At 35.3% G+C, this 71,435-nt stretch overlaps 6 protein-coding genes, 1 long non-coding RNA gene and 1 pseudogene across 10 annotated transcripts in view; 3 read left to right on the top strand and 5 right to left on the bottom strand.

Annotated features, from left to right (window-relative positions):
• Positions 1–4,159, top strand: part of LOC132270909 (pumilio homolog 1-like) — an 11,405-nt gene extending 7,246 nt beyond the window's left edge. Inside the window, exons 7-9 of the mRNA XM_059772123.1 lie at positions 649–843; positions 2,806–2,980; positions 3,708–4,159. Coding sequence (XP_059628106.1) covers positions 649–843; positions 2,806–2,980; positions 3,708–3,748 — 411 coding nt within the window. The 3' untranslated portion in view covers positions 3,749–4,159. The remainder of the gene's footprint in view (positions 1–648; positions 844–2,805; positions 2,981–3,707) is intronic.
• An 11,666-nt stretch (positions 4,160–15,825) lies between these two features.
• Positions 15,826–21,239, bottom strand: LOC132270908 (uncharacterized). Its single transcript, XR_009469599.1, has 4 exons — positions 20,913–21,239; positions 20,701–20,798; positions 20,332–20,394; positions 15,826–16,171 (listed from the first exon to the last, which is right to left on the bottom strand). It is a non-coding gene; the product is annotated as an uncharacterized LOC132270908 (long non-coding RNA).
• Positions 21,240–21,446: 207 nt separating this feature from the next.
• LOC132270906 (uncharacterized) lies at positions 21,447–24,972 on the top strand. The gene is made up of 4 exons (XM_059772121.1): positions 21,447–23,541; positions 23,985–24,186; positions 24,279–24,475; positions 24,559–24,972. The coding sequence occupies exons 1-4, from the start codon at positions 21,750–21,752 to the stop codon at positions 24,633–24,635; spliced, it is 2,268 nt and encodes a 755-aa protein (XP_059628104.1). The 5' UTR covers positions 21,447–21,749; the 3' UTR covers positions 24,636–24,972.
• A 981-nt stretch (positions 24,973–25,953) lies between these two features.
• Positions 25,954–29,085, bottom strand: LOC132270907 (ribulose bisphosphate carboxylase/oxygenase activase, chloroplastic). Its single transcript, XM_059772122.1, has 7 exons — positions 28,920–29,085; positions 27,971–28,290; positions 27,764–27,869; positions 27,400–27,485; positions 26,766–27,238; positions 26,352–26,633; positions 25,954–26,226 (listed from the first exon to the last, which is right to left on the bottom strand). Exons 1-7 carry the CDS (start codon positions 28,965–28,967, stop codon positions 26,111–26,113), a joined length of 1,431 nt encoding a protein of 476 aa, XP_059628105.1. The 5' UTR covers positions 28,968–29,085; the 3' UTR covers positions 25,954–26,110.
• A 3,746-nt stretch (positions 29,086–32,831) lies between these two features.
• LOC132270905 (probable phosphoribosylformylglycinamidine synthase, chloroplastic/mitochondrial) lies at positions 32,832–38,786 on the bottom strand. 3 transcript variants are annotated; one of them, XR_009469598.1, is made up of 6 exons: positions 38,548–38,786; positions 38,151–38,220; positions 35,757–38,026; positions 35,101–35,650; positions 33,513–34,943; positions 32,832–33,403 (listed from the first exon to the last, which is right to left on the bottom strand). XR_009469598.1 is itself a non-coding variant. In XM_059772118.1 (6 exons), the coding sequence occupies exons 2-5, from the start codon at positions 38,211–38,213 to the stop codon at positions 33,564–33,566; spliced, it is 4,263 nt and encodes a 1,420-aa protein (XP_059628101.1). In that variant the 5' UTR covers positions 38,214–38,220; positions 38,548–38,785; the 3' UTR covers positions 32,836–33,403; positions 33,559–33,563. The 3 variants fall into 3 exon arrangements, 2 of the variants coding, with proteins under 2 accessions (XP_059628101.1, XP_059628103.1); XM_059772118.1 differs by having other exon boundaries at positions 32,836–33,403; positions 33,559–34,943; positions 38,548–38,785; XM_059772120.1 differs by having other exon boundaries at positions 32,836–33,403; positions 33,559–34,943; positions 38,151–38,199; positions 38,548–38,785.
• Positions 38,787–45,563: 6,777 nt separating this feature from the next.
• Positions 45,564–47,690, bottom strand: LOC132270904 (AT-hook motif nuclear-localized protein 20). Its single transcript, XM_059772117.1, has 2 exons — positions 47,569–47,690; positions 45,564–47,416 (listed from the first exon to the last, which is right to left on the bottom strand). The coding sequence occupies exon 2, from the start codon at positions 46,877–46,879 to the stop codon at positions 45,887–45,889; it is 993 nt and encodes a 330-aa protein (XP_059628100.1). The 5' UTR covers positions 46,880–47,416; positions 47,569–47,690; the 3' UTR covers positions 45,564–45,886.
• A 13,614-nt stretch (positions 47,691–61,304) lies between these two features.
• On the bottom strand, positions 61,305–61,476 carry LOC132272301 (U2 spliceosomal RNA; annotated as a pseudogene).
• A 1,640-nt stretch (positions 61,477–63,116) lies between these two features.
• LOC132270903 (tropinone reductase homolog At5g06060-like) lies at positions 63,117–67,786 on the top strand. Of its 2 annotated transcripts, none has more exons than XM_059772116.1 (5): positions 63,117–63,325; positions 63,449–63,656; positions 64,685–64,901; positions 65,005–65,111; positions 67,385–67,519. In XM_059772116.1, exons 1-5 carry the CDS (start codon positions 63,237–63,239, stop codon positions 67,397–67,399), a joined length of 636 nt encoding a protein of 211 aa, XP_059628099.1. In that variant the 5' UTR covers positions 63,117–63,236; the 3' UTR covers positions 67,400–67,519. The 2 variants fall into 2 exon arrangements, with proteins under 2 accessions (XP_059628099.1, XP_059628098.1); XM_059772115.1 differs by having other exon boundaries at positions 63,118–63,325; positions 67,402–67,786.
• Positions 67,787–71,435: the final 3,649 nt, after the last annotated feature.

Genomic DNA, 71,435 nt, shown 5'->3' with positions numbered 1-71,435 from the left:
CTGTTTTGGCATCCCATTAACTACCTCGATCAGTTTACTTGTTCGTGGATGTTAATCAATTTAGTTGAGTTGGACTCTATTGGAATGGTGGAAATGTATAGCAGCCAGCTTGGGGGTGTCCTTGTCAAATGACTCACGCACCTACGGTTCCCCTACGATGACTTGAACCCTCAACCTTCGCAATCTTATAGTTAGATCATTTTTAGTGTAATTCAATTTTTTTCTTTTAGTTTTTTGCTCTAAACTATCTAATCATAAAATATCAGCCGTGTGATTCCAGTCAAAACATTTTCTGTGATTTGGTAGCTCGATCTTCTTATCAGCAAGGGTTGGTACCGGAAAACAGCCGCCCATCTAAACCTGTATAAATATTTTAATGACTAATGAGATCTATTATTCCATACTATTATTTTTTTTCCACATATTTGATAAAAAAAAAAAAACACATTTCAACCTTTTGGGTGCATATTTACTAAGGAAGCCCAACAATTATTTCTGATTTCTTCCTCTAATAAACCCCATGAATGTCCATTCTGCTGGTACGGAAGAAATGATAGAATGTCTAATTTTATATTCTTTAATTGTCTCTTTTTAGTTTTAATCAGTTGTTGCATTTACTCTTCTGATTGCTTGCATATTTTCTGACAGCATGTGCTTGAACATGGAAAGCCACATGAACGCACTGCTATTATTAATAAACTAATTGGGCAAATAGTTCAAATGAGCCAGCAGAAATTCGCCTCCAATGTTGTAGAGAAGTGTTTGACTTTTGGAACACCTGAAGAGCGCCAGATCCTGGTGAATGAGATGCTTGGCTCTACTGATGAAAATGAGCCGCTTCAGGTTATTCAGTAGTCCTTATGATTCCCATTGCTATACAAATTGAACTGCATGTTCAAGCTCAAATGGACATTTCCTTTTTCTTTTAGCCGCATAACATCCTTTTTTATTCATTCTCCTCCTTAAGCTGCATCGTGCAATTATTTAAGATGTTGATTAGGGTATTTCACTCAGCAGTGCTCAGGTTTTGTCCCGCAATGAGTCAGATTATTGATAAATCTTGAAAAACACCATTGGAATCCAAAGTGAATTTATGTAGCCAATTGTCATGTCGTCGATGACGATACATATTCAAGTGGGAGGGTGTTGGGAAAAAGTGAAAGTCACTTTAAATGAAAAAATTTAACATCAGAATCCTTGAGCTCGTATCACAGAACAGCTGTTGTTTTAGTGCCTTCTCTTTTCCTCTCTCACACACACATCAATGGTTTCGTGATATCATGTTGATATTTAAAATTTATCATACTTTCTCACTGCTTTGGTATGATAGTGGTATGTTGAAAATTGAGAAAATGATCTTTATCTGGGAAAAAAAAATCCCAGGAAATGATAAAATAGTATTGTATAAGTGCATGTTAATGTTTGGCCTTCATAAAGTTAATATAATATTTATCAGTGTTGTTGATGTGTTAAGAGTGTCCTCCAATCTGTACAGCACTACTGCATTGTTGGTTGTCAAAGATGAATAGTATCAGCGGTTGTCTCGCATTAGAGTATCCCGTTGCATATAAAATACATAATTAGTTTTATAGAGAAAATGAACTGTAGTTGCTCCATTGTTGAAATTTCAAATCAATGCCTTTTAAAAGAAGGTTGAGTTTGGACATCCTATGAAGATTGAATGTCTCTGTTGTGGCAAATAAGTTTAGGTATTATTTGGCAATGATTAATTTATTATGCAAAAATTATTTGTGGTAAATCGCTAATAATTTAGAGTACATAGGGATGGAAAGAGCTGCAATTTTGAGAAATTTGGAAGGGTGTAGTTGTTTGATAATTATCTAAAGTAATTTGTGTTTTATGGAAAAGTCAGTAATAAGTATTGATCTGCATGATGATTGGAATAATACATGTTTTTTTTAAATTTCCGAATAAAATAAAATCCATTTAATAATTGAAAAAATGTGATAGATTTAAAAACTAGGGAATTTTTTAAGAATTTTGTTTTTGTGGTGTTGCATAGCATTTGTGGTTAGAAACTCTGTTATCGTAGATGGGCCATTGTGTAATATTGTTGAGATGGAGCAGATGATATTAGAAATTGGAAGTTGGTTATTTTGATTCACTAAATGACAGGATAGATGATATTAGAAATTGGAAGTTGGTTATTTTGATTCACTAAATAACAGGATAGCAGGTGATTTCTACCAGGTCTACGGTCTGTCCAAATCATTCACTGAAAACTGTGACATATGTTGATTAAGCCATCTTTCAGGTTAAAAGATCCGAATACAATCAATGAACCAGGCCATATATGATGTATCTCAAGACATGTGTATGGCTTCTTATCAAACCAATACAAGGAATGATCTATTTCAACTTCTAATTGAGAGAAGCAATGAGCCTTTCAGTACCTATAGTTTATCATAGTACTGTTGAGAGATATGAATCCTGTTCAGCAACTTTGGAATAGCAAAGCTGTTGATGATAATCTCAACTAAAGGCTGTTCAGGTTTAACTTCATCTCAAGCTGATGACCTAGGTTTTCTGAACTTGATGTTAATTTCTGCCTTTTGTTTCTTTAATGACTTGATTCCGTGGATTTGCAATAGACGGGTTTCTGTTCTCTTAAATAGTGCTTCGCTGCTTGAACTCTTTCAGGAGTTTCTAAGTTAGCACATGCTATGACAGAATTCATTTGCTAATGCTTTGTAATTGTTTGTTACCTGGTTTATGGTATTTATGGTGATATGGTGTTTCCCTCTCCTTGATGCTCCTTTTTTGTTTACTCTGTGTTGCATTCAGATCATGATGAAAGATCAGTTTGCAAACTACGTTGTACAGAAAGTGCTGGAAACTTGTGATGACCAGCAACTTGAATTGATTCTTAACCGAATAAAGGTTCATCTGAATGCTCTGAAGAAGTACACTTATGGAAAGCACATAGTTGCACGTGTAGAGAAACTCGTTGCCGCTGGGGGTACTCAGTTTCTTTCTCTTGCTTTATGTTTCCATTTAGTTCTTTTGATATCTATCCGTATACTAGGGAAATTATTCCACGAATTTGCAAACGTTTGATTTATTTAGCATTCAGAATTAAATGCACTGTTGCAGAGCATGTAATGATACCTTGATAGTGTTTCATATTTGTGAAGCATGCTTATATGTGATTAAAATATAGAAATGACGAAGCAGAGGCCAAAACGTTTTGGGAAGAGAGTTTTTTTTTTTTTTTTTTTTTTTTTTTTTTTTTTTTTTTTTTTTTTTTTTTTTTTCTAGAGTATGATAAGCATGTCTTAGAAATTCTTGTCTTACGCCAAATAATATTTAAATTGAAATATGATCTTGATGCACTATTCTATAGAATTGTGTAACCAAAAAGAAAAAGAGGAAAAAAAAAAAATAATAAATAAAGCGAGAAGAAAAAGAGCAGAAGATGGAGAAACAAGCGCAACCTAGCATTACTAGGAGACGTCAGGTTGTTCAGAGTTCTCTCCGCAGGGATCTAACTGCAATCTTACTTTTTCTTTGTGACGTCAAGTTCTATAATTATGCAATGTTTTAGAACTTTTTTTTGTTTTTTTTTCCTTCTTATAGTTCAGTCTCACAATTTTATGAGTTGACTTTGTAGGGGCATCCTAAATGTTATTTTCTTGTATGATCCATCAGTTAAAGATTTCTCTGACAAAATTCTCAATCTCTTGCAGAGAGGAGGATTGGCATTCTGGCTTCATATTCCGCCGCTTAGATGTTGTAGGAAGGAAGTTGTACAGCTAACTGAGGCTAGTATGAGTACTCTCTTTCTTTTTTCTTGTATGTCTAGCTATGGATCTGTCTGTTCATTCAGATGGATAGGGAGTCATTTGAAAATAAAAAATTGTTGGTTGTACTTAAAATTGTACATTGTCTTAATTGATGATATACCTAGAATCAGGCTAGCTGAGGCTCAGATGGTGAATACACCTGATGCCCCGCAGAGGAGAGATAAAGTTACTGTACAAGTTTTAAGGGTGTAAAAAGGAAGAAATTGTATTGAAGTTGTGATCGTGACTGTACAAATGTCGCCAAGTGGAGTGCCTTTGGCGTTTAGAGGTCACAAATTTTCTAATGTATGGGATTGAATATTTATGTTTTTATAAACTTTTTCTTTAATATGGCAGAGCTGTGCTTGAGAATCTTGGTTTACTTGCTTCATTATTTTAAGCTATTACTTTTTGAATATGATTGCTTTCTCTATTTTTTGCCTTCTGATTTGCAAAATATAGATGTCATATTTGTTAGATTGTTGTGGATTGTTCACTTGTGAGAATGGGTATGAGTTGTCAATTGTGGATTTGAATTCGACTTTAAACATGCTATTTGAACCCTTATTTTATGTCCTTTTCTGTTTGGTACTATAGTTGCAAGTTGAGCGTATTGAAAAGTCCTTGCTAGAGTGATATTATGAACCCTCTTGTATTTCTGAGCCCAAAGGTGGTTGCGCCAAGCTGGCTACATGTGGGCGCTGAGGACGACTTTGCATGGTGCCTGCTTGGCAAGTGTTGAGAATTAAAGAATCAGATTCTAGAGTCTTCCAGAGTTGTGAGTAGGTTAGGGAAGATTTTAGAGAACCATAGGAGTAGAGACTTTGTATATATATCTAGAAGAGAATTCTAGAGTGAAGATTAACGTTGATTATAATGCATCCTACTCCTTAAGTAAGAATGAGAGAAATCTCATTTTTAACCAATTCTGAGTGCGAGTGTATAGCCAAGTAGAGAGCGTGAGAACTAGTGAGGAGATATTGAAAGATCAGTGGTATGATAGAACTTCAAGACTTCTATTGTGAATCTATTGTGAAGAGTAACGCTAACCAACTTACGTGGTTAATTAATAGGTAGATATTGTAAGATGAGTGATTATCACATGTAAAATTTTAACCTATTTCCTTAGTCGAGTCTACGTGAATGACATGTCATCAAGAGTTTCACATATTCACATGTGTTAGCCACTAATTGACTCTAGAGGGGGGTGAATATAGTCAATGCCTGATTTTTGCAATTTATAAAAAGTAATTTTCAACTAACTATCATGCAATAATCAATTGAGATATTCAAGAAATATATATTACAAGTGACAAGTATATAAAAGAGATAGAGATAAGAAATTGTAAACAATGGCTCGACGATTTAGCGAGGTTCGGAAACTTCTATTATTTGGCTCAAGGTCCCCCTTGAGACTTCCCAATTTCACTAGAGCGTCTCCTTAATGGTGGAGAGCAAATCTTCAATTTGAAGCAATACCTTGCTTCTCTTCTTTGCTAGGAGAACACCATCTTCTTAGGCTTTCTTTTGGGTCAAACCAACCCTTTACAATAACTTGTACAAAGTTTTGCTAAACTATAGTAAAGATGAATATATATCTGAAGCTCAGAATCATTACAGTGGAATGAAATATGAGAGGAAATGAAAGCTCGATGAATGCTTCTTTTTAAATGATCTTCAAGGATTATAGAATGCTCTCTTTAATGGTGTATTTACTTCTGCAGACCAACCATATATATATGGAGAAATATTACGCTCAATATAGCTGCTAGAGGTGGTTGGGAAGCAATAAATGAAAAAGTTTCCGTTGCAGTTCAAAACCCCAGAAGGAGCCGGCTCTTGTAAACAAGAGGAGGCGGCTCCCTAGCCTTGAGACTCGGCTCTCCATTGCATGGAGTCGGCTCCCAGCCACTGAGAGCTTGCTCCCTATTTTGGGAGCCTGCTCTTTGGTTGGAAGAATTAAATTTTCGTTAAAAAAACCTACTGGAATGTTGAGAGTATGCTCTGTCTTTCATGGAGCCTGCTCCATTACTGTATGAGACTTAAAGTGAATTTATGTAAGTCCTATCTACACTTCATATGATGTGTGGCTTATGTGTGAATGTGTTCATAAACTTTATGAGCTAATTTTATGTTCTTTGAAAAATGAAATGAGAATGTCTATTCATGAACTATAATTTTGAGCTTCAAAATATATTCAAATGAATTTTGATATTGAAACTTAAGCTCTCACCATCCTATCTACCATTTTCTTCATTATTTGACCATGATCGTTTTGGCTTGATGAAGACTTGTTTTTTTTTTTTTCTTTGAAATGCTTTGTATGATCTTTGAAGTTCGAGTTTTTCTTTTATTTCTTGCAACTTTGAGGCTTCCTTGGATCCATTGCTTGAGTGCTTGGAATGGATCTTCTAACTCATCATTGATGATTGAATATTGATCATTTATACATCACTCAATGAAAATATTAGATCTTAAACATCATTAATAGTTTGTAATCATCAAAACATAATATTGACTTTTAGATAAAATTCTTAGGCCAACAATTTCCCCCTTTTTGATGATGACAAAACATTGATATGTTTATTGTCAAGATGGAGTTGCATTTGAAAGAATGCTCCCCCTATCGATATGCATACATTAACAACAAATATTTTAGACATAAAAGTGTACAAGTCTCCCATTTCAATATGCGTCTAAAAAAAATATAAGTGAAAGGCAACATACGTATAAGCAAGCGTAACAAGCATCACACATCTTTCTCCCCCTTTGTTATCTCAAAAAGGTGGAAGAATAAAGCAGTTACTTGCCATTTCATAAAATAGGGAAAAATGAAATATAGGACAAATGAAGATATAGCAATAGCAAATATTTCATTTTATAGATGACAGATTTTAATACATAAGGAGAATGTGAATACAACTACCATATAACAAGACAAAAACATAGTTCATAAAACACAGCTAAAAGAAAATGACAGAGATAAATAAAACATAGCTAAACGGATGTTTCTTTAAAGCAAATAAGTGCTCACAAAAATAGGTTTGAAACAAAGGGATACTGGTCTAAGGAGAATGAGGTCCATATTTGCTTCAAAATTCTTGAAAATCCTCATTAAGATGAGTGATTATCATTTGCACTTCGTCAAGTTGAGTTTGTTGTTTTTCAAGAGTGGCTTGGTTTTGACGAGTGCCTTTGAGAATTTCCAACAAAAGATCACGATTGGTACAATTTGGAGCTGGAACTTCCTCTTCTTCAGTACTGTCATCACTTTCATGTTCTTCTTCATCCCCATCATCAACATCCTCAATCTCTTCTCTTCTAGCTCTAGCCTCTTCGAACCTTCGTTGCCTAGGATAAAACCACACATCATTTGAATCCTTTTTTAGCCCCATTAATGCAAGATTTGAGGCAGTGAGTATGTGTCTTGGTCCTGGCTCAACGGATTCGTGATTATCAAGCGGAATTTTCTTATCCATGAATATGTGGGTGAGAACCATGGCATAATACAGAGGGACCTTTTTCTTTCTCTTGCATGCAAGCAGGTGATGAAAGATTATATATGCAAGATCAAAGTGCTTTCCATTTAAGACACACTAGATAAGGAAAACGTCCATATGCGAGACTTTGGATCGACTGCCGGATTTTGGAAGAATGGAGTACATAATGATTTTGTAAATCAATCTAGCTTCCATAGTTAATTGCTTTGTGTTTACCTCTTTGGTATTGGTTATACTGGAATCATAACTCATTTGCTGAATAGCTATGAGTTTGTCAAAGCCTTTTCCATTAAACCATTTGGAAGGAGAATAGAATTGAATTCCATCCATAAGGTGAAGAATTCGAGCAATGCTACTTGTATTTAGGTGAAATTCTACTCCAGCCACATAACAATGTAGTTTCTCTATTCCAGACATTTCTTCAAGGTGAGTGTAGAACAACTTCACTGATTTTGGATAGTATTTGTTATTCATCCCAACAAATGACCCAAGGCCAGTTGCATCAAACAATCTATAAGTGTTGAGATTAAGATCATCGCAGATTGTGTGAGACAACACCATTGTTGTGGCCACTTTTCTATGTTGAAAGTTTTTGTCATATGCTCTTTTGTAGGTGGGATTTCTATATAACATGGTTACAGAGATTTGAATTGGAGGAGGAATAGGTTCACTAAGGCCAGATTCATGATCAACAGAATGTTAAGTGCTCTGTTTTTGGCCACGAGGAGGATTCTTTCTACGTGAGGATGAAGCCATGGATATTTTTAAATTTTAAATTGTGAAGATGCCCAAGGAAGATAAGATAAAGCCCTAGCTAAATTGCTTTCTAGAATGTCTCTGAAGTTTCTAAGCTAATGTTGACCCAAATGAAGAATCCCGAAAGTGAATGCTTTAAGGTAGTTTGGCAGCCGACTCTGTCCCTTTTTATTGAGCCGGCTCTGTCCCTTTTTATTGAGCCGGCTCTTGCTGGTTCCTTAGAAGATCCTGAGAGTATCAAGTTTTTTGTTTATTTAGGCAGCCGGCTTTTGTATGTATGGAGCCGGCTTTCACTCTAAATTTTTTGAGATCCCGAGAGCAACAAGTAATATGCAGAGAGATCCCGAGAGCAGCAGTTTTTGGTCCAGGTTCGGAGCTGGCTCTTGTGTGTATGGAGCCGGTTCTCTCTCAGTTTATGCACCCTGCTTTCATATAAATGGAGCTGATTCTTTCAATTTTTCATGGAGATCCCGAGAGTATGCAATTTGATACCATCTGTGGAGCCGGCTCTGCTTTATATAGAGACGGCTCTTTTTCTTTATAGAGACGGCTCTTCTCTGAATAGAGCTGGCTCTGCTGCTGCTTACTTCATTGCAATATTTCATCTTTTGAGGACATTCCAATTTCCCTTCTGAGCAAGCAAAATCTATCCTCTTGGAGTGGTTTTGTGAAAATATCGCTAATTGTTTTTCCGTATTGACAAATACAAGTTCAATGTCACCCTTAGGAACATGATCCCTAAGAAAATAGTACCTAATTTCTATATGCTTTGTCCTTGAATGCTAGATAGGATTTTTTGAAATACATATTGCTTTTAACAATTTGAAAACAAAGTTTGGAAAATTGAAGCTTTCAAAGCCCGGTGGTTGTTCTACACACACTTCTTCTTCAATGAAGCCATTTAAGAAAGCACTTTTTACATCCATTTGATATAACTTAAAGTTCTTATAGGATGCAAATGCAAAGAGCATTCTTATAACTTCAAGTCTAACTACGGGGGTAAAGGTTTCCTCATAATCAATTTATTCTTCTTGATTATAACCTTGAGCAACAAGCCTTGCCTTGTTTCTCACAATTATTCTCGATTCATCATTTTTATTTCTAAATACCCACTTTGTGCTAATGATAGTTTTATCTTTAAGTCTTGGAACCAATTGCCAAACTTCATTTCTTTCAAATTGGTTAAGTTCTTCTTGCATTGCCAAGAGCCACGATTCATCTTGTTCGGCTTCATGAATATTCTTTGGTTCAAGTTGGGAAACAAAAGCCACATAATTGCAAATATTACTCATTTGAGATCTAGTACTAACTCCTTTAGATGGATCGCGAATAATTTGATTTATTGGATGATTATGCACTTGCTTCCAAGCCTCAGGAAGAGTGTCCTTATGAAAGTGACTTTCTTTTGGATCATCTTTGGGGAGATCTTTAAGAGATGGATCATTTAAAACAAGATTTTCAATGCTCTCAATCACATCTTCATTATCCTCTAATGAATATCTAAGAGGGAACAATGGTGATTCATCAAATACGACATGTATAGATTCCACAACCATAAGTGTTCTTTTGTTAAACACTCTAAATGCTTTGCTATGAGAAGAATATCTTGGGAAAATACATTCATCCGATTTAGGTTCAAATTTTCCTAGATTATCTTTGTCATTTAATACGAAGTATTTACACCCAAAAATTTTAAAATATCCAATGTTTGGCTTTTTTTTGTTCCAAAGATCATAAGGGGTCTTATTAAGGAATTTTCTAATGATGACTCTATTTATGACATAGCATGAGGTACTAACGGCTTCGGCCTATAGAGTTCTAGGAGATTTATGTTCATTTAACATAGTCCTAACCATTTCTTGAAGAGACCTATTCTTCTTTTTAGCAACTCCATTTTGTTGAGGAGTTCTAGGATCCGAAAGATTATGATTGTATCCATTTTTATCACAAAATCTTTTTACATTTTGGTTATCGAACTCTCTTCCTTTATCACTCCTAATGGTCTTAATCTTACATTCTTTTTCATTCTCGACTCTCTTACAAAATTTAGCAAGGATTGTATGAGCCTCATTTTTGTGTGAAAGAAAAAATACCCAAGTGAATCTAGAGTAATCATCAACAATGACGAATGCATAGAGTTTTCCATCAAGACTAGCAATTCTCTCCGGACCGAATAAGTCCATATGAATTAATTCAAGTGGTCTTGTAGTCGTTATGTCTTTTTTCCTTTTAAATGATGACTTGATTTGCTCGCCTATTTGGCATGCGCTATAAGTTTTATCTTTAGAAAAACTAGTCTTTGGGAGGCCTTAGACTAATTCATTTTTAAATAGTTTTGAAATCAAATCCATACTAGCATGACCTAACATTTTATGCCACAACCAACTATTTTCATTTGAGGATACATGGCACTTGAAATCTTGATCATGTAATTCACACAAAAGGAAAGTATACACATTACCATGTCTTAGAGCATGGAATACTTCATTATTATCCTTTTTGACAATGCATTTATCCGATTTAAACAAAACATCATATCCTTTATCACATAGTTAGCTAATACTAAACAAGTTATGTTTTAAGCCTTTAACAAGTAAAACATCATCAATAGGTAAGGAAGAGGAGATATCAATGGTTCCAATGCCAATGACCTTGCCTTTTGAGTTGTCACCGAATGTAACACTTCCTCCTTTATGAGGTTTGATAGAGCTAAATTTTGATTGATCTCTCGTCATATGTCTTGAGTATCCGTTATCAATGAACCATGTGTCCTTGGATAAATATGGAGACTTCAAGCAAACCTACAAAATGAATTTGAGTAATCTTCTTTTGGTATCCACACTTTCTTGGGTCCATGGTAGTTAGGAAGAGGCATATATGTCCCTTTAATGACCCAAATTTCTTTTGTCTACATGGCCTAATAGGACAATGATTGATCTTGTGTCCTAGCTTTTTACAATAATTGCATTTTGGACTTGAAGAGGAATTTTTAACAAAATAATTGTTCAAAGATTTTCTCTTTTTCAATAAACAAGATTCTTTACTGTGAGGATCATATCTATGCCCATCCTTAGCATAAACATTTCTTTGCTTTCTAAGTATGAGGCCTAAATTCTCTCTACCTTTTGTGAATTTGGCTAAAGTCTTAAGTTGATCTTCAATAATGACTTTTAATGATTTAAATCAATTGAGGCCAATTCTTTAGCTAATTCTTTTTCTTTTTTCAAAGTTTCATTTTCAAGTTGATATTTTTCAAGATTTTGAGAAATGATAAGCTTTTCTCTTCTAAGGCTAGGACACTTTTGAACTATTTTGCCTAATTCATCATGTAATTCTTTAAAGGCATCTAACAAATAGTTATGTGCATCAACCAATTCATTATAAGAGATTTCTAAATCAAATGAGTCATGATTAGAATTTACCTCATCTTCATCGGCCATGAGACAAAGATTGACCAATTCATTGAGTTCATCGTCACTTTGGGATCTATTTGAATCATCATCCTCCTATGTAGCTCGCATGGCTTTGCCTTTCTTTTTCCTTTCCTTTTCATTTTTGTAGGCATAGCAATCGGATTTGAAATAACCCGGTTTTCCACAATGAAAACATGTAGGTGCTTCTCTTTTTCCTTGCTCACTTGAGGACCATTTCTTTTGAAGTTGTTACTCTTTTGGTACTTCTTCATTTGAAGGACTCTTCTCACGGTTTTGGTAATGAGAACAATTTCGTCTTCTTCTTCATCATTAGGAGCTTTATCAATTGTGACTTCTTTGGTAGTAGCTTGAAAAGCTATATCCTTCTTTTGAGTGTCTTTGTCTTCATCTCTATCATTCATTTCAAGCTTATAGGCCATTAATGAACCAATGAGTTCATCTATGGGGAGTGTATTGAGATCTTTGGCCTCTTGGATGACAGTCTTCTTGGCTTCCCAATTTTTAGGCAAAGACCTAAGAATTTTTCTCACATTGTCGGACGATGTATATGATCTTCTAAGAGCCTTCAAAGGATTCACAATGTTAGTAAAACAAGAGTACATTTCACTAATAGTTTCTTTGTTGTTCATGGTGAAAAACTCATATTTATGGACAAGCATATTCATTTTGGATTCCTTAACATGACTAGCACCTACATAGGTAACTTCAAGTTTATCCCAAATTTCTTTGGCCAGTTCGTAATCCAAAATTCTATTGAATTCGTCTTTGCTTAAGGCACAATATAAATTAATGATAGTCTTGACATTGCATTGTACAAGCCTACGGTCATTGAGGGTTCATTCAATATCGGTTGTTGGAACATTTTCACCACTTACTATTTTGGTTGGAACATGGTTTCCTTATTCGATGGCTTTCCAAACATCTATATCTACACCTCTTAGGAATGTTCTCATTTTGATTTTCCAATAGTTGTAATCATTTCCGTCAAACCACGGAGGTCTATTATTAGATTGACCTTCTTGATGAAAATTTGTATTGGCCATGGTCGTTCTCTAAGATGGTTAAATCTTTTTCTAGAAATTAGGCTCTGATACCAATTGTTAGCCACTAATTGACTCTAGAGGGGGGTGAATTAAGTCAATGCCCGATTTTTGCAATTTATAAAAAGTAATTTTCAACTAACTATCATGCAATAATCAATTGAGATATTCAAGCAATATATATATTACAAGTGACAAGTATATAAAAGAGATAGAGATAAGAAGTTGCAAACAATGACTCGACGATTTAGCGAGGTTCGGAAACTTCTACTCTTGAGACTTCCCAATTTCACTAGAGCGTCTCCTTAATGGTGGAGAGCAAACCTTCAATTTGAAGCAATACCTTGCTTCTCTTCTTTGCTAGGAGAACACCCTCCTCCTAGGCTTTCTTTTAGGTCAAACCAACCCTTTACAATTACTTGTAATAGAAATGAAGTGTACAATAAATCTCTTAAAGACAGTAGTACAAAGTTTTGCTCACAACTATAGTAAAGATGAATATATATCTGAAGCTCAGAATCACTACAGTGGAATGAAATGTGAGAGAGGAAATGAAAGCTCGATGAATGCTTCTTTTTAAATGATTTTCAAGGATTGTAGAATGCTCTCTTTAATGGTGTATTTACTTCTGCAGACCAACCATCTATATATAGAGAAATATTACGCTCAATATAGCTGTTAGAGGTGGTTGGGAAACAATAAATGAAAAAGTTGCTATTGCAGTTCAAAACCCCAGAAGGAGCCGGCTCTTGTAAACAAGAGGAGGCGGCTCCCTAGCCTTGAGAGCCGGTTCTCCATTGCATGGAGCCGGCTCCTAGCCTCTGAGAGCTTGCTCCCTATTTTGGGAGCCTGTTCTTTGGTTGGAAGAATTAAATTTTCGTTAAAAAAACTTACTGGAATGTTGAGAGCATGCTTTGTCTTTCATGGAGCCTGCTCCATTACTGTATGAGACTTAAAATGAATTTATTTAAGTCCTCTCTACACTTCATATGATGTGTGGCTCATGTGTGAATGTGTTCATAAACTTTATGAGCTAATTTTATGTTCTTTGAAAAATGAAATGAGAATGTCTATGCATGAACTATAATTTTGAGTTTCAAAATATATTCAAATGAACTTTGACATTGAAACTTAAGCTCTCACCATCCTATATACCCTTTTCTTCATTCTTTGACCATAATCATTTTGGTTTGATGAAGACTTACTTTCTTTCTTTGAAATGCTTTGTGTGATCTTTGAAGTCCGAGTTTTTCTTTGATTTCTTGCAACTTTGAGGCTTCCTTGAATCCATTGCTTGCGTGCTTGGAATGCTTGGAATGGATCTTCTAGCTCATCATTGAGGATTGAATATTGATCATCTATACATCACTCAATGAAAATATTAGATCTTAAATATCATTAATGGTTTATAATCATCAAAACATAAGATTGACTTTTAGATAAATTTCTTAGGCCAACAACATATAATTGTTATTTATTTATCAAAATTTACGCATTCGCAATAAATTAATTAAAACAATTACTGAAACACGTGGCTGCAAATTTAACTTAAAAAATATCACAAATTAAACCTCTTTTTCATTAGAACCCTTTTTTTCCCCCTTATATTTGTAATTCGTACTTGTATTGTATGTAATCTTTTTAAAAAATTAGGATCCCCCGGCGTCTTCTTTGAAACCAAAGGAAAATCTGGTTGCCGAGAAATTCATGCCACCATTTGATACAATCATCATCGGTGCTGCATGTGGAGGTATAGAACAAGATCCAGTGACCACGCACGACGGCGATTTGAAGGCTGAGAATTCAACACCGGAAACCATTGATGGAGGAGGAGGTTGATTCAACAACTTGTGATTAAGGAGAAGATTGATTATTTCTCTTATGCTATTTGAAATCCAAAACCACCACTAAAAAAACGACCACAACCTTATCTCTTGTCCCTGCAATTTTTCTTTAAAATTAAATTTTAAATAATTATCTTCATCAATCAAGAAAAATATCAGATCACCATATGCAATTTTCTGTTATAACTTCATATATCATATATATGAATATTATATCTTTTATATAATGGATTAGATTGCCGCTAGTGGTCAGCGAGGGTGGTAAGGTGGGCGTTTATGGTTGAGATGCCTAATGCAAAAGAGATTAATAGTGGTAAAGATGGGAAATGAGAGAGAAAAACTAATTTACTCTTTGCGGGAAGATAAAATAGGAGAGAGAAAAACGGAAGAGAGAATTTAGAGTACTATTTTGACTTTTGTAGATATCCATCTAAGTAGACACATAGATTAGGTCAGATAAATCAGTGTATTACTTCGATGTAAGTATCACTTTCCTTGTAAGGTTGATTTAAATTTTGTAGGGTTTAACTTTAGTTTATATTTGAATCCAATTTCTAGTCATTATTAACTCAAAATGACTTATACACCATCAAATATTAACTATCAGGAGTCATAATGTGAATAAGAATTTGGTATCTGTTTACGACGTGTAATTAAATAAAAAAAGAGATCTTACGACGTGTAATTAAATAAAAAAAGAGATCTTACCCTCTTTTCTATTTGTAATAAACCGGGCATAATGTGAATAAGAATTCTTGTGGTATCTGTTTAAGTAACTTACACATCCCATCTCGGAAGTTATAGTGGGAAATGATATTATTATTCCATTTATTACACTTTGCACTCCGTATGTATATTTTTCAAATAAAATGACATAATTGTCTTTCAAAAGTAATTGCACACTCAAGAATAGTTACAAAGCTAGCCTTTTAAGGGGATAATTTTGTTTTTAAAAAATAGTAAGTGTTTGACAATATCTATCTTTATCTTTTGTATGAAGACTATTTTTCTTGAATAATTTGGTGATGTTCGGTGCTCACTAGTGTGAGGACCTGCAATTCAACACCTGCAAATAACGAATATTGCTTAAATCCAGACTTGAAGTCGAGATCTCAAGGTCAAATCTCCTTATCGAAGTGTTATCAGTAGATAACCTATGAACTTATGAAAATGATTATATGAAAGAATCAGATTTTAGATTTGAAAATAGAATTCTATTTTCCAATGTCTGTAACACATGCTCAAGGATCAAGATCCTCTCTAATGGACTTTAGAGAGGACACCTCACCAACGCAGAAATGCTACAAATGTGTAATCACTGGAATGTCCAGCACCATAGTCGATAACCAATACGAGGCGTCTCAGCAATGTAAAGAAGTTGAACCATAATTGACAAACTTGACAGACCACATTCATCTCTCATAGGGATAACCTTTGCAGAAAAGAAATGAACAGAACTGCCATTTTTCATTACAGGAACAAAACTGGAAAACATTATATATGTTTGATATGATGATACTTCCAGTACATGGTAGAAAGCAATAAAAAACAAATCTACCAAAAAAGATAGAGAAAAGAAAAGAAGGAACTTCAAATTTACAAGCCCTAAATTGTGAGAGTTTTGTCTATGAACTTCTTGATATGAGACACCGCATGTAGGTCCCAGCCTATCTGCTTACCTTACAAGATATAACTTTGACAAAAATTTTGCATTCCACTCCGTCTCTCAACTCAGCAGATCATCTTCATGTTCACAAGCATTATTCTCACTCGTATCTGAACCTCGGCCACAAACTGCATGTCGCAGCATCATAAAATTGTAAATTTTAATTTCCTTCTTGAGTCGTATTAAAATTGTATCTCTTATATCTAATAAAACGAAAATCTTGATAATATGTACATGCTTAGCAATACGATGTTGGAAACCTAGCAACATATTTTTAAACAGGTGAACTATGATGAACATGCAGCTAAATTGAATTTGTCCAACCATTGACAGAAATGCTTGAGGACATGGTGACTTGCACATGGACACATCATTAACTATAAAAATCATGATTTTTTCTTTTTCTTAGAAGAGCTGAATACAAACAGTTCTACTATTTCAAACCAAAAAAAGAAAAAAGAACAAACAACTAAAAAGGAAAAGAAAAATGGAACATGAAAGCATTGAGATTCACAGGTACTGATGTACTGTAGTATAATGCGCCAGCTTTAACCTTCTAAGTTCTAAACTGACCATTTAGTGCTGCTGAATGTTCGTTTGGAACAATAAAAATGTAGAATGTCTGAGCAAGTCATGCCTAGGAAACAGTGATGATGTTAATGAAAAGGATGTTGAAAGCTACGTGTCTTATGGCGGCAAACACATTTCATTGGTAGTACAGCCCTTGACAGATGAGGGAGCTCAAGGGTGATTCAGCAGCCCCCACTTAAGAGTACTCGCATGAGAGATGGGAAAAGGTAAAGGCACTTGAAATGCACATAAAACATCCAATATTATTTCTAGGTAGAAAAATATGGGGTTATCCAAATAATGCAATAGAATTATATAGATCAAATGATGATAATGCATGCACATTGGAATGATTGTAGCCTGAGAAAGCTTTTAAACTGCATATACATCATATACACAAGCTGTTATTTGTATATTGATTTTCTTTTTTTCCTTCTAGTTCATTTTAACCTGAAGGGTTTCTAGCATTATCAAGCTGTGAGTTGCTACGTGTGGGAAAAGATGATGTTAACCAAATAATGCAATAAATCAAATGGTAATTATGCAGGCCCATTTGATGGATTCTTCATTCTTAGCCTGAAAGAGCTTTAGGCTATGGGTATGTATCACATTCACAGGCTATTATTTATTTATTTATTTATTTATTTTTATCTCCTATTTTTTTCCAACACTGTAGTTCAACATTGCCTGAATGACCACACAACGTGGAGGACGCTCCTGTAAACTCACAGATCACATACAGTTCATGCTTCCCACAGCAGCCAAGTGCATAAGAAATCATGTGACCATGTCTCTGACTCCAATCACCATAGCATCCTTATAAATAGATGTTATGTTACAAATTTTTTTTTTTTTTTGATAAGTAAATAGATGTCATGTTACATATAAAGGACATACACAGGTTGAAAGAGGCCTCAACTTCAGAGTTAAAATCATGATTTGATATAAGCTAACATTTGAACTGTTAAGAAAATATAATCCATTTATAGTAACAAAGGTTTCCTATTAAACAAACAAAAGAAATGCACTAAACACTTTGATATATGTACTTGTATAAAGAATATTAATGCTGATTTAACAATACATATTCATAGATAAGCATTTTTACAACTTTCCAAGATCCACAGAAGTAGAAAATACAAGAACAAGAAGCCTTAAAGGTTTCCAATATTTGCCAAGAGGAGCAGAGAAGACCGTTCATCCGACCAGGTTGTTGATCCTCTGAACGTTTGTAGTGTTATGGACAACTAAATTAAGACAAAATGGGTTAAAAGGGCAACGAAATTAATTTTAAAAACCTGAGACTTCTGAAACACCGATTGTTATATTCCAATACTCTTTTCATCTTTGCCAAGTAAAAACTATGAGTTTCAGGACGACTAATATAATAGCCTTTCAAAATACAGGTTCCCATGTCCACATCTTTTCCTTTCAAACAATCCTATGTCCACATTTTAAGATCCAAAATTCCGAAGTTCATAAAAGGAGAAAAAAATCTCAAGTGAATATTGCGATCATCAAACGTCTTAATATTAATTTTTTTCTAGAAGGAAAATATGCAATGAAATATATATATAATAGAAAAATATTGCAGATTATATTGGAAATAAAAAAAAATTGTGATAGAGATGCATTGTATTTTTAGTTTTATTTTTCCCTGGCAGAGTAAAGCATACAATTAATTTGTAATCCCTCAGTATCATGAACTTTGATATTCTAGGTCACAATTATGCACAGAGATGTGTAGGTTATCTGCTCTCACCACTATCAAGAAGAGAGAGAGAGAGAGAGAGAAATATAGTTGCCATCTGCTCCAATTAAATTAGGCTACGCCTCCTAGGCAATCCTATTGGGTTTTTGGGAACCTGCCCAGGAAATTGAACAATGTCCACTCACATGAATCCAGTGCTCTCTTAATATCTTTTTTGGTAAGTAAGAATGAATTGAATTGATGAAAGAAAATTTATACAAGAGCTCAGAAGGGACAACCCAGGACACGGAACAAGCTGAGCAGCAACAAACATATAGCACAAGCAACCACGCAAGATCAATACAAGCAACAAAAACCAACTAACTGGCAACAATGACTGCAGAACTGCAACAGATGTGCCAGTCACAAAGAAAAGCAGAAAACACTGGGCCAAAGCAAGCCCTCTAAGAGAACCATAAGAGAACAAAACAAGGCCAAGGAGGAAGAATAGAGCAGAGCTTAGAAGGTGGAGAGGGAGAAAAAAAAGAAAGGAGCAGATAAAAAGTAAGGATCACAACAGAAGCAGCAACAGCAAGCAAATAAGGAGCTAAGGATGCACATATTTCATAAAATACATGAGTAAACATATTGCCTTAAACAATGTGTGCGTCTCTAACAACTTATAAGACCCTTCACAAGACTACAGTAAGAGAAACATATTCATGAAGAAGTCCAGAAATAAATCATTGCCACCTAAAATTTTGAAAAAATTCACCGCAACAAAGAATAAATACTTTCACTTATTCCCTCACAACCAAAACTTATTGGACCCACCACTGTACAATTCCTAGTATTTTATGACAAGGATTTTATTTGATTATTTCATATCACATGGCAGAAGCTGAACCAACGAGACAAAGATAAAAGTAAAGCAGAAAAAGTAATTATACCAACATAGTCACTCTACGATACTGTTTCATTTTGGGAATATACCATCTCACATCTCTCTATCTAATAACTGCTTCATTGCAATGTTTCTAGATCCCCTTTGTAAAAATTTGGTCCCCATTTAAAGGTTTGAACAAATACTCCATTTTTTCAAATTTCCATCTCTCTCTCTCTCTCTCTCTCACACACACACACACACACACACCCCCACCCACAGCCTCTCTCAGCAATCCAATAATGCTGACAATAGCTGAAGCTGTTATTAGTAGTGAGATGCTGAGGCACATTGCTCTGTTCCACACACAACTTAATACCTGATTAACATTTTTTATTCTTTCCAATTTTGAGAATAAAAAAAAAAAAAAAAAAAGAAGACAGTGAATGAATGAATTTAAAATGGCTACTTTGAATCACTAGCATTGTGCCTTATTGTAAGTTTAAGGAACACGACCTGCATTGTAAACACCCAATGGATAAATCCATATAGTGTGAAATATTGCAAAAAGAATATTAAAAATAAAAAGTTAAATTCTGCAATGAACACTATTTTAATAGCACATGCAATGCACAATGCCACAGGCCTCAAGTTTCTCACTTTCCAGAGTCATGATTTTAATAACATTAGCATGGGGAGATTGCAGTTTCTCAACAGCAAAGAAATTGTATTTTTACAGTTTTTTAATAGCAAATAAATGTATTTTCTTTTTTCTTTTCCCTTTCTGTTGGCGTATTTGGCAATTGCTTTTCCATTTGGAAAAGAAGAAATACTTCATAATTTTAATCAGCATAGTGCATAAACAACACCAAGTCTGAACAACTGCAGAAGAGTTTGCACTACTTGTAGAAATATATACATGCTTATCTATGCAAATCAGGGGATCAAAATTTCCGTAATGAGAATCTTTCTTAGTCCAAGATGTATAGCTAAAACATCAATAAGAACACCTTAACTAGCATCGTTATATTTATATACATATAAAACTTCTCATCAGAACATTACCTCATTTCCGTTCCACAATGCTAATAAATTGAAAAGTAAGTCAACAAAGTTTAGCATGTTTCATGTAAAGAAGACATTACCTCAATACTATGATCTAAGTCAAATATCTTGTATCCACTTCCACTACCAGGAGTCATAGCAATCTTCAAAACAATCAATCAATTAATGTAAATTTCAATTAGATTACCTTAATGACCGAATAAGCAATTTCTTTCTTTCTCATCTATTGAAATCTTATGACAGAAAATCAAAAAGCTCAATTCTGCACTCCAAACCGTTAGACACGAGCACAGGTACCCCAAACCCTAAACCTAAACCTAAACCTAAACCTAAACCTAAACCAAATAAACATAAATATAGGATCAAAATTAAAAAGACCTACTGGATTGACGAATTTTAACATCCAAAAAATATTTATATAGCATGGAAAGATTCAAAATTTTTCGTACCCGAAGCAAAGAAATGTTGCAGAAACCTCCATATTCGCTCATTCGCATATCTATCATCAGCCGTATCTACAAGTAACCCTCTCTCTATAATATGGATCCTAAACCAAATAAACATAAATATAGGATCAAATTAAAAAGACCGACTGGATTGACGAATTTTAACATCCAAAAAATATATATAATAACATGGAAAGATTCGAAATTTTTCGTACCTGAAGCAATAAAATGTTGCAGAAACCTCTATATTCGCTCATTCGCATATCTATCATCAGCCGTATCTACAAGTAACTCTCTCTCTCTATATATAATATGGATGTGATATATATATATATATATATATATAGGTATGATCTCTGTATATATCGCCGGTTCAAGCGAGGAAGAGCCGGTCACCAGAATAGCTCCTCTCTCTCTCTCTCTAGATAGGCAGAAATTTCCTTTTATAGAGGTAACCCCGTGGAGCAAGACGAACTAGAGTGAATCGCCGGTTCAAGAAAGCGAAATCGGCGGTCACCGGCCGGTCTAGTGTCAACTGTCTCCGGCTCTCAAGCGAGGCAACCGAAACTTCCGGTTCACCTCTCCCCAAAACCGGTCCACTTGGGGAATTTGGCCGTAAATCGACCGGATCATCCGGTAAAACCCGAACTAGTTTTAGCCAAAGCACAACTCCTGACCGCTGCCCTAACCGGTCCATCCGGTTATCCATCGATTCTTTTCCACACTATATAAACCACCCAACCCCCTTAACGCTCTCTCTCTCTCTCTCAAGCATTCCAGGAGAGACATCAAAAACAAGTAAGTTCAAATCCCTCCCTTTCTCTTTGAATTGTTTATGTCCTTGGTAGTTCTTATATATAGTTTAAGCAATACATTTAGTTTGTAAATTACCAAACAAAAAAAAAAAGAAAAAAAAAAAAGAAGAACATTTAGTTTGTTACAGCATTTGAAGGGTGTTCAAAAAACTTGAGTTGTTTTTTTTCATTCAAGTGGTGCTTTTTCTAGTAATCTTTAACCTACACAACCAAAATTTGGGGTAATTAAGGTAGATAATGGGTTCTAATTTTGAACCCATACCAGTAACTTCACAAAAACATGACCCAGCGTGGAAGCATTGTCAGATTTTCAAAAATGGGGATAGGGTTCAGCTCAAGTGTATATATTGTGGGAAAATCTTTAAGGGTGGTGGGATTCATAGGATTAAAGAACATCTCGCGGGTCAAAAGGGTAATGCGTCTACTTGTCTTAGAGTTCAACCCGATGTTCGGCTTCTAATGCAAGAGAGCTTGAATGGGGTTGTGGCGAAAAAGAGGAAGAAACAGAAGATTGCAGAAGAGATATCAAATTTTAATCCGTCTGGTAATGAGATGGACACTTTTGCTAGTCAGTGTGGTTTGAATAATGAAGTCCAATTGCTTGCTGTTCCTGATACAGTTGAACCAATTTCGACTTTGTTAGAGAGCAGAGAAGATGGCAGCAAAAGTATTGGTAGAAAGAAGAAAGGGAGGGTCAGAAAAGCCTCTCAATCCACCACTCCTAACACTGTTACCGCGAATAGTATACTCCCGATAGGTTCAAAAAGGGCACATAATCAAGTACATATGGCAATAGGGCGGTTTTTATATGATGTTGGGGTACCTTTGGATGCAGTGAACTCGGTTTATTTCCAACCAATGGTTGATGCAATTGCTTCACAAGGAGCTGGAGTTGTAGCCCCTTCTTATCATGATCTTCGGAGTTGGATTTTGAAGAATTTAGTTCAAGAAGTAAGGAATGATCTTGATCAATGTATGGGTACTTGGGGAAAGAATGGTTGTTCTGTATTGGTCGATGAATGGATTTCAGAAAAGGGTAGAACATTGATAAACTTTTCAGTGTACTGTCCTGAAGGAACAATGTTTTTACGGTCTGTGGATATATCTGATACTGTAAATTCCTCCGAGGCTCTTTATGAATTGCTTAAGGAAGTGGTGGAAGAAGTTGGGGAGAGAAATGTGTTGCAAGTGATTACTAATAGTGAAGAGAGATATATTGTTGCTGGGAAGAAGTTGACTGATACATTCCCTACTGTTTTTTGGACTCCTTGTGCTGCTCATTGTGTAGATTTGATGCTCTCAGATTTCAGAGAGCTTGAGTGGATAAATACAATACTTGAACAAGCTAAATCTATATCAAGATTTATCTACAATCATAGTTTTGTTTTGAATATGATGAGAAGGTATACTTTCGGCATTGATTTAGTTGATCTGGGAGCTACTCGCTTTGCGACAGACTTCATGACACTGAAAAGAATGGTAAATGTCAAACACAATTTACACTCCATGATCACTTCAGAGGAGTGGATGGAGTGCCCGTACTCGAAGAAAGTAGGGGGATCGGCAATGTTAGATTATATTGGTAGCCAGCAATTTTGGTCCTCATGCATCTTAATCGTCCGGTTGACAGATCCACTACTGCGACTTTTGAGAATGGTTGGTAGTGAGAAGAGGCCTGCAATGGGATATGTTTATGCAGGCATATATAGAGCAAAAGAAACAATTAAGAAAGAACTTGTCAATAAGAAGGATTATTTGGTTTACTGGAATATTATGGATCACAGGTGGGAACAACTACAACGCCATCCTCTTCATGCTGCAGGTTTCTACCTCAACCCCAAGTTTTTCTATAGTGTGGAAGGAGATATACATCTCCACATCCGGTCATTGGTATATGATTGCATAGAGAAATTGGTTCCGGACCCAAAAATCCAAGACAAAATTGTGAAAGAGACAACATCGTACCATGATGTTGCTGGAGATTTTGGGCGGAAGATGGCAATTAGAGCTAGAGACACTTTACTTCCTGGTGAGGCTCATAATATCCAATTTGTTTGCTTTACTAGTTAGTAAAAAATTTGCAATTTTGAAGAATACTGGCTTTGCAGGGGAAGGCTTAAGATGCTGACTCCATGGTTTGTCCATATATATGGCAACCATGCTGAAGTTGGGGAAAGTGACCATATAGTAAATGCTATTTATTAATCTTTGTAGTCACAAACATTAAGTTTTCTAGTTATAATCATGTAGTGCACTGTTTATACAGTAGGAAAATATGAATTGTGGCGCAGGGCTGGTTTGTTCCATATAGCCTACCTTGTGTCACTTATTGCAATGGATCATGAATCACACACATTTTGCATGTTTGCAAAGTGGGGAGAGCAACATCTTGTTAACTTGTACTATTTTAAGTATATTCCTTGCTTTATGTAGTTCACAGTCAGCTGATTCTTTTAAAATTTGTTGTCTTAGCTGAGTGGTGGTCAACATATGGAGGGGGTTGCCCAAATTTGGCTCGCTTGGCCATCCGTATTCTTAGTCAAACTTGCAGTTTGATTGGAAGTCGTTCAAACAATATTCTTATTGAACAAATGCATGAGACAAAAAACTGCCTAGAGCATCAGAGGCTCAATGACCTTCTTTCCGTTCAGCACAACTTGCGATTGGGGCAAATGTGAGTAGAAGCAAATGAACCTAATAGTCAGAGAAGGTTTTTTGACAGCTGAAAGGGAAAAAAAAATCTTGTTATTAACTGATTCTTTACAGGGTTCGGAAGTACAAAGAACAAGATGCCATGGACCCCATTTCATATGACAACATTGCTATTGTTGAGGACTGGGTTTCAGAGAGGGAATTGTGCTTGGAAGAGTTTGGGAGCCCAGATTGGATGGCAGTTGATCCACCCTTAGGCAACCCAATGGTTTTGGTACCACAAACGGATGACGCTGAAGATTTAGGCGCAGGTAATCACGATTCTTCGCTATGGAAAACTTTATCAAAGATGTTTTGATTCTGAGGTTTTATTAACTCCATTTGTCAATGGCAGGGTTTGATGATTATGAAATTTTTGATGGGGTGAAAGACAGTGAAGAGGACAATGGTGAAGATAATGTTGTAAGCTAGTAGAAGGAAGCCAAGAAATGATTTTTTGTACCCAAATACTTTGATGAATAGTTGTCTCCCACTTTGTAATCAAGCAGAGAAAAGTAGAATAGTAGTGTAAGATATTTGTGTATATTTTGAGTTGATCAAAACCATAGAAAATGCTGAATCAGTTTTGCACTTTTAGTTGCTGAAAGGCTGGACTTTTTTTTTTTCTTAGCTGTGGAATAGTTGTAGTAAATTCCTTTCTTTTCTTCCCTCTTCTTAGCATTCAAGCAAGAGCAAATTTGACTGTAAATCTGGGCAGATCTAAGAGAGCAAAATGGAAACAGCCAAAAAAGGGACATTTTAACGCAAATTTTACTGTTTGACCAAATTCTACGATTTTTTGGATCAGAGTTTGGGAACTGTAACTCCTGAATATGTGTTGATGAACTTTTTTGGATATCAGATGACATGCATTTATTGGTGCAGGAACAGAGAGGTCAACTAGAGTGATGCATTTGCAGCTAGTACTTGTTAATGTCAGATAGTAGGACAAGATATTGATATTGAATTAGAAAACAATTACTTGGATTACGAAGATAACTCAAGTTTTTGATTCCTTATCTTTATTTTTAGCCTGTGTTGTGTTTCAATCCAGTTTATCAGATCTTACTCTGCTTCCTAATGTGTTTTTGATTTTCATAGAAGCTGGTTCAAGTAGGCCATGCCTTCCCAATTTGACACTCGCAGTGTTCCCAAACAACATACTAACAGAAGAAGGACCAGGAATTTCAGCCTAAGATCACCACAAAACAGCCAAATGACCAAGATTACAGTAAGTAACCATTAATTTAAATAAGTTCTGTTACATATTTCTTTACATTCAATTTTTGTTATTGAAGGTTGTAATTTTACTGAGTTACTGTATGTTGTCGAACTGTTTTGGTCTCCTCGAGTCGGTCTCTCATGCACTGATCATTTTGCATTTTTGTTCAGGTGCACCAGTTGCTATGTGAAGGCATCCCTGCTGGGTTCTTTAGTACTCATCGGAAATTTGGCAACTCAAGTTTGGCTTTCAACTCCTTAATATTCATGTCGCATCATGATTTTTCAGAACTTGTAGCAATTTAGCTTCCCTCTCATAAATTCAAATATGCATAATCTAGTATCATCTCTTGCTCAACACATTGCTATCTAACCTATGACTCATCAATTTCAAAAGCCTGGACCTTAAATTGCAGATTGACGAGTTATTGGTTCCCAATTTCAAATATATATTATATGGTATCATATGAATGGCAAACCTGGAAGATGAAAATTACCTGCTCGATCAAGCACCACACTAGAACAAACCTTGTAACAATCTAGTTGTAAGAATTAACTCAGTGTACATTATAACACAAAATCACAGGACACTAATCCATGATAACAGAGAGTAACAATCTAATTGATTTTTTTCTTTTGACATCCTTAGGAAACACTTTTCCTTCATGTTAAGCCCTAAAAAAGGCCTAAACTGTATAAAGGCAGCTTCCATCATCACTCCTAGCTGTTGGATTATAGTTTGTAGCATTTGGATCAGTGCAACCTTCAGGGACTGGAACATTCACTTGCTGGGCTGCTTTGCCTGCACACAAACAACAACAACAACACAACTCAGGAAAACTCTTTGTTCAATCCTAATTCACTTCTAAGTTGGCAAGAAGCCAGATGCAAACCCCCATTAAGGCCTCTAGGATCAAGGGAGCTAACCATAGAAAGTTCCTCTGTTGATAGAATCCTCATTAGCTTCTCCAAGTGCGGCTTCGCTCAAGTACTTGTCAGCCAATTGGACTCTCTTTACATTTTCCTGCTCTTGGACAAGCATGTTTCCATACTCGAGGAGCTTCTCGAGGGTCATCTTGGGCTGCTCGAAAGTTGGAGGTCCTTCCTTTGAGTTCACAAGCTTCTTCCCAATGCCCTCAACTCCAACGCCTGAAATCCAGTTCCTCACCTCATCATCATAAACTCTTGCCCTCAAGGCACCAAAGAAATCTGCAAAGAGTATGAAATTATATTAATGACCGATCCCTATCAATATGACAGACTCAAGGACTGAGGTCTTTTCAACATATTAGGTTCATATCCTCATAGAACTTTAGAAAAAGTCATTGGGAGAGAACTCACCAATGGATTGGCCAGGGAAAGCGTCGACAAGTGTGACAATATCTTCTTTGGCAACATTGTCAGTTCGGAAAATTCCAGTGCAGACACCAATACGATCTTCACGGGTGGGTGCCCAGTAGAACTTCTCCATACGACCATCACGGATGAGGGGAGCATATAATGTTGAGAAGTCATTACCGGTGACAATGATGGGGACACGGGGATTCTCCTCCTTGTTGTACATTCCGGGAAGCTGGACATTTGTTGGGTTATCGGCTATGTTCATGAGGGTGGCATTAACCATTTGGTTGTTGACTGTGTATTGGGTAGTGCCACCCATCCGACCAGCTCCAGCATCAAGATCATTGATGAAGAGGCAGCACATCTTTCCCTTCCTGATTATATCGGCTGCTTCACGATACCTTTGTCTGATCAGCTTTGCAGGCTCTCCTGCATTGCCGCTTTCCAACTCTCCAGCACTCATCATGATGGGGCTGAAATATCATCATCAAAACATTAAGGCGCACACTTCATAAGACGATCTCATCATTGAAGAATTTGACAATGTCATTGAATATCCCAAGTTTTTAGTTTCTCTGTGTAAGGAACACTAGTATTTCAAAACAGAACAAGATTTATGAAATCATGAACTCACTTGATTCCCATCTTGGCAAAGACAAGCTCACACTGGAAAGATTTCCCCTGACCTTTGCCTCCCCAAATACCCAAGATGAGAGGAACCTGTAACAAAATCACATAGTAACATCCAGTTCATGTGGTGCTTTGATGATTTGCTGCCCTTGAGAAATTTGTTCTTCGTTAGCTCTCTTCATTGGAAGAATGTTGCTGGTATTTCTGTTTCAATTTCCTGTTCCTTTTATTATCTTAGACTGGTGTGACTAGTTTTTCTTTGATTTTAGGGGGATGCGAAAATAAAAAATAAATTGCATAGTAACAATCTAGGTCTATTGTGATTTAACAAAACAGTATTTGAAGAATAAGTTTTAAGCATAAATTACCTTGATGTTAGGCAAGGTCATGAAATTCTTTGTGATGTGAACAACAAGCTTGTCCATGAAGGCTGGAGCAATATAGAAACCATCCATATTGTTGTCCAAGTTGTACCTAAAGCATCATTACCAACATATATGATGATAAAAGCAAGTTCTTTGTAATCCATATACATTGTTATAAGAAGCAAAAATTATCTTGTTTTTCTTCCTTACTGGCGAAGTCCGGTGCTAATGTATTCGTAAGAGCTCAAAACAGCATTGTGTGTTCCAGTTCCCGTTGGAGCTTGGAAGAGGGGGTCCACCATACCCTTTCCTCTTGTGATGTCCTGTTGGTCATCGGAAGTGTCGAAGGCAAGACCCCTCCATTTGTCCTTGTCGGTCTGCTTCTGCTCCTCAACCTCGGCCACAACCTTGAAACTTCCCGAGGAGACCTTGGGGTTGGTGAATCTAAAGCTGCTCAACTTCTTCAAGCTGCTACCCAAGAATGCAGAGGTTGGGACTGTGGATCCAGCATTTGAGCCATTCAAGCTCAGCTGCAGCAAACAAAACCACCCTCTTACACCAAATAAATGGTATACAGTAGCAACTAAGTCCCAACTAAAGCAAAGAGGACTTCAAACAGCAGCAACATCAACAACAACAAAAGCTTACTCTCAGATATATAGGCATATAGGCATGTTAATTTTTATTTAAAAAGGAGACTATATATATATATATATATATATATATATATATATATATCCATATTTACAACTATCAGGGTGACTCTGTGGGATCTAAACTCTAAGCCCATATTAATTCTGTACTCTCAAAATTTTAGTTGTTAGAGAGGTTGTAATTTAATATTTATAACTTTCAACAAATTAATTCATTAGTTTCTAATTTGTATTCACACAGATAAATGATTTGCCTTGTCATCTACCTAACACTGATGTGAATCTCATGCACTGAACTAGCTTTTTCTTTTTTTCTGCCAAACGCAATCCTCTTTTATCTAAATGAGATCCAAAAATGAAAAGTGGCATGGAACTACATTAAGACTATCCAACAACTTTAACATACTTGATAGTTGAATGACTCAATAAACTAAGAAATATTATCAATAAATAAGTAAATAAATAAATGAGAAGAGTTTGAGCCTAAAAATGGCGGGAAGAGATACCGGAGCGCGGTTGACAGTAGCTCCAATTGTAGAGACGGCCGAAGCCATTGGATTTTGTGGCCAGACGGCTGTGATCTGGGGAGAGAATCGGAGTGTTTGGTTGGCGGAAGAAAGTGAAGGGTGTAATGGAGTTGATGCTGTGAGGTCAGAAGATAGGAGTGTGGTGGGAGAGGTAGGGCACTTAAATAGTAGTGGGAGTTGGGAGTTGGGAGTGTGGAGAAACAAACTTTGTGGGGACCACCAGCTTTTGAATTTCTTAACGGCCACACAATCAATCAAGATTGGCCCGTTATCTACGTGTCAAACAGTGGTTGTTACTACTGGAAACTTCGTTGGTCTGAGCTCTACTCTTCTCCACTGAAAAATGAGATCATTTTATTACCACACAAAGTTTTTGAATTCGAAATTTCCAAATACATAAAAACAAACAAGAACAAGAAAAACAAAATAATGGGGCGGATGGGTTTGGAAGAGTGAATGTTTCTAGTAACTTCTCGTGAATGCTATACATCACTCTGTGGGTACCACAAGGGAAAGCAACATTATTACGTACAATTCTCTCCCAATTGTGACCCATTGATTATAATTTTCAGATTACCAACAATGAGATTTGAGTTCTGAACTTTGTTAATCCTCTAAACATCTTGAATCTCTTTATTGTAGTCCAAAATTTTGGAGAGAGGCCGTTCATTTTCTTTACCATTATAATGCCCATTTTGAACAGAGTTGAAGTCACTGGGAAACTTTTTTCTTTTAGGTAAATTATGGTTCAGTTTTTATTACTTTGACCTCCTTTAAACTCGTACGCCAAATGCCGAAAGACAACTTTGAATGTAAAAAGTCACTAATGCTCTAATATTCATACATGAAAGGGGTAAAATTGTTATTTTATAAAATTTGGTCGATGAGTATGACAGAAAGAAAACGCTAAGGTATCATTGAACACACGTGCCAAATTTCAAGAGAATTCAAAGTAATAAATGCTAAACGGTATACGTAAAAATAGTTTACCCAAATTTCAAGAAAGATTAATATCATTTACCCTTTTCTGTTTTTACTCTAACGGGCTTCTTTAAAATCACTCTCGCAATTGATAAAGAGGGATATCAATGGGGATAATGATGACCACTTGGTATCCCTTACGAAGTGTTGAGATTTTTATGCTACTATATTTTTGTTTCTGTTTGTGGGAGGATCAATTTAAAGCTGCCCACTTTGACATCCCTCCCGTTCAAGACTAGAAATTCAAAATTTGACAAAAGAAGTAGACATGTTTTTCTTTTATTTTCTTTTTGTCAAATTTAGTTTGTTCAACATCAGGGAGGAGTACATCTAATCGTGCAAATTTTCATTTTATGGTTTTAAAGCTTACATCTGAGTCTGTGCAGTGAAATTTGGAGAATGAAACATGCAGCAATTTTTTTCATCGATCCTTTATTTTCTCCCTTCCATCTAATTTTATTCTTTCATACCGAACAGAGCAGAGCATTAAGTACTTGTGTCCTGACAGCGCCACTGCAAGTTCGCAAGCCTCTCTTCGGCACGACCTAATTTTTGTTTTGGATTAGAACATGTTCAGATAAGTCATTGTTACGAGTCATGCACTGTGTCCAAAATCCGAACCTAACCTAGGAAACTTGCATTCAGAACACTAGCTATAAGTTTCTACTGTCACCTGATTTCTGCAGGCTCTTCATAATATCACCATTCAATTTATTGCATATAACTACAAGTAGCAATGATCCTGTGTAAGGACAGGCTGAGCAGAGACCTAACAGTTTCCTGTTTCATTGCACTTTCGTGCTAAAACATTGACCTAATATAGATATATCAACAGATTTGAGGATCTAAAAAAAGCACATTTAGTTAATAAAGATGTTGATGTTAGTATCAATTCGATTTAATAAAGCATTAGCAGCGAAGAAAAAAAAAAAAAATTTTGAAACATAAAAATTTGAGAAGGGTTACTGAAGACACCAAAAATGGACTGGGCTGGGCGCGATCCAGATTGCTAAGATCGGGTCAGGCTAGAGCAACCACTCCGAACCAAGTCTTCACTAGTCAAGCCCAGGACCGGAAAATCATGCATGAAGTCCGATTTCAGATAAAAGGAATTGAGCCCATAACCAAGAGAAGCCCAGAAGGTCAGCCCAACGCAAGGAGTTAATTAGGAAGCTTCTAGAAGATTTGTAACAGTCTATAAATAGACTGAAAATAGAGGGAAAAGTAGTTGAAATTTTTTTGAAGTGAATAAAGAGTATTTTTCTTGCATCTTCAGTTACTAGATAGAGCCAAAATATTGTAATAGCAATTCGATCCGAGCTCTCTTATAGTTATCACAAAAATTAAAGATATTGTAATATTCATACATTACCCAGTCAAATGTGGACAACCCAATCAGCTCAGCAACCATGAAATAAGGGGAAAGAACATTTTCGATTTCAAAATTTTTCAAGATGGATGAACATTAGAAATGAAACGGCAACTGACATATATAATGAATCACAAACTAACCTTACATGTCAACAAAGGCACTAAATTTATGCTCATGCTTTATACGGCAGACCTCCAACCGAATCCTGATCCAAACAATAGAGTTCCGTAACTGGTGAATAGTATATAATCGAGGCACCAGACTTTATCATCAAATATAAAAAGTTGAACTATAGCTGTACCTTCAAAAAGCCTGTAGAGAAGAACCTGTAGAGAAGAATGTCAAGTAACCTGCTGCAGTTTTATAACTGATCACCATAACACTTAATTCTTATATTGAAATAGAGTACTTATAAAAAAATAAAAATAAAAATCTAAATTGTTTATATATATGGCCACAATTGCATTTGTTAACTTTACGCGATGACAAGAGAGCCAACAACTTAATTATTCAGTATACTAACATTCTTAAACATTCACCAAGATTCAAGACGATGATTTTATCTATAAGAGAGCCAACTAAGGCAAACCTCCAGACGGGATAGTTTCAGTCTTCATAAACCTCCAACAACAACTTCATTATTCAGTAAATAAAAGAACATTCACCAAAATTAAGGATGGTGACTTCTGTCACAATCTTCGTATGCTATAAATCGTGAATAGTTAAAATATATTATATTAAGATAGTAGCAAACTGAACTTCGAGCATTAATAAAGGAACAAATGCATTTATTACACCATCTAAGCACAACCAGACAAACGGCCAAGTATGCCAAACATGTAAAATTTACAGAAACTACACGTAACAGTGTCAATGGAGAAAAACTCATAGGCAATTGGCCACCAAATCCTTAACAAATTTAAAGACAAATTTGGATACTACGAAAGGGATCTTTCCATGTCTTGAAATCTTATAAAACAAGAAGTATCAGAAGAGAGTAAGTGTTAATTGCTGTGGAGATCACATGACACTTTTACTTCTCTGAGTTAAACAAAACATTCAAGCCCGACCCGCTTCATTAGGTCAATGTATTAGCATGAAAGTACAATGAAACAGGAAACAGTTAGGTGAGTTAGGTCTCTGCTCATCATCTTATATAAGTCATTGCTACCTGTAGTTATAAGCAAGAAATTGAACGGGATTTAATGGAGAGCCTGTAGAAATCAAGTGACAATTGAAACTTATAGCTAGTGTTCTAAATGCAAGTTTCCTAGATTAGGATTTGGATATTTGGACTGGTGCATGACTTGTAACAACATATTCAGCCATAGACTAATAATCTGTATCAGCCTATTCACATGAACATGCAAGATTATCTCAATCAACAAACTTTTTCACTTTTCTATAGTAAATACAACACCAAACCTTAATTAAGATCAATTATGACTAGCAAGTGCAGAAATATCACCGATAATACATATATTTTATATTTTTTAATATAAAATAATGTAGGCGAATTATGTTGCAAAAACAATACTCAGTGAGGTAATTTCAATGTACAGTAAATTCTCAGTTCGTCATTATCATTCTACATATAAATTATCATTTTTCAATCGACTGTGTAAAAAAACAGTACTACACTTCAGCAAGGTAATGAACTATCAACAATTCATATATGCTTCCTCTGGCAGAATTTTACTCAATTGTGGATTGGATTGGATGGTAACATTGATATCCTCATAACAAACGCCTTCATACAAACTATCAAAGAACATGGCCTTAAATACGCTATTTCTGTATTAGAAATATTAAAAGTTGTATACAACGGATTTAGGTATGAAAGGGAAGAACATAAAGGTGGTAAAGGGAGCAACACAGAAGTTTAAAAGAGAGGGGGACAAAAACATCTGGGCTTCCCATTCAAGTTCTGTCTGTATTCTCTGCAAATAAATTAAGAAACAAATCCATGGCCTGACCTCCAAAACCTTTATGAGCCATTGATGTCACCATAAAGATAGAATCGCACAACTGAATCGATATCTTGACCTCCAAAAGCTTTAAAGCCTCCTAAGTGACAAAATAAAATAATACCTCTCCAGTTACTGGACTTCTGTATATTCAATAAGAAAGAAAAAAAAAAAAAAAATTTACGCAATCAGTATATTCAATAAGAAATTTTTTTGACACTCAGTACTCTAACAAGAATTTGTGGTGCTTACCAAAAAAAAAAAAAAAAGGCAAGAATTTGAGGCAGTTAAAACTAACATTGCTCAAGAGCACCACTCTCTAGCATTTTGAAACATCTGCAACCATGGGCTAGGGCCTTTCCTATCCACACTCCAATGCTTCGGATACCAGGGGAACTGCCACATCAAGAAGCAGCGTTCTGGATGAGGCATCATGGCAAGATGCCTCCCATCTGGAGAACAAATGGCTGCCACACCCAAGGGAGAACCATTCAGATTGAACGGGTATACTTCAGTTGGTTTCCCATTATCATCACAATATCTTACTGGGGCCAAATTTGACTCAAGCATACGATCCAAAATATCATCATCAGGGAAATATGCTCTCCCCTCACCATGGGCAGCCCACACACCCAAGGTACTACCAGCCATTCCTTTGAACATTAGAGCTGGGGAGTCCTTTATTGTCACACTTGTGAAACGACATTCAAAACGTCCTGACTCATTGTGGACAAACCTTGGCTGTGATGGATCCCCACCAACACCAAGGACGCCTCCAACTTGGGGGCCAGGAACCCACCCCAATAGAGCCATAAGCTGGCATCCATTGCAAACCCCAAGACTAAAGGTATCAGACCGTTTGTAAAATTCTTGAAACTGATTTAGAAGAGGCTGATTGAATCGTATAGAAGCTGACCACCCTTTTGCAGAATCAAGCACATCAGCATAGCTAAAACCTCCCACAAACACAATCCCACGGAATTCATGCAGAGATGTGACTCCATTAAGAAGGTCTGACATTGTTACATCCCATGGTTCAAAACCAGCAGCATAAAAAGCAGCAGACATTTCTCTGTCCCCATTGCTTCCTTCCTCTCGAATAACGGCTACTTTTGGTTTTGAAGTAGTGGCCATGTATTTCTCATCCGTAGAGGTCGGAGTGAAAGACAATGCCCATGAAGGTTCTTGCCTATTTTTCAACCCTTCCTTTTCTAAATCCACACAAGAAGCCAATCTTTGAAACTTTTCCAGCTGAAAACTGGTTTCTTCCCACATGTCCCTAAGGTGAGAAGTTTTCTCACTGAAATGAGTCACCCCATCAACTTTTAATTCTATTATTGGTGCAGCAGTTACTTCTCCAATGATCTCAGCAGGTATGCCGACACTGTGAAGCTTTCCCATAACCATAGCCAGGTTATTCTTGCTAACCTCAAGAATAAGACCAAGCTCTTCTGCAAAAAGTGTTTGGAAGAGGTTCTTCCCTAATGAAGCTAAGTCCAAGCAGATGCCACAATTACCAGCGAAAGCCATCTCCAGGGCACAAACAATCAGCCCGCCGTCACTGATATCATGACCAGCAGAGACCAGCCCATCTGAGAGAAGATTCTGAACCCCCTCAAACACTCTTTTAAGGTAAGGAACATCATCAAGATCAGGGCATTCATCTCCAATTTGGTCAAAAACCTGAGCAAGAGAAAATTTAGAACGTAAGAGAGAGGGGGGGAAGGGAATCTACTTGCGTGTATTTATCAGATCCTACAAAATATGAAATTAAATGATTTTTTAGGAAACATGGTGATTGGTGAAGGAAAAAAAATGATGATTATAAAAATAAATAAACCTGAGCAAGAGCAGATCCACCAAGACGCCGCTCTCCTTTCGCCAAATCAATGTGAAGCAAAATACCTTCATCTCCAAGCTTCAAATCTGGGGTCACAGTTTTGGTTATATCAGGACAAGTGACATACACACTGATAACAAGATTTCCTGGAGCCTTGACAACCTCCCCTGATGCATGGGCCGCCATTGAAAGACTATCTTTCCCCCCATCAATAGCAATACCAAGCTCAATCATAGCTTCAGAAAGAGCCATAGCAGCATCATACATGGCTGCTCCCTCCCCATCAAGTTTGGCAGCATACATCCAATTGCCACTGGCTTTAACATCAGAAAGAGAAGTAACTTTCGCCCAAACAAGATTTGTGAGTGCTTCTCCAACAGCTAGTCGTGCCATTGCTTTTGGATTCAAAAGACCCTTGATTGGTTGCTCCCCAATTGCGCATGCACCCCCAGTAAAGTCAGCATAGGTTTGTGCAATAACTGCAACATCAGAAAGAGTAATTTGCAAAGGACCCACAGTTTGTTGCTGTGCCACAAGACCTGTTACACATCTGCAAACAACAAACTATCACTAGAGTGTAAGAAAAGACAACATTGGAGCAAAATAGAAAGTTTTCAAGCAAAATGTCAAGTGAGAAAAGAAAAAAGGAGTAACACCTATCAACTTTAGTCGTCAAAAAGCGTTTCGAACCGACAGAAGGAAGCCCCAAGACCCTCTTCAGAGAATGCATCAATGTGATCCCAGGAGCAATATCCAGTGGCTCTAGCGCATGAGCCATGTGATAAAATTCAAAAGTTTTTTGAGGCATGTCCCCGAGGACTTTCTCAAGCTCGAGATCCACAGCAGGTGGTGGGGGAGGGAGTCCATCTGAACGACACCTTTCAATAGCTATGCTGTCAACTAAAGTAACATGTCCCTTGCCATTAATTGTTCCAAGAACGGCCATAGAGACCCTTTCTCTTTCACAAACTGACTCTAAGAGGCTGCGGCTTTCAGGCTTCACCAATATGGCATCTTGTTCCTGATATTCTGCACCCCATATCTCCAAGACAGACATAGTGTGATCGCCAACTACAACTGCCCTAATATCAATTTCAGCACCCTTGGGGTATATGATTTCCTTTACAACATTACAGTTCCCACCAGCACCCTGATCATGAATGCTGATAATTGGGTTGTTCTCTCCCATTTCAATGCAGGCACGAACCACACGATACAATTTCTGTGCCATCTCTGCATCTCCTCGCTGAACGGCATTAAAATCAAGATCAGCAGCATTCTGACCACTAACCATGCTGGATGCAGCCCCACCTCCCATTCCTATACGATAAGCTGGGCCTCCAATCTTTACAACTAGCATTCCAATGTCAGGCTCTCCTTTTGATATGTGGGTGTGTTCAATCTGCCCAATACCACCACTGAACATGATTGGCTTCAACCATTCCCGCCTTTCTCCACTAGGGAGTCTCATTCCAAAAGTTCTCGTGTAGCCCTGAATCAAGGGTTCCCCAAATTTGTTCCCATAGTCTGATGCACCATTGCTAGCGTCAATGAGGATCTGCAGAGGAGAAGCCAAGTTTGATGGATATGTGAATGACGAATCTTCCCATGGAGCAGAAGACCCTTCTATGTTAAGATTCCCAACACAGTAACCAGCTGTAGCTGCAACAACAAAAGACCCCCTTCCAGTTGCATGGGTATCCCTGATACGACCTCCTGCACCTGTCTCAGCACCAGGATAAGGTGCAACCGCACATGGGAAATTGTGGGTCTCAGCCGTAAATAAGATGTCAAGATCATGAACACTGGTGTCTAACAGACAAGTTGAACCAGGCTGAATTGGCCGCAAAGGCTTCACACGAAATCCCTTGATTGCACTTGAGTTGTCCTTGAAGCCAATGACTGAATTGTTGGGGTTTGCCTGCAAGGTGCTCTTCACTATCTGCATTAGAGTCCTATTCATGGGCTTACCATCTATAACAATTTTCCCCGTAAAAAACCAGTGACGGCTGTGCTCACTATTAGACTGTGCAATATCAAACAGTTCAACAGTTGTTGGGTTCCGCTTTATGTCATCCTTGAAAAGCCTAGTGTAATACTGTATGTCTTGTTCATCAAAGGCCAAGCCCATTTCGTCATTAATTTCCTCCAATGCCTTCCTGCCCCTCTCCATGACTGGTACATACCGAACTTCATCTGGAACTACACTTACTTCAAAGGATGTGAGCTTCTGGTCATACACACACTCGGTCATCCGATCATGAACCATAGCAGCAAATTCATTAATTTGGTCATATGGCAACGAACCACTCCCTGCCTTAATATACAACAAGTACCTCCTAGAACGTTCCAATCGGGTCACCTCTGTCAATCCACATGCCCGGCAGATTGATACAGCATTAGCAGACCATGCTGTGGTAAAAGACAACCGAGGGCCAACTTCAATTACCAGTTCATCCAAACCACCATTGTTCTCCTTGTCAAGGAAACTCTCAGACCCCAAATTATCAGGCTGAAATGTTTCTCCTAGAAGCCACTTAAGCACTGAAAGTTTTTCTTCCGAAAGCCTCGAATCGAGCCCAATATTGAAACACTGTTCAGTTTCTAGACCAACTATCTGACTTGAAATTTTCGTCTGAATCGACTTCAACAGTTCAGCAGCTGCACTATCTTGAATCAACGGAATCCGGTAAAAATGTATAACCTTTTCAGCATAAGCTTCAGACTTACTCGATTCATCGATTGAACTGCTTACATCCCCTGTAACAACAGCCCTGACCTTTCTTGAAAGTGAAGGCCTTGATACAATACCACCTCCATTAGAAATTCTCAGTAATGGGGTTCGATTTTGGAGTGAACCCCATAGCAAACGTTTACTCCAGCTTGGTGAAGTCCTTGGCGGAAATAAATTCTGTCTATTAGACCCCTAAAATTATAGAAACGAAATGCAGTTAAACACCAATTCTAAACTCAATCAGTACTCCACAACTTCTAATTCCGATTAAGATTAAAAATAATTTAACCCCAAAAAAAAGGTTAAAGGGACATACTTGTAAGAACTCCACTGCAGTCATTTCCCAAGCAGAAGCCATACTCGAACTGTAACAAACCATATTCAAACTGTAACCAAAAGAAACAAATAATAATAATAACTCCAAACAAACCGATTTACTGGAAAGCATAAAATTCACTCTGATCAGTAACCCTCCGATTCGGCGAATAAAATTGATGAAATGATAAAAAAAATTAATGAATAATAAAGACTTAAATTCTATAAAGATGTATTCTTTGGTACACAAAAATATGACAATGTCATCTCTTCAGCTAAAACAAATCAATCACTTGAAAACAAAGTTGTTTTAGTATCTTGTGGCGTATCTCTACATACAAGTATGTGCGTGTGTGTATCTAGAGAGATATAGAAGAGGAGAAAGGAATGAGAGATACCTTTGGCCGGAAATGATGGCGGATTTACCTTGCCGGAGAAAGAGACTTACGTCGGCGGAAGCAGTCGTTAGGTTGCAGTCCGGCGGACAAAAACCTAGTGAGATTATATATATATATATATATATTAAGGTGATTCTGTTGACTGACTTTTTGGTTTTTTCATTTTTTAATTTATTTTTCCCTCTACTTTTGACTGACTTTAAAGGCTTTATTCCATTTAGAGGAAGTGGCCCAATGATACACTTCGACACTAGATTTATAATTAAACCACACAATAATAAAATTAATTTTATTGCACAATATGACTTATTAATTTATAATTAAATTAATTTTATTGCCCAATATGACCTATTGAATTAATTTCTATCAAACATTACTAGTTTGTATACACAGTTCTGAATTTAAAACACAGGAAAGAGTAAAAATTCTTACATCTCCTTGTTCTTTATTTGGGGCAATGGAACCACACTTCCCCTCCGGTCTAGATCCTATGCTTCAGTGTGTTACATACGCTCACCGCAATTAAATCACGTTAAGTTATGTAATGTGTTGAAATATGATTTAATTGTGTTGAGCAGCATACGCAATGTGTTGAACCACGATTTAATTGTATTGAGGGCACCTACAACATAATGTCGTGCAATGCAAAAGAGTGACAATGGCCTCTCCTCAATGCAGGCTGCTGGTATTTAATATTTGTGGGCCTTTGATGTGTTTTCCCTCCTTCATTGGTTCTGTTGAGGATATAGTCATATGCCCTTTTGTTTCCTAGGGCTTTTCCTGCCTTGTATAGCCTACCTGTAGCTCATTGGGCTTTGTCCTGGGCCTGCTTGTATATTATTTGCCTTTCCGAGAAAAAAGACCTGGTTTTGACTTTTGATCCATAAATTTACACCAATAAAACTTCATTTAATTTGTGTTTCTTCACTTTGATTAACACATATGTTTCTTTTTAAGCATTATATATGGTCCGTTTAAGTGGTTGTTTAATCTATATTTTGACCGGCAATGTGGCCTAGTTGGTGCAGCCTCTAGCTCCACGAGCGAGTGTGGTGTGTTCGTGTTTGAGTTCTCATTCCCCTAATTTCTTAGATAAAAAAAAAAAAAAATCTATATTTTTACATTAAACAAATAAAACCCCCAAGAACCTGAAAAGAAATCAATCAAGAGGTTTTAGATTCCAAAGATGAATCAAGAATCATGCTACGTTTCAATTTCATTTTACCAGTGGGCATTATTAAAGCAAAACAAAGCCGAAAGTGAAAACTTAAAGAGAAATTACAAAGAGGGAGAGAGAAAATTAGGAATCTGCAAATGCCTGTAGTAGATGAATAGAAAAAATAAAATAACTTTTATTATTTGATGAATAGTAAAAGTATTTTACATTTACATAAATAGTATTCAAATTTACTTTTCAGTGTTGATGAATAGTATTTGTCTTTGTGAAAATGACCTTTTTGTCATGTGTTGAGTAAATCTGCAGTCACTTGGAAAAAGTCTTCCACTACCTTGTCAATCTTCCATTGCATTGATGAGATTATGAAATTCTTACTCATCCAAGTCAATTTTCCATTGCATTGATGAGATTATGGAGTTCATAGTCATCCAAGGAAGAAGTGCTTGTTGGACTTTGATTAAATTAATTTAACCAATCAATATCGGTTTGCTCAACTCCCATCCGAATATCTTCTGGAATATCTATTTTTAGTTCTTTGAGGTTGTCAAGGAACTTTTGTGCTTCAACTAACTGTTCTGCTAAATAGTTGGGGTAATCAACTGACAGTTGTGTGACGAAAAGTCTTCTTCCACCACAAACCATCAATTTCATTTTTACTTCAGATGGTACAATATCTACTTCCGGTCCTTCCAGAAGGAGAGGTTGAGTGTCCTAATCCAAGTCACATAAAACGAGAACGAGTGCAAGAGTTGAAGCACAAAAGCGACAAAATATAAGTCACGCAAAATATTACATTCAGAACCGTGGGTGCGTGAATTTTAACCATTTTCCAGCACCTGATCAACTCTAGTCAAGGAAGATAACCCATTTTGATTTCAAAAAACAACCATACAACAAAACAAAGTCTAAATTCTGATCATTTTACATCTTGATAAAATAATATCACATCAAAAACCATTTCAATGCATTCTTAGAGTAGAAAAGAGGGAGGTTAAATTGAACCCTGTGATGCACACAACTAGACATAGACGGTGGATGGTTAAATTGACCAAAAACTAGAACTAAAAAAGAATTCCACACATGCACTACTTTCACCTAAACAACCACACTTCACAACCATAGTAGTTTTCAAGGTTTTCAAAAATTCAATACCGAAACTGGACGTGAACCATATTAACACATTGAACACAAAATCTAATATCAGCACAAACTGCTCTGTGAGAGGGAGAGAGGGACACACGGGGGAGGGGGAGTTGTGTTTTGATCCTATGCATACAACATAATTTACATGCAAGGTTCCATCGTCATCTCGCAATCCCGGCACAATCTTTTAACCATTACAAAAATCTCAGTAACTCAAATATCTGATACACAATGCTATGCAAGATTATCAGGTGATAAAACTTTGGCGGTGACTAAACTCATTTGGCTTACCTTCTAGTACAGAATCATAAAACCTAGTTAAGCAATCGGGAGTAAGTCGAAAAGAAGATACATCTTGCAGGATCAGTGGAACCTGGAAAAACATGCACCTAACATATGGCTATGGGGAATTTCAGAGAATAATGAATCCCAAACATTTCTAAAGCAATATAAAGCAACGATGGATTTTACTACAGATTTTACAAGAAGCCAAAGTGTAACTATAATTAAGGCAGCTTGAACAAATGATATAATGAACTCAAAACCATACTCCAATTCGTAGAGAAACAATCACGATTTTAAGCTTCATGGATTGCACTAAAATTCATGCAAATAGATTGATCCACTGCACAATAAATTGAAACATATGTGTCCTCTCTGATACATAATTTCCTGTTTACATGGTAAACCAACAAATTCAAAATATAAAAATTGTTGATTTACGGTCACATTTCTGTTCGCAGTTACTGACACTAAAAGATAATATCACTGAGACATAAGAACAAAGCAGAAGAATGGAATTACTAGGTTGGAAAGTAAGAGAGAACATGCAGAGATGAATTAACCTGAGAAAGAAAATTTGCCATGCCAGTGATGACCAACTCTTGCTAGAAAATCCGCAACTTATTCCATAAAACAGAATAACGAATCTAAATCGACGTCTCTATTATAGTAGTGTATCAACATATAGTCATTCACTCCCTGTACTTCTCAAGTACTAAACTAGATATGATTAATAACAAAGTACTACATATACACAGACCAAATGTAACAATATTTAAGCATGCTAAAGGGAAGCAACGTCCACAACTTAGAGAAGCTTCGAGGTATATTACTCTAGATGCATAGCACAAGTACCACTTGTCTGGAACTAGGGGTATGAAAAAAACATGTTCAAATGAATATTTGATGAATTGGTTACTATGCATAGAAAATATTTGTCATGTCACCTGATATGGATAATGAACAAATGATGTCACATAACATGAAATGAAATACAATAGGAAAGCTTGCACATATAAAATTGAAAATTTATGTTCATATAGGTCATTCCTTTTTCATCGACCAAGGGTTCAGTTAATTTCCATCTAAACAACAGCTTTACATGCCCATAGACATCCTCTATTCCATCATTTGAAATGTGAACAATACGACAACATGCAATTCACATATAGCAACCATTTCAGGCACTTTCACATCTCCATGTAAGCATATACCTTAACAAATCCAATTGCGGTCTGACAATACAAAAGTTTTTTCTCTAAGAGTTTAAGAGAGTCAATATTCATTCATACTTCTTCTCACAAAGCAAGAACTAGTTTCCGTCGATGAACCCACACAAATGACTTCATCTAACTTGTGCTTCTTCACATGCTTATGCAATCAATTTTTAACCAAGCATAGCTCTAATTAATCACTCAGCGCAATTTTGGATAAACTAAAATAATGAAAACAATTTAGCAACAACAATATGTGTTTCAACGAGGTTGTAGAGAATTACAACACTTTCAGAATTACTAGTAGCTTTTTTGAGAATTACTAGCTAGTTGTCACTAATCGCATATGTCATAGAAATACTACCAGCTTGTTAAGAGACCGAAAATTACTAGGTGTCATTGATCATATAAATATATCATAGCTTAGAAAATACAATCAGCCTGTTAAGATCTGAGAATTACTAGGTGTTTTTTATCACATCTATATCATAGCATAGAAAATACAATCTTATGCATTCATTATTCATACGGGGAAAGACTCACATGGTTACAAATAAGATACCATAGCATAACAGCAAGTACCATATAGATGACAATATGGTCAACCCTCTTAGAATCCCTAGAGAACAAATCACATTAAGTTGATTTCCAATCCAACAAATATATGTATCAAAGAATTAAGATATATTACCCAAATTGTGGGAGTGATCTGATTTTTTCAAGCTCATACGGCAAGAAAAACTAAAAACAAAATGAACAGTTGGAACTTGGAACTCTATATAAGTCAAACTCCCTGAAAAGAAAATAATAATATCTTTAAGAAGGTAATAATAATTAGACACCCAATAATTTGGGAGTAAATGGTTTACTCCACTCACTCTTTAGCCATTAATGCCATAGAGTACTTTATCTACAATAAACAGTTCCTATGACAAGTGTCAATTAACTTAACTGGCTTAGAATGACCCCCTCAGTTTCAACTTAAGCCCAGCATAAGATTCTAAAATCAAGATGCAGAGAGAGGACCCATGTTAGTAACTTCTCTTGCAAAATTATGAACAAGAATGAATGAAAACATGCAGTGCAAAACTCCAACTTTTTCAACTAATTTTAAGTACTCAGAAAAGGGCCGATTCACAGGAAATGCAGATGGATCAAACCCTCCTCTCTCTCTCTCTTCTCTCTCTCTCTCTCTCTCTCTCTCTCTCTCAAATTATATATGGCTCGAGGAACATTCCATTTCCCTAGAAGCATAGCACAAGTAATACTTTTGCGAAACTAGGGGTATAAAAAAAACATGTTAAAATGAATAAATGAACTTGAAAAGAGTTTGAACATTCCATTTCCCTAGAAGCATAGCACAAGTACCACTTTTTTGAAACTATGGGTATAAAATAATAATAAAAATAAATAAATAAATAAAAACATGTTCAAATGAATATTTGATGAATTGGTTATTTTAGGCATTAAAAAAATGTCACATAACCTGATACAAATAATGAACAAATTATGTCACATAACATAAAATGAAATACAACAGTAAAACTAACAGATATTAAACTGAAAATTATGTTCATATAGGCCATTCCTTTTTCATAAACCAAGAGCTAACTAATGGCACACATGCCTTCCATCTAAACAATAGCTTAATCCTGCCATATTTTTCTCCAATATGTCTCCATATGCAACACATCCTCCATTCCATCATTTGAAATGTGAACAAATAGGATAATATGCAATTCACATATAGCAACCATTTCATGCATTTTCATATCTCCGCATAAGCATATACCTTAACAAATTCAATTGAGGTGTAACCATACAAAATGTTTTTCTCTAAGAGTTTAAGAGAGTCCATATTCATTCTTACATCTTCTCATTAAGTAAGAACTAGTTTTCATCCATGAATCCACACCAATTTCGTCTAACTTGTGCTTCTTCACATGCTTATGTAATCAATTTATAAACCAAAATATTGAAAACAATTTAGTAATAACAATATCATATTTCAATGAGGTTGTAGAGAATTACAACTCTTTCAGAATTACTAGCAGCTTTTTTGAGAATTACTAGACAGTTATCATTAATCATATATATCATAGAATAAATCAGCTTGTTAAGAGACCGAGAAATACGTATATATCATAGCATAAAAAATACAATCAGCCTGTTACGAGACTGAGAATTACTAGGTGCCTTTGATCACATACATATCATAGCTTAGAATATACAATCTTCGGCACTCATTCTTCATACGGGGAAAGAGTCACATGAAATAAGATACTATAGCATAACAGCAAGTACCATATATGGCCCACTCTTTAGAATCTCTTGAGAACAAATCACATTTAGTTGATTTCCATTTAAGTTGATTTCCAATCCAACTAATGTATGTATCAAATAAGATTTCATCGAATTGTGGGATGCAATCTGATGTTCTCGAGCTCATATGGCAAAAAAAAATTAAAAACAAAATGTATAATTGGAACTCTATATATGTCAAACTCCATGAAAAGAAAGAACTAATATCGTTGAGAAGATAATAATAATAATTAGACACCCACTAATTTGGGACTAAACGGTCTACTCCATTCACTCTTTGGCCTTTAATGAGGTAGAAAATTTTATCTAAAATGAACAGTCACCTATGACAAGTGTCAACTCATTTAACTGGCTTAAAATGGTCCCCTTAGTTCTAACTTAAGCCAAGCAAAAGATTCTAAATCAAGTTGCAGAGAGAGGACCCATGTTAGTTAATGCTCTTGCGAAATTATGAACAAAAATGATGTGAAAGCAAACAGTGTAAAGCTAAAACTTTTTCAACTAATTTGAAGCACTCAGGAAACGACTGATTCACAGGAAATGCAGATGGATCAAACCCTCCCCTCACTCTCAGTCGCTCTCTCAAATTATAGATGGCTTGAGAACCATATAATATACCATCAGATGCACACCAAATTCAAAGTCTTCTATCATTGGCATACCAAAGAACGCTTCTTCTCAAGAGCGCCCTCTCATATCTCGCGACAAGAGCCATGAGCTCTCTCTATTACCCATTGGTGATATATTTCTCAATCCAATGGTTAATAAGGACTCATAACTATTGTCATAAAAGGCTTATTGATAGCCTTACTCAAATAAAAAGAATAATATTTCTTATCTTAATCATATGAATTAATATATTTAATTAGTGATTACCATAGAATAACATTTCTTATCTTAATCATATGAATACATAGATATGGTTTCAAATCCATTTCATGACTAAGCTCTTCCTGCCTACACCACTGCATTTAAAAGAAGTGCACAACTAGTTCAAAGAGAGAGAGAGAGAGAATATTGAAGGAAAGTCACTACTACATAAGCAAAATTATCAAAGCAGAACATGTGATATACAAGGGAGTACTGAAAAGGTCAAGAAGTTATACCTTTCTTGCTAAGCTTACATGATCTGAGAGATACAGCTTTAAACTAACGAACTAATTAAGGACTCTCTCTCCCTCTCTTCCCATTTCTTCCGGTCCTAATAGGAGGGAGGCGGACGATTAGGAGCTGAAAACACATCATGTGTCATCTGACTATTCGGTAGCAGATATGAAGGTACATTGTACATAGGCATAGTGGATGATGGGTCAACCAAACGATGAGCCTGTGACCTTGAATCACCACTAGTCCCTGGATTCACCCCTGAGATTGGTTCCAATTGCATTCCCTCCCCGGCCGCCTCAGCCTCGGCCTCGTCCTCCATCGGCAGTCGGTCATATGTTGCATTTGAAAATGTCGCAGCAATCACCATTACTGGCCCTGACGCCACCAATGCACCCGCCACTATTCCACCCACCACCTGCCCCTGCACACCGGCCAAGTACACTGTCAGCCCCGTGGCTCCGGGAGGCGATGGTGCTGGCAAGAATGCACCTGATAGAGACAATATATCAAATCTTCCTTGGAGTGTCATTACACCACCCGGTGCAGCCAGTTGGCGGAGTGTGACATTGGCAACAATGCCGCTGCCGCTAAGGACAGAGACGCCACGGTGACGGCGCTGTGCAAAGGCAGCAATACTCTCCACAATATCGCTGCCACTGCTAATTTCGAATACATGGCTAAGGAGAGCATTGGGACTATCCTTGGTGATGATAATTGGGGGCTTTGGCTTGTTCTTTGAGCCAGGAGGTCGGCCTCTAGGCCGGCGGCCAGAACCACTGCCCGGTTCAGAGATGTCAAGGGCTCCGGCATTTGGGTCCTCGGTTTCAGGGTCGTCTTCTTGGCCTTCTCGACTTTCTTCGTTTTTGGGGTTTTGGATGGTTGTGTTGATGTTGGGATTAGTATTGCTTCCACTACTGATTGTGGTTGTTGTGGTAGTGGTGTTGTCAATGAAATGTTGCTCTCTGCTCAGTCCGAGCCGGTTCAATCCGCCGTTATCATCATCTATACTGTTTCTCAGGTGAAGAGATGGCGGCGATGATGGCATCGGGTTCATCTCCACATTTGCAGCCCACCACCGGTTAGCCATATCTTGTTTTTTTCAACAAAACACTCACTACTACTACTTAGAATCAAGACAACAACAAAGATGGAGATTCCTAAGAACCAATATAAACCCTCATTTCCAGCCTCACAGTCCTTGTTTCTCTCTCTAAAAATGTAGACAAACACCCAGCTCTCTTTACAACATTGGCTTAAAGCAACTGAAAGATTAGACCACTCAAAATATCGACAGCCTCTTCTTTGTTTTTTGCTTTGTTTGTTCGCTACTAAGTAGATTGAAATCTAACATTGAACGCTTCCAAATCCAACAGATATAATCCAAAACCTTATCTGTTTTTAGTCACCCAAAAAAATATTCCAACATATTTAGCTAACCATGTTGCTTAAATCACACAAAATCCATATGGGGTTTCTTGGTTTGCATGAAACCCTAGTCACTAACCTCAAATCAGAAAGAGAAAACAGATCCAATAAAGGCTAACCAAGACAAACGAAACCAAACCCAGTTCCGAAAATTGAAGAACATGTAGAGATCTAACATCAAACCACCTTCAAATCGCATCTACCAAACAAGAATAAGCTCACACTTCAGTCACAATATATACACACAGACCAATTACGTGTGTGTATATATATATATATAATATTACTAGTATATTATTACTTTAGTCTGTGTACTGAGCAGAAAGATATGGAAGTAAGAAAGCTTTGTACCTCTAGAGATTTCATGGTGGTACTGGTTGCTGGGGTTGATTTTTGGTTCTGCTTTTTCAGTTTTCACTAAACTGTGTGTGTGTGTCCTGGCCGGTAGTGGGTGTACTTTAAAAGATGAAGCGCAACCCTGGCGTACAATAAGGATCTCTAATGTAGCAGTGCGATCATTTATATCTGTATATTTTTATTTACTGCCAGTTTTGGGTTCCTGGTTTTAGACCGTTGCGCCCCTAGTAAACGGTTTTGTGCTGTGTATGTACCACACACACTTGTACATATTGAGTGTTTCTGAAAAAATATTTAGGATGACCTTGGACAAATTACTCCTTAGGGCAAATTACTTTGATAGTCTTCCAAGATTTTATTATTTTGATTTTTTCTCTTCTAAGATTTTATTATTTTACCTAATTTGGCACGTATGGTTAATGACACCTTAGCATTTTATTTTTAAATATTGACTGACTTATAAAAAAATAATTTTGTCTTCTGAAAACTTTGTCTTTCTCTCATATGAAATCAATGCATGATTGACTTTTCACACTCAAAATTATATATTAGTTAGGAATGTTAAAATAATAAACATTCAACGATCAACATGTGCTTAATTTGTTTAAAATATTTATTCAAAATATTTAACATCGATCCCAAGTTAGCGGTTATGGAGTAAGGATAAATATCCCAAATTAGAGGTTACGGCCTTTATGCAATACTCCCGGCCAATAAAAATGCAACCTCCCTTAAAGGTTAAAAATAAAAAAATAAAAATAAATAAATAAATAGCATATTTGTATTGGGCGAGAGTATTATTTTGTTAAATACTTACTCGTAATTGTGAACTAATAAGTGAATTGAGACCCCTTGTAATTGTGAATTGAGACTCCTTTTGAAATCTAATAAAAATGTCACTTGAATTGAACAATGAAATATCTTTTAAGAAAAATAATAAAAATGTCAATTGTTTTTGAATCTCACTAATGTGTTAAAAATTAATTAAAATAATTTAAGAGAAGTGAGAGTAAATTTTATTAATCATTGTACAAGAGTCTTTATATGAACATTGTTATAGAATATTATAGCATTGCTCATAAATTCAAATTAAATAAAAATGCACACACCCACAAATATTGCTATGGTAAAATTTCTAACACAATTTTTTTTTTCCTTTTTTCTTTTAGAGTGGATAAACCACACCATCTTAATTAATTATTACTTTGATAGTCTTCTAAGATTTTATTACTTTGGTCTTCCCTCGTCTAAGATTTTATTATTTTGATATTTTACTTGATTTGGCACGTGTGCTCAAAATGACACTTTAACATTTTGCTTTTGAGTATTGACAGACTTATAAAATAATAATTTTGTCTTTTGAAAATCTTGTCTTTCTCTATGAGAATCGAGGCATGATTGACTTTTCACACTCAAAATTACATTTTAGTAGTATGAACAAATTTAGAGAGATTAAAGTAATAAACGTTAAACAGTCTGATATGTGTTTAATTTGTTTAAAATATTTATTCCCATGTCAGCGGTTTTGGAGTAGGGATAAATATTCCATATTAGAGATTATGCAACACTCCCAACCGATAACAATGCAACCTTCCCTTAACGGTATTATATATATATATATATATATATATATATATATATATATATATATGGCACATTTGTATTGGGCAAGAGTATTATTGTATTAAATACTTACTTGTAATTGTGAACCAACGGGGGAATTGAGACCCCTTTTGAAATCTAATATCACTTGAATTGAACAATAGAATATCTTTTAAAAAAAATGATAAAAATGTCAATTGTTTTTAAATCATACTAATGTGTTAAATATTAATTAAAAAAACTTTAAGGGAAGCCAGAGTAAATTTTATTAATCATTGTACTAAGAGTCTTTATATGAACATTGTTATAGAATATTATAGCATTGCTCGTAAATTCAAATTAAATACAAATGCACACACCCACAAATATTGCTATAGTAAAATTTCTACCACAATTTTTATTTATTTATTATTATTTTTTTTTGGAGCGGATAAATCACACCATCTTAATTAATGGGGTGACGGTGAGGTTGATGGTAATGAATAGAAGTATTCCAATAAGTTTTTAACACGATGTGACCGAAAGGGAAGAAGAATATTGTTTTGATTACGTGTTAAGATTTCATTGGAAAGAATAATATAGTTTTGGAGTGTGAGAGTGTATATGAAAATTGGAGGGGAGGGGTTGGGGAGAGAGAGAGAAAAAGGAAAGGAGGGGAGGGGTTGTGGCAGGATCTGTAATAAGGTACGCACGAGACTGTCTGTGAGTCCCGACAAAGTATCGAATGCCAATGTCTGCACGGCAGCCACATCACCCATTCGACGCGAAAACATAGAAAACTTGTCTCCCTGCTCTCTCTCTCTCTCTCTCTCTCTCTCTCTCTCTCTCTCTCTAGATTACTATTATTACTTTGTTATTAAAGTATTAAGAGATAAATAAGTACTTACTAGTGCGTTAACTCAATTTTATATTGAAGTCTGTGAACTCATATTTAGGTATCTCTCTTGTAATTCCAGACTCCCATCTTCTCCAAATAAATGTCCACATTTTTTATTTTGAGAATTTATAAATACCATGAAAAATCATTTTCATTATATTGTAACATGAATAATATGGTAAGTGTAATTTAAAAGTAGATTAGTAATACTTGACTTTCTAAACGAGACATTACATTACAATCAAGATAAATGTTTTGATTAGAAAGTCAAAGAATTATTTTTTGTAACAATATCAATTTAACTTTTTTGCATTGAATTTATACTCCATTTGTCCCTTATTAGTTGTCTATTTTTCCTGTTTAGAGTGTCCTAAATTAAATATTTTGAAAAGTCAAACAAAATAAATGTCATCTTTCCATAATTATCTTTCTAACTTTTCAAAATATTACAACTTCGCTTTATATATATTTAAAGTTTAGACGACAACGTAGTAATTTGAAAAGGGGACAATGCATTAATTGCAGGTCCCCTTAAAAAGTTATAAAACCAAAGATGGACAACTAATAAGGAACGGAGGGAGTAAATAAAATATATATTTGGTAATTCATTCATTATCAATATAACAAAAATATGGTAAATTATACAAACTTCTCCTATGGTTTACCGAACTTTTTTATGGTTTGAAATTACTCGACCTTTCCTAAAAATGAAACTATCCAACACGTAAAAATGAAACTATCCAACAAGTACCTTCCTTATGTGACAGTCAATACTAGTCAATCACGAATTTTGTTGATATCATGTACTTAATAAATTAAAATTCTAGTAATACTCTTCGATCTTTATCTTCTCTTTTTACTTTTGTTTCTCACAATCGAGCATTGGTAGAATTGAACCCCTTTTTTTAAGGTAAATTCCTCCAATCATAGGTAGTATCAGCTCCCCCAAATGAAATCCAACCCAATTATACATATACAGAGATATAATTTTTACAGAGAAAGAGATGTTCTTCGTGATTTAACCCATATATATATATATATATATATTCCTCCAATGATAGGTAGTATCGACACCCTAAATGAAATCCAACACAATTATATATATACATATAAAGAGAGAATTTTACAAAGAAATTGTGACGTTCTGAATTTTTCTGCATTTTTTGAATTTTCAGTATTTATTTATCTTTCTGCTTCGTATTGCATGTCGAGCACCGTTTAGTGTGTCATGTGAGTCCCGGGAGTTGATTAGAGCATTTATTTGAGTTTAGGACTCTTAGAAATGCATTTTCATTTTATCACTTTTCAAAATTTTGGCCCAGGTGGTCCCATATGGACTCCATGCCCGAATTTTTCGTGCTTGGGTGACCCCTCTGAGTTTATTTGCATTTATATTTATTTATTTAATTAATATGTGTGTGTGTGCGGGCGCGCGCGTGTGTGCGTGTGTATTTTAATGCATAGTTGTGGTGTATTGAGGATTATATTGCATGAGGGGGTAATTTAGCCATTTTGGGGTCAAGTGGAGTCATTTTTCTGCATTCCTTTCTTCTCCAAACCGTGGGTTTCCTCTCTTTCTAAAATATCACTCTCTCTCTAAAACTACAATTTTAAGCCTCAATTTTTCCTCATTTCTCTTGGATTTTGATCCTTTCTCTTGGATTTTGATGTTGCAGTAGAAGACAAAGTCAGAGAGCTCGTCAAGGACTTCGATTTGATCGAAGCAAAGTTCCATTTGGGTGACCTTCGAATTTTTAAAATTTGGGGCTTTTGGGCTTCCTTGAGGTATAGTTATCTAATTGCTAATTTCCTTAAGTTTTGTAGCTAATTGCATGTTTTTCCCCTCCTTTAGTGTGTCAATTTGATGTTGATTGGTAAATTTTATGCCTAGGGTTTTATTCATGTTGAGCTACTTGCTAATTTGTTGAGCCATGGGTTATTACATGTATAAATTGCGCATAATTGTGAATGATTTGATGTTAAATGTACAAATGAACCCTAGGATTATTGTATGCTAGAATATTGTGATAGCATGTTATTTGACGATGATCTTGATTAAACAATGTTGTGTTCATTTAAATGTTGTTGTTACTAGCATGACTTGCCTTAAAGATTAGGAAATTGTGATATGAGGTAGAACGGTTTACTATAGTGCATTTCATCCACATGGCATAAATGACATTTTTCAAAAATCATGGGAAGTGGTGCGTAGAGACATGTGTTAGAATTGTGGAAGGGTGAAATGTGAATTTTGAGAAGTTTTTGAAAAAAAGGTTTTTCTCAAACCCGACCTTGGAGAGGTACCTCTTTGTTGGGGGTGCTAGTTGGTTAATCAAGACATAGGAGTTACCCGTGAGTAGTTTTAGTGACTCGGTCCCCAAATGATGGTTGGAAGGTACCTTCCGTTAGGGACGATATCAAAATTCTCCTTAGGGACAGAGGGAGATACCCGAGATCCGGCTAGCTAGCACGTTTTTGGTGTAGGTGTGTGGGTATACAGGGTGCATATGTGGATGGCGGTTGCATAATGCATTTCATGCATTGCATTGCTCAGAATGATGGTTATGACTACTTGGTAATCTATTTGGTGTGGTATGATCCCATGTTCATTTTTCTACTCTTTGCGTGTAAAACATGTCATTACTATCATTGGGTTAGTGCCCTAACGGTACCAGGCCCCTACTTCTCAAAAGGAGGTCAAGGGTTTGAGCCTCATTAGAGGTATGTGTGTGTGAGTATCAACTAAGGAAAAAAAAAAAAATTGTCATTACTTACTTTGCTTGAGGAGAATATTTACTAGGTCTTGTGCTCACCCCTCTACATTTTTCAGGAACCGGGAAATAAATAATGGACGAACCACAACCTCACTCTTGATGCAATAAGGACTTCTTTTGTTGAACTTGGAATTTAGATTATGCAATAGAGTATATTTTAGTATATATGAAATTTGTAATATTTTGGTAGACTTGTATCTGATGCCCAATGTATCTATTTTTGGATAGAAAGGAGTTTGAGACCTAATTACTCTCTCTTAAGATCTCAGTTTTATTTATATGTCCTTCTAGAGCTTTAAGTCATTTAATGCTGTGTGATGAACTTATTTTGATGCATGATCAATGGATAATGATTTACTTGATGTATTAATGATGTAATTGATCATCAATAACATTTGGATGTTATATTATCTATGTATATGAATGTTTTGGGACAAGTTTGGCTTGGTTTAAATGACCAATTTATGGTTTAGATGAGAGAACAATAAAAGAAGGCTATTACGACAATTTATGAGTTCAGTTCTATTAATAGGATTTTCCCACACTTAGAATATTTTGAAAGCCCTCCAAAATCAATTCTCGGTCCAATCAATTGGATTTCAATCCGATCGATCGGATTTTTACAGACTTAACCATCTCCAATTTGTAGCAGAATACAGAATCTTATGTCTTCGCAGATGACAACAGCTAAATTGTCCACAGGCTCAAGTTCCATGACTTGTTTGTGCAATCATCCTTAATTACGATCACCCCCAATGCATCAAAATCTTGAAGTTCTCCTTAAGAACAGCAGCTTCTGGACCACATCAATTCTGAATCAAAATGGTGAGCACCTTGATAGCTCTACCACCATGATCCCTTAGAACCAAGCTACCCCACAAGATCGACTTCAAATAATCATAACTTGGTTATTTCTAACCCAAATTAAGCCATTCTTGAGTCTAGATTCATGGATTTTGAGCCACATTTCCATTGGCATCAACCTCATTTTATAATTTTAACCTAAAATGACTATTTTACCCCTCGTTAACCTAAGATTTTGACATGAACTCGAAGTCCAATTTACCATTATTTAATAATCTAATGTGGTTATAAATGACTAGTATGACTTCATTATAACTCCTAACTCATAATAAGGTACATAATGACCATTTTAACCTTAGTTAGCCTAGGGTTATTCTGTAACGACCCAAACCCGGAGATCCAAATCGCTATTCGGGTACCGAATAGCGATTTGGATCTCCGGGCTTGGGTCGTTACAGAACATCCAAATTGAGAAAATCCTAAATGTAATAAGAAATAAACCCAATTTTACAAATAAATTTGAGAAGCAAAACCCAAAATTCGTGGGTGAAAAATCCATTTAAACAATGTTAATGAACAAGCCGAAAAATACTACCAAAGTTTGATCCCATGTAGGTCGTCTACGTCTATACTCGAGTCACCGGCAACGAAATCAGCGCTGCAAGTTCACTTGCCACCAAAATCATTCTATGTCTATGGTTAAAGGGTGGTGGTAGTGATTAGTGGCGATTGTGATAAGAAGTGGAGAAGAAAGGGAAGAACAATAAAGAAGAAAAAGGGAATAGTAGGGTAAAAAACAAATACGAGAGAATTTTTATCAGAGATTCTAAGTGTTGCATGATCGTAAAGATAGCTTCAGCTTGAGCTAATAACATCAAAATGTCGCCGAAAAATTTCTAGACTATTTGACAATGTAATCGTCGTACGGAAGGTTGAGTCCTTGAATCTTATTCAACCGAGAAATTGGTGACGGAAAGCCGTCGAAGATTGGCGGATGGCTAGATCTAGAAGTTTCCTTAGGTGATTTCGAATTTAGGATCAAAGATCTGGTCACTATGCTCCCCGCCAACGAGCTATTCTCCAATGGGAAGCTCGTTCTTCTGTAGCTATGCGATGCGTCCTGTAGTGATCCTGGTGAGCTCGTAGGAGAGGAGTGATAGTGGTGGTGGTGGTGGTGGTTGGTCGGCTGGAGGAAAAGGTATGTGGGTGGGTTGGGTGGTGGATTGTTGTGTATATATATATATATTATTCTCCCTCTGTCTCAAATTAAATGTTCACCTTTCCATTTTTGGTTGTCTCAAAATAAATGTTCCATTTAAAAAGTCAATGTACTATTTTTTTGTAACATTACCAATTTGATCTTCTTACATTGAACTTATAAAAAGTAAACCACTATATCATGTGGGCCTACTATGAACATATTTGATAATTTATTCACTATTAATATAATAAAAAATATTAAAACCCATCCTATTAAAAAGTTAGATTCCCGAAAATGGACATTTAATTTGAGGCGGACAGAGTATATATCTAAAAACATATGGGTATTTCAGTTAATTACCATTACAACTTGAAGGCATTTCATTAAATTAGACTAGTATGTTAGTCCATTTAACGGTCCATCACTAAGAAGAGAGATTCGTGTTGAATAATTTCATTTTTAGGGGAGGTCTGAATAAATTTTCAAACCATAAGAGAGGTCTCTGTAATTATGGCAAACCATAAGGGAGGTCCATGTAATTTACCCATAAAAATATTAAAAGTTAACCTCTTAAAAAGTTAAATTCCTAAAAAGGGAGATTTTTTTAGGATAAATTACACTGACCTCCCTTAAAATTTGGACAAATTACACACGGATAGAGTGCTTAGCCTTTATTATTTTGACCTCCCTAAAAGTGTGAAATGTCTTTCATACTCTTATCAAAAAAAATTTACTACTACTAATTATTCGCCGCCGGGGGGGTAGAACAAAAAATAACCTAATCAAACCCCACAAAGAAACTTAATCTTAATCAAATGTCATATACAATAATAATAATAATAATAATAATTTAATAATATAAAATTAGTATGAAATTGACATTTTGCATTTTAATGGTATTTTTGTCATTTTATGTCAAAATATAATGTTATCGAAACTGTTTTAACACAAAGAAGGGCAATTTAGTCGTTTTTAAATTTTCATTAACAACATAGAGTGTCGTTGAGCAAACGTGCCAAATTTAAGAAGTGATCAAAATAGTAAAGATCAAACGCTTTACATGTGTGTGAATTGTCCAAACCTCATAATTGGTTAGTGTAATTTACCAATTATTTTACCTACTTGCGAAAAGGTTTGAGTACTAAAATTTGTACTTTTTGAATAATAAAATCTAGACTTTACATAAATTTTTATGTTATTTATTATGTGTTACCTTTGTTGTCAGGTATTTAATTCACAACTTATATCATAACAAATCCTACAATTTGAATCAATTAAATAAGTTTTATGTTGTTTTATTTCAGTTGATTCAATGAATGAAAATTCACTTGACTCGATACAATAAGTGAATTTAAAAATCATTATTATTTCTTCTTTTTTCATTTTTTTTTTTTTTTTTTACTTTTCTGTCTATATTATAAGCAATATTTTTGGATTTTTTTTTTCCTCAAATTTTTTGGATTGGAAAAATAGAGATTAGGAAATTTTTAACTGAAAATGAAATGAGATGAAAAAGGAAAAAAAAAAAAATGCCCAAATTATGTGGGATCAATAATATTTTTGGATTTTTTTTTTTCCTCAAATTTTTTGGATTGGAAAAATAGAGATTGGGAAAATTTTAACTGAAAATGAAATGAGATGAAAAAGGGCAAAAAAAAAAAAAAAAAAAAAAAAAAAAATGCCCAAGTTATGTGGACTTTATTTTTGCAATTATCATCAAAGTAAAGGGATTGTCAAGGATAAGATCACTTCACTCACATCAGAATCTTTTTTATATTTTGATGATCGTCCACGAGAGTTGGATTTAAGAAGAGGTGGAGGCAATTAGAGAGAGAAAGGGATGCGTTTCAAATCCACCCAAGTTGGGATTTGACTGTAATGATTGACTTTTAGATCTTCTAATTTTGGGAGTGGGAAGAGCAATTAATGTTGCGTTAAAAATAATCTGTTTGGTTTTTGACAAAGTATCATCCATACTTGGAAAACAAATAGTCCTACATAGTATAATTTTTTTTTTTTTTTTTTTTTTTTTTTTTGCCCGTATAGTCATTCAAAGAAACAAAAGTTTAAAGCCAAGATGACAAGGCATAAAAGTCAAGCCAAAAAAGACATATAAATCTTAAAACAAAGCAAATAAATAAAGAACATGCTACAGATTTGTAGAGGAAATAGAGTCCAACACTCTGCAAACGAAACCACCATGAAAGAACGTAGCAAACAAGAAGAGATCGAAAAGTCTGGGCATCAGTACGGCAACCACTCCAAAGCTACAACCATAAGGCGCTCCAACACCTAAAAACCCTACACAAGATCAAATCAAAGAGAATAAGATTAAATCGAGGCGGAAAAAACCAAAACCGACCTAGACCAGAGATCTAGTCGGAGAAAATAGCAGATCTGCCAATGTGACCCGAAAACGAACCAAATATAAAACAGATCTAGCCGAAAAAAAACAAAAGGCGTAAAAAACACCCACAGAACGCATTGATTGAAACATACCGAGTTTATTGTAGTCGTGGGAGGCGGGTTTCATCTCCTCACTCCCATGGAAGGGAGCAGGGAAGCAGAGTGAATAAGCCGAAGCTGCTAAAGATAGAAAGTTAGAGAGAGGTGGGAGAGAAAGTTGGGGCGATTCCAATGTAATTTAAAATTAAGAGTGTATGATAGTCACATATTTGAATAAATTGCACACGGTAATCGAGTTCAACGTTGGTTACTTTCACCTCCTCAAGATTTGGAACATGTGCTTAGCTACATCTTAACGTTTTTTTGTTGACAGAATTATCTACCAAATTTAATAAAACAACAAATTTGTCGCTCTTTTATATAAAATGCAATTAAATATATTATTATAATATAAAGGTATTATTGATTTTTCATACTCAAAGTACTTTCTGATGGACATGTTTAAATGAGTTCAAAATAATAAACACTTAACGGTTTACTCATGTGCAATTTGTTCAAATTTCAGAAGAAATAAGTGTAATTTATCCCTTTTTATATTAATGGTTAAAATTGACAACGGAATGCTTCAAGATATTAATGTGCCTTGTTTTGATAGTTTGAAGGCTTAGGCCTATTTGGTACGCGGTTTTATATATTTTTGGTATTTTTATTTTTGTCGGTACTTTAGCAGTGAAAAATGAAAAAAATGAGTTTGGTAAAAACACGTTTGGTGTTTTTATTTTATATGTTTCCGCATTGTTGCATTTGGTACTATAGCAATAAATAGTATAGTAATAAATTTCTTTTGAAAAATTCTTAAATGACATTTTTAAACTAATCATTACATTTTTTTTAAACTTGAAACATTTTTTTACCAAATATGTTTTTATGTTTTTGTTTCCAAAAATCTTGCAACAAATAGATGTTACCAAATGTGAGTTGCACAATACCGAATGCTTGTGGAATATAATATGGATTAGCAACCTATAGGAGAGTGAATAGATTCAACTTACTATTTTATCTGATTTTTGCGTAAATTAAATTTACCGAAATAAAAATGAATTAATCAAATCACAAAGCAAAAATGTAAAGTCAAAGTGACACCGAATTTTAGCGAGGAAATCAATTGAAAAACCTCAAGGAATTTTGCAATGTCCCAAGCATAAACGATTCACTATGTTTGAAGCAAAGTGCACCGAACTTTTGTTCAGGCTCACACCCCTTCACTCTACCAAGATCCAACTTGCTGAACACCCTTGGTTTTGCAACTCCCTCGTCTAACAACTCTTGATTTCAGGCTTACTCCTTGAACCTTAAAGAAGATTGTTGGTTGATCAACAACACTCCGCAAATATTTTGACCTCTTCAAAGTGTGATCTAAACACATTTCTTATTCAAAGATGAATTTTTTGTAGAAGGAATGATTTCTGCTTTCTCTGATCGATATTGATCATATCTTCAAACTCGTACTCCAATTAGAATAAGAACACCCAAAATCACTCGTGTGTATAGTGTGTATGCTCTCAATGAAAAATACTGAAAAATCTCACAAAGATGGCTCTTAATTAAATCAGAATTTTATACGCAAAAAGCCATGAAACCCTAAGTGAGAAAACATGTTTTTATTGACTTTTGAAAACCTAATTATACTTGGAAAACAAATTAATTTCGTGCATAATTAATATGGTAAAAGTCTATGCACAATAGGAAGTCAAAGCAGAGTAGGAAACAGAGTTACCAAAACAGTTTACAAATCTTAAACAGGTTCAAGTTGGCCAGTAAGTTTTTAAGGAAAACAACTTTGACACTTGAACCGATTCAGGGTGGTTGATTCAACTTGGCCAGACTTGAAAAACACCAAAAAAAAACCTCAAAAGTTGAACTTGTTTAAGAGACTTGAACCAATTCAAGTTGGGCATAATGTAAAACTTCTCAAAAGCATAATTTTAAACTTCCCAAGTGTACTCACACACATTCTCATACATTTCTAAAACATTGTTTTCATCATTTCAGAGTGTATCGAAGTAACACTTAAACTTCTTTAGTTCCACTTCCGATCTTGATTTTTGACAAATCGAACTGAAAATTTACAACTCAATCGGACTCATTTTGATAACGAAATATGCCAATTACAAATTTATATCTCACACCAAATATGCTTTTGATTACTATTCAAACCACTCTACAACAAAACACTAATTTTGTTTCAAGTTAGAACAAAAACAGGCCCTTAATTGATACTTTTTACAATGCAAAGAGTGATCTTGCAACAAGTTGATAATTCAGCTGTGTTTATTGCTATTTGGCCATATAAAAATGGTAATAATATATTCTTATGTTTAAGATGGCTAGAGAAAAGTTTAAAGTGTAATTTCCTCATTTAATTCAAGATGTGCAGCGAAATCTCTGTGAAGAGTCAGAAACCGAAGAGCTGATTTCAACACAGCGTTGCAACTTGTTTCAGTCTTTTATATAATCCGAACACACGTTCCTATATTACTAATGAATTTGCAGCCCCATTTCCATTATGATAAAACATACTCTACTTTAAATTAGGAATTGCATTATAATGTGTCTAAACAATAGAAATACGATGTTACCAGATGATTAAGAATTAAATTGAAAATAAATAAAGTTTACGTAAATTTAAAGAGTTTTGATACAATATTTGAAAGTCGAACGATATTACGTTGATATTATAATGATATCATCTCCCATTCAGATAAAATAACAAATATGACTTCCCCAACCATTGTCATTTTTCAAGGGAAATTGAACAACTCAACAACCACAACTAATATATAGACTTTGGAATTGTTTGAGACTTCAGTGATATAGGTGTAAGCCTGTGATAAAGATTTTGATGGTGGAATATAATTATAGAAATTCCTCGCTAAAGACTTTGGTTAGGTTTTACGTCTCAGAATCATAATTAGTCTTTTTCGAATTTACGACATCATTTTTCTAGTCAAGAGATCAAACTAGAACAACTCAACAGCCCTACCTAGTTTATAGAATATAAATTCACTTCAATGGAAGGTGTGGGGGGCCTGTGATAATTGATTGATGCCAAGACTTTGATGGGTGAATATAATCATATATTTATATATATATAGCACAGATGTAGATATAATAATCACAAGCCCAAACCCACAAGTAATTGTCCATTCAATGGTACCACCACTGCTAGTATCCACACCACATATCTCACCTTCTCATCACCACCATGCTTCTAGTGAAAAAGGTTTTGAGCTTTTCATGACCACTACGCCAATGTGTCTATTGAATCTATTGATTGTTACTACCTTTTCATCTCATCAAACCCTCACATTTTTGCACATCATTTTTAAATAAAATAATAATAATAGTAAAAATAAATGCATCATCTTTTGCACATCATTTTCTTAATAAAATTTAATAGTTAAAACAAATACACCACAACTATATCTTATTATACCATCTAAGTTAGAATCTATTATTTTCTTAATAAAATTTAATAGTTAAAACAAATATACCACAAATATATCTTATAACATCTAAGTTAGAATCTATTATTTTCTTAATAAAATTTAATAGTTAAAACAAATATATCTTATAACATCTAAGTTAGAATCTATTATTTTCTTAATAAAATTTAATAGTTAAAACAAATACACCGCAGCTATATCTTATCCATCTAAGTTAGAATCTACTCCGTACTATTTTCTTAATAAAATTTAATAATTAAAACAAATACACCATACTTATACCATCTAAGTTAGAATCTATTTTGCACATCAAAATCATCACTTTTGGCCATGCATAATTTTTTAAAGTCTTTAATTTAATCGCATCAGGGCCCTTAGAAGGAACAAGCCCCAGGCCCAACTGATTTCTAAGTCTAGCGCCTTAGAATCCACAATTCCAGGCCCAACTGGCTTCCAAATCTAGCATCTTAGAATACACAAGCTGAGGCCCAACATATAACTAAGTAACCTACCAGGTACCAAACATGAACAAGCCTTCAAAATCTATTAACTAGTATTGGGTGCGGTGCGCCAGGCCAAGGCAATAGTGCAACGCCAAAGCGACGCTCAGCAAGCTAGGGTGATGGGCCCTTCTCTTCAAAAAATAAATCTAATATTGGCCCACATATCATATATTAAATTAATAAGAATAGACATTATACTTAATCTTAGTTAAGAGGCCGAAATCTCTATTACCTCAGAATTTGACTCTCAATCCTCATAATCTTGAAAATTGATGTACGGAACATACTGTGAATTTACCATCAGTTGCTCTCTAACATATATAGGAAGGATAGAGCTAGGCTTAGGCAATTACCTCTTAGTCCACGTACAAAGCCATGAAGTTCCTGATCATCATGATCAAAATAATTCTAAAACATTGGAAGCTGAATACCCATCGCAGGTTTGCACCTCAGATTCTAACCCTAACCCTAATCTTGTTGCACCACATGACCTCTCATCGATTTTTGTTGCTTCCCAAATCAACCAATTCGTGGCTCTTACAGTGACGAGGGAGTTGACCGGAAGAGACATAGATAGTGTTGCTGTTTCGGCGTTGGAAGACTTGGACCATGAGCTCAGGCAAGCTTATGGACTCACCTGATTGGCAATATTGTCGGAAAAAATGAAATTCTTTGCTAGCTTATTATGTGTTCTTTCTTTTTCACTTTAATTTTATGAAAAAAAAACAAGCTAAATGCCCGTGTATCTGTTAATTGTGTGAAGCTTATATGATGACAGTAGTTGAGTTTCTACCTCATTTCTGTTTTTGTGATTGTAACTAATTGTGATTCAGAAAATTTTGTGTCACATGCAAAAAAAAAAAAGAAAAAAAAGAAGAAGAAGAATATCTCAATGGGATTGATCATGTCATCATTGGAATTATTAAGTCGGATTAATAGGTAATTGGAATTTATTCATGAGACTAGTTAACTTGGTGAAGTATTATAGTTTCGAAGAGTAATCCACAATGATATTGATGTATTAGAATGAGCCTAGCTATATATGATGAAAAGCGGACAGGTATTAAATTGATCCGACAAAAAAAAAAAAAAAAAATTCTTAGAAAATAACATTGCTCAAAATATACTCTTTTAAGATAAAAACTTGTTGGCCCTCTCTTTCCAAACTTATATTAGGATGATGTTGAGAGAGAGTGTGGCAATGTGCCTTAATTGAACCAATGTCTATTTGATGAAGAAAGAAAATAGTTAAGATTTTGTTAAAATTGAAGTCTTTGTATTGAAATTGGTGGAATTAGATAAAAATTTAGTTTAATTTTTTGAATTGCAATTCCATGTAACCGAAGCAACCTAAGTTCATTCATACATGGAGACAAAGAGGTAAGGGTAATTCTTAAAAAGATAGGGGTAGTTTTGTCTTAATTGTATAAATACTTATTAAATATGAAAGTGTTGTGTATAAATTGTAGTATTTGTAATTATTTTGTATTAAATTATTTTATACTCACGCACTTTTATATATACATATATTGTATTTTTAAGGATAAGACTTGCCTACCTATTGAAGAGTCATTTCTAACGATCGCTAATATGGTCCAATTACAGATACACATATAATCTGCAATTATAGAATAGAAAAATAATAAATAAGAAAATCAGAGAGGATAACTGAATTTATTTATATATATATATATATATTTTTATAATTATAAATTATTTGGACATTTGTGATCGTGATTGAACCACATCAGTGTGAGTCTTACAGTATTTTTAATTAGCCTCTAGATATTTATCTGTTATTAAATTACTCTTATTATATTTTCAAATAATACAAATAAATAAATAGGCAATTTTGAAGAATACCCCATTTGGAGAATTTCGAAGCTGGACCAATTTGGATAAGTCCCATTTTTGAAACCCAAAAAATCACAGAAAGATTTCTCAATAAGGTGGAGGAAAGGTTTTTCTTATAATACACTAACAACGAACATGGCGAAAGTAGATAGCAGTAGCAGAGCTCCGAGATGGTCTCTCACCGGAATGAGCGCTCTCGTCACCGGCGGCACTCGTGGAATTGGGTCTTTCTCTCTCTTCCCCCCGCTCTCTCTCTATATATGATTTTCGACCGCTAAAATCGTTGATTACCAAATACTCTCGAAATCATTTCTAGGGTTTGATAGCTTTAACTGTAATTTGTTCAGGCATGCGATTGTGGAGGAACTAGCTGAAATGGGGGCAACTGTACACACCTGTTCTCGCAACGAAGCGGAGCTCAACCATTGCTTGCAAGAATGGGCTGCCAAGGGCTTTGCAGTCACCGGTTCGGTTTGCGATGCGTCTTCTCGTCCCCAACGTGAGCAGCTCATGGAAAAGGTCTCCTCTGTTTTCAATGGCAAGCTCAACATACTCGTATGTGCCCTCCACAACTCTGTATATGCTCTATGATATTCCCTGCATCAATATATGTAATACAGTATACAAAATGTGCATGAATACACTCTCGCTATGTGCGGCTGAATGGAATTGGAATTGGTAGAATAGGAGAAAAGCAACTTAAAAAAATTGAACCAAAAATTTCTCCAATTTCAATAATTCTAATTCTAAGCCTCCAATTCCATGCAGTCGAATTCAACCTCTGCTTATTCAAAATCATTTGGTTTGGTAGATAATGTCAACATCAATTTTGTCATTTTTATGTATGGGGTGCGTGTGTCTGTTCTTGGACGGTATGGAGGCCTATAAATTCTCTTTATATATATGTGTGTGTTTTGTTCAGGTTGGTAGCTGTAGTAAAATCTTTCATGTTCAGTTGCTTGGAATTGGAGAAAATTTAATTCAAAGTTTAAACTAATTTTTATCCAATTCCAATTCCAAGACACCAATTTCATGCCACCGAACATAGCATTAAGGTAATGATCTACATTCAATCAGATTAATTGTTTGGTACTAGTACCCTTTGACAAATTATGGCTTTTCAATGGGCTTAAACTTTAAATATCACTCTATCAGACATGATACGTGCTTGATATTATTTTATAATACCACTCCACATTATTAATCCATGGAAAAAGAGAGCTGTTATTTCAATTATTAATGTTACCAACAGGCCAGTGGGCTAGCGGTACCAGGCCCCTACTTCTCAAAGAGAGGCTAGGGGTTCGAGCTTCCGTGGAGGCATGTGTGTGTGAGTACCAACTAGGAATTTTTTTTTTTTATTAATGTTTCTAACTTAAATTGCATTGGACCCATTTTTTTTTTTTTTTTTGTTCCTTGCACCTTTGAATAGAGTTTCTTTGCATGATTCTTTGGCTTTAGACGAACAATGTTGTGCCTGTGAACTCTTGTTGTTTACTTTAGCGGGAAAAAATGTCAGAAGAAGGAAAAAATTTAGTCCTTGGCCCCTTTTACAGTTACTATTCATGATCTCATGGTTTTAGATAAACAATGTTGGGACAAACATCAGGAAGCCGACTACTGAGTTCACTGCTGAAGAATATTCAATGCTTATGGCTACTAATCTTGAATCTGTATACCATCTGTGCCAACTTGCATATCCTCATCTAAAAGCATCTGGAGTTGGAAGTATTATTTTCATTTCCTCTGTTGCGGGTCTGGTGAACTTATCTACTGGATCCGTTTATGGAGCAACTAAAGGTCTGTTACCGTCATGACATGGTACTTTCTGTTGCATTAGTATTGAATGGAAACTTGACGGGGTGAAGTTAACAGGCTTTTGGTTCCCTTATGCTGCTCACAGGTGCAATAAATCAACTTACAAAGAATTTGGCTTGTGAATGGGCAAAAGACAACATCCGATGTAATTCTGTGGCACCCTGGTATATCAGAACCTCACTCGTAGAACATGTAATATTCTTTTCTCTTACTCATCGTTCTTTTGGATTTTGTTTATTTTATTAGAAAACACTATTTGGACTAGGCATGTACTTGCCATATTCTATAGAAAAATATGCATTCTCTAATTTAACACTTATTTTTTGGGGGAAATAGGCTTGCTTTATGCAATTAATTAATATTCCGCTGTTCATTGTTCATTATTTCAACAATAACAGAATACCTACCATTCCATCATCATCGCCGCAGTGGCAGTCCTCATACATATTGCTTAGTTGAGTGAACTGGTACCTAGTATTTATAAGAGATCATCTCAATAATCAGTCAAATTAGCTGATGCTTCTTTTTATTTTTAATACACAGGATGGGAAGGAAGGGGGGTGGGGTGCGGTGGAGGGGGTGCGGAAGGGGAAAGGATCCCCAGATGGATCCAACTTGATTTAAAAATTTGGAGAATTCTTTAAATTATAATTAAAACTGAAGTAGGTATATTGATGTTTTATTGCTGCAATTGTGCCATTTTGAACCTTTTTTCCATATGAGCCTGCACAAAAAAAATTCAGTTCTTTTGCGATGGGATGGCATACTAAAAATGATCAAACACTATGTTCAGATCTATAAGAGCCCACGCCAGGGTCTCCTGGATCCTATGTTCTGCTTTTCTAATACTGCCTTCTTTAAAGCCTCTCCCCTTCTTTCCCACCACCCTACAAGAATGGAAAAAAGAGTGGAAAATGCCTTTTCTACCGATTCCAACTGATGACAGTGAACAATATGAATATTTTCATTCATTTTTTAATTTTATTTTTCTGATATAGATATACAAGTGACAGAGTGCCTGTGTATGTAATAACTATGTATGAATGCATATATACTTCTGGAATAGTGACACTAATACCAAGGGCTGTAACCTAGCAGTACTTCCTCACCTTCCTAAGTAGGAGGTCATGGGTTCGAGTACCCATAGGGGCAAAGTGGGCAGTTTCTTGCCAAGGTAAAATAAATAAATAAATAAATAAAATGGATTAGTGATACTAATGATGCAATATTATTTAATTAATAATGCAATATTTTTAAGACCTTCCACAATGGTGGTTCTGAAGTTTCGATGAACTTGCAAGTATTCATTCACTTTTTGTTTGCATTTATATGCCTTGATATACATTATGTTCATGCCATAAATCATATGCTCCTAATCTGAAATGTCCCATAACTACCTCACTTAGATTTTGACAAGGCAAAACTATCTTCCCCTAAATTAACTAAAATTGCAAGAAAAAACTTTGCATATCAAATTACTGGAATGTATTTGATCATCTTAAATTGAACGATGGAAATATCATCTGGTTTTTGTTTTGGTTTTAATGTTGTCAACTTTGAAGTGTATTTGATTAGAAAAATGGCAACTCTCTAACAAGTAAAACCGCAATGGATATTTGGAGATTTTGATGCCATGGTTACTATTGCATAAACTACAAAATTAATACTTAAAGTTCGAGTAGGTTGAACACCTGGTTAATTGTGCAACTTTACTAAAACCTGAAGTCATTATCAGTAACTTCTGGCCTAGGTGTTATGACCTCTACCCCTCCAAAGGAGAGGCCAATGATTCAAGCCCAAGTAGGGCAACATGGGTGTGTGACTGTGTTTTGCTTACTTAACAACAACTACAGACAACAACAACAACAACAAGGGTCCTTATTGGTAAAATTCCAATTACTTTCATTGTTATGCAGGACAACTTCATAATGTTAAATCATATTAGTGTTCTCTGAGACTAGTTTTCCCTAGTGCCAAGGTAAAAAGGTTTGAATCTTCTATTTGGAGCCCATTCAATGCCAAAAATTTTTAGTGGACTTGATAATACAATGCTTTCATGGGTCAGTTATGAAAATCAGGGTTGCCCCTTGTAAAATGAATGCTAGAAAACATTGATTGACTGTTCAGTTTCTGCATTTGGAGTGTGAGAAAATTGGGATTTGGCCGTTTCAGTCTGTGAGGAGGTGAGATTACAAATCATGTGAATTATTCAAGTTGATAATTCTTGGGATTCTTTCCCCTTTTTCAGTAGGTATCTTTCTTGGGATTTTGGTGTAAAACAAAATAGTTATATAGTGGGATTTGAAATTATATTTTCAAAATTACCCGAATTACAAATCAGGGTTGCTGTTAAAATTTAAATTGCAGCTTGGGATTTCAATTTAGAGATTGTTTAAGCAACTTTGATGTGGACCTTAAATTTTAGCAAATCATTTACAGAATTTTTTTGTCAATTGACTCTGAAGGTTTTATTCCTTTGAAGTTGCTAGAAAACAAAGAATTCTTGGAGAAGGTGATATCTCGAACTCCTCTTAGGCGCCCTGGAGAACCAAAGGAAGTCTCGTCGCTGGTGGTGTTCCTTTGTCTACCTGCTGCTTCTTACATAACTGGGCAGGTTATTTCTGTAGACGGAGGAATGACTGTGAATGGTTTTACATTACCGTGAGTGGTTTCTATTCCAACTAGTTGACCAAAGGAAAAATAAAAATTCAAATCAGCCCTTTTACCCACATGAGATATAGAGTATGGAACAATGTTCTCACTTTTAACATGTTCGGTATGCTTTTCAGATATGTTTTTAATACATTGTTAACCCAATAATGCATTTATCATGAATGCTAAGGCACAATGGTGTATTTCAGATGCTCCATTCCTTGTTCCCACTGATTGTTGTCGGTCTTTTTGGCTTGTTAACTTGTAAGGTACCATTTTTCTATAGGTCGAAAATAGTGGTTTTTTTGAAGATAAGCACTTGGCTTTCCTTTCTTAGCATTTGTTTTTGTTCCTTAATAACGCAATGCAACACCTTAACAGTAACTTAAGTTAGCATACGACACACCTTACTAACGATTGTGATTTGTGCATTTTCATATTCTTTGGTGTCATTGAAACGAAAATCCAGCGCCAGGTCTACCTAATACATATATTTTTTGTCCTGAGTTCTCGAATGGCATCCGGTTACAAAAACCTGTGGTCTTCTGTGATCCTTGAACTCTAATTGGTGCCCAATTCTCAGTTTAGCAACCCTAATGCATACATTGGCCGGCCTTGGATGTTTACAGTATTTGATAGATCTGAAGGACTTCAGATTGATATTTTTGAGGAAATTGATTGGCTCTGAGAGACTGACTGTGATACAGAGTACTCTATTTTCGGTAAATGGGCTTTTACTTTCAGTTGTTTCTATGGTTTTTTATGCACAGACTACCGAACCCGGGATTGTAAATTACTTTTTGAATTGAGTTTGAGTTAAAGGGCTGTTCTTTTGTAATCTGAAGGTCACCGTTCAAAACAAGAAAATAGTCTCGTGTAAGAGCAAGCGAGTTTCCTGCAATGACAAGATCTAGGAGTTTCGTGCATTGAGCTAGGCTAGACTGTCAATCTTGACCCACTTGGCATGCCCAAATAAAATCCTGTTGAGAGAACGCATGCCAGCGTCGGAACCGTCTCGCTTGGGACGCACAGGCCCGACGGGTCACCGATCCATCTTCATAACAATTTGCACCTTTTGTCATACCACGATACACTCCTTTAAGTTAAAGAAAATTTTTTGCAACTTGTTATCATTTTTACAATGTTTGTGGAAGGGGTGGTCTTAAAAAAGAATTAAAAAATTGTTTGCTAAAAAATTAATTTTTTATATAATATAGAAAATAGTTGTAATATATAAGAATCTAGAGATATTTTGAACAAGTTTATTATGGGAACGTGTCTTTAATGACTTATTTTTCTTCTAACTTACTTCAGTTTAATTTTTTATATAATATAGAAAATAGTTGTAATATATAAGAATCTAGGGATATTTTGAACAAGTTTATTATGGGAACGTGTCCTTAATGACTTATTTTTCTTCTACCTTTAGTTTTGGCAAGGTGTCCCAACCCTGCTATATAGTAATCTAGTTCTAATTCTTTATCTATAAATATAAGTATATTATATGTATATACAATAAAAAAAAAAAACAAAAAAAGGGCCAGCATTGTATGATATTTTGAACAAGTTTATTATGGGAACGTGTCTTTAATGACTAATTTTTCTTCTACCTTACTTTAGTTTTGGCAAGGTGTACCAACCCGCTATATAGTAATCTAGTTCTAATTCTCTATCTATAAATATAAGTATATTGTATGTATATACAATAAAAAAACAGGACCAGCATATACAATGCTGGCCCAATGATTTCATATGTGCGTGTGTGTATAGCATAAACTGGCACTAAATAATAATTAGAAATTAGGAGGTAGGTGATAATGAGACAAGTTCAAAGTAAAGATTAACTGTTGCAAGTTCTAAGAAAAGGGTTTAGTGCAAGAGACTCTAATTATTGTATAGTTCAAAGAAAATGGGATGTATGTAGTTTTACTTTGGTATGCAAAGAGACTGTTTTAAAAACTGAAAGTAATTCAAATTAGTAGTTCAAAATTAACATCATTTTGGAAGCAATTAGAAACTCAAAAGTTTGAGTCTGGACGATTAGAGATGTTCAAAAATGTTAATTTTCAATCTCATCTATAGTGAGTCTTATGTTAAGATTCATAAGTTTTATACTATTGAGAGAATCTAAGCGGACTAAACAATATGAATAAAAAGTAAATAATTGACAAATAATAAAATAATATCAGGTGAAGTCTACATGGTTAAAAGAGTAATGATATTCAACTGATTTTATGTAGGTGGTAACTGCTATCATCCAAGGCAGAAATTGACATTACAATTATGCCAGTGGTGGATAAATCTGATTGATTTTATGTGAAATTTTATGCGGGTGCTAATTGCATTATGATGACATCAGCTCGATTGTGCTCGCGCCGGAGTTCTCCCACTTCTTTCTAAACTCCAAATCATTATCCTTTGTTAAAATTATCAATTATTTTCTTTGACTTATCAGTTTATTAAAAAGACACTATTGTTTATAATGACCCAAAATAATACCAGTTGACAGGCACTAAAATTCGGTGGACAGACATGATCTTTGCAGAAAGAGTCCTATTACAACCTGCTGAAATGCATATAAAATGCAATGACCTCACTTGGGGCCATAAAAATGATCTAAACACCTGTCCCAACATGCAATACAAATAATATACAATATTCCCAAAATCAACAACATACATATAAAAAGAGTCTTGTTCCTCCAATTCATTCAAAACATGGAAACACCAGTCCATTCCTTAGTTCCATAATCCTTTACAAGGAACGCATATTAATTACATCAAGTTACAATTTATGAAATATAGCTAAAATTAAAAGTCCATAACTTACAACATTATACAAATTATACTAAAGTTTTACAGAGGAATATGGTTCTAATACAAAAGATATCAAAGTAAAGGCTTCCAACCCCGTCTAAGCCTGAGGTGGTCGTCGTCCGCCACCTCTTTCCCGTATCCTGAAAAATGTTCAAATAATGGAGTGAGCACAACGGCTCAGTAGGAGGTGTCTAAGACACACCTCTTAATGACCCCGTGAATCTATGTAAAACATAAGTAAAAAGTAGACGGGATCATGCTATAGGGAGAAAAATATAGTAACAACAATAATAACTACAATTTCAATTCAAGCCATCTAACCATATGAATACAATGCAGGCCAATGTAACGCAATGACATGCCAAATGTCGCACCCCATTTTTCAAAACATCTCCATTTCACCGTTCCAACCCTTTTCAAAACATTTTCTCCAAAATCAATTTCATTTGCTTTTAAAACAAACTTTTTCTCTTTTCTTTCCCAATGAAATGCATGAAAGTCTCATGCCACATACAATCATGACATTATACAAATTTCTATAATTTGAAATCAATCACAACATTATAACATGCCTCTACAGAAATTCTAGAAATAAAATGCATCATACTTTCTCATAACAATTCCAATACATCCATCATAGTAGTTATATTTCATACCTTGACAACATAAAATTTCAGCATTTATACACATACAACTCAAACAAAAATTCAGTTTAACATGCTTCATCCAACAATTCCAAGTAGCATGCATTTTCAATCATATAATCATATAGAACACACTTATACAGAAAACCCTTAAAACCATAAGACAAAATTATCAATTTAAACATGCTTGGACTCAAATTAAAGAGAGAAAATTCACCAAAATAAAAAAAAAAGTCATGGATTAGAGCACCCCTACCTCAATTAGAAGAAAAAGACCCAAAATTCGAAATCCAAAGGGTGTCCAAGTAAAAATCAGCTCCGATCAAAACGAAGACCACAATGAGCTTGACAACTTTCCTTTATATGGCAAAATCAAATTCTAAATGTAGAGAGAAAGATCAAGC

Source organism: Cornus florida, unplaced genomic scaffold, assembly GCF_030987335.1.
Source record: "Cornus florida cultivar Cherokee Brave unplaced genomic scaffold, ASM3098733v1 CherokeeBrave_3.0.0_Hap2_Chr08, whole genome shotgun sequence".
NCBI lineage: Eukaryota > Viridiplantae > Streptophyta > Magnoliopsida > Cornales > Cornaceae > Cornus > Cornus florida.
The sequence above is the reverse complement of the archived record's forward strand: the minus strand, read 5'-3'. Positions and strand labels throughout refer to the sequence as shown.

Excerpts from the sequence above, each read along its gene's own strand:
- LOC132270905 (XM_059772118.1), bottom strand. The coding sequence starts at position 38,213 with ATGGTTTGTTACAGTTCGAGTATGGCTTCTGCTTGGGAAATGACTGCA. Across the intron at positions 38,027-38,150 it reads CTGCAGTGGAGTTCTTACAA|GGGTCTAATAGACAGAATTT; the intron begins GTATGTCCCTTT and ends CTATAATTTTAG. Across the intron at positions 35,651-35,756 it reads TTGACGACTAAAGTTGATAG|ATGTGTAACAGGTCTTGTGG; the intron begins GTGTTACTCCTT and ends TGTTGTTTGCAG.
- LOC132270904 (XM_059772117.1), bottom strand. The coding sequence starts at position 46,879 with ATGGCTAACCGGTGGTGGGCTGCAAATGTGGAGATGAACCCGATGCCA.
- LOC132270903 (XM_059772115.1), top strand. The coding sequence starts at position 63,237 with ATGGCGAAAGTAGATAGCAGTAGCAGAGCTCCGAGATGGTCTCTCACC. Across the intron at positions 63,326-63,448 it reads GGCGGCACTCGTGGAATTGG|GCATGCGATTGTGGAGGAAC; the intron begins GTCTTTCTCTCT and ends TAATTTGTTCAG. Across the intron at positions 64,902-65,004 it reads CGTTTATGGAGCAACTAAAG|GTGCAATAAATCAACTTACA; the intron begins GTCTGTTACCGT and ends TGCTGCTCACAG.
- LOC132270907 (XM_059772122.1), bottom strand. The coding sequence starts at position 28,967 with ATGGCTTCGGCCGTCTCTACAATTGGAGCTACTGTCAACCGCGCTCCG. Across the intron at positions 28,291-28,919 it reads CTACTGTCAACCGCGCTCCG|CTGAGCTTGAATGGCTCAAA; the intron begins GTATCTCTTCCC and ends TGTTTGCTGCAG. Across the intron at positions 27,239-27,399 it reads TTTGCCAAGATGGGAATCAA|CCCCATCATGATGAGTGCTG; the intron begins GTGAGTTCATGA and ends ATGATATTTCAG.
- LOC132270906 (XM_059772121.1), top strand. The coding sequence starts at position 21,750 with ATGGGTTCTAATTTTGAACCCATACCAGTAACTTCACAAAAACATGAC. Across the intron at positions 23,542-23,984 it reads TAGAGACACTTTACTTCCTG|CTGAGTGGTGGTCAACATAT; the intron begins GTGAGGCTCATA and ends TTGTTGTCTTAG. Across the intron at positions 24,187-24,278 it reads AACTTGCGATTGGGGCAAAT|GGTTCGGAAGTACAAAGAAC; the intron begins GTGAGTAGAAGC and ends GATTCTTTACAG.